This window comes from Tiliqua scincoides, chromosome 13, assembly GCF_035046505.1.
Source record: "Tiliqua scincoides isolate rTilSci1 chromosome 13, rTilSci1.hap2, whole genome shotgun sequence".
Classification (NCBI taxonomy): domain Eukaryota; kingdom Metazoa; phylum Chordata; class Lepidosauria; order Squamata; family Scincidae; genus Tiliqua; species Tiliqua scincoides.
The window spans coordinates 14,499,889-14,570,863 of record NC_089833.1 but is presented as its reverse complement, the minus strand read 5'-3'; the positions used below and the strand labels follow the sequence as shown (position 1 = coordinate 14,570,863).

Sequence of the window (70,975 nt, the reverse complement as noted above, 5' to 3'; positions counted from 1 at the left end):
CATTAACCTGTGAAAAAAGATAGCAAGATGGCGACTTCAAAAATGTTCATTTTCAAAAAATGAGTGGGGGGGTGGGAGTGAGAAGAGAGAACAACTGGGTGTCAAAGACAACCAGTCTTTGACAGAAAAGCTGCAGTGCTGGATGTGTCCTGGAGCCCTGCTCTGCTTCAATCAGTTCCATTCCAAAGTGGGGAGCAAGAAGGATGACTTGGTGACTCGCCGCAGAGCAGGGAATTGGGAATTTCCTTCCATTCTGCACGACAGATGTCTTGGCAGACCCTTGGGAAGAGAATCACTGAGCTCCTTGTATCATCATTTCCACCCTGTGTAAAATGGGGCCGTTCTAACTTTGGGGAAGATTATTAAGTCTGAATGTGCGGTTTAAAATGCCTGAAAAGTTCAAACTGTAAACCAGGATGGTATCGTGGTTTGGGAGTCGGATTTAGACCTGGAAGATCCAGGTTCAAAGCCCTGCCTGGCCACAGTACTTCCTTGGTGACCTTGGACCAGTCTCTCTCTCTCAGCCTCACTTAACTCACAGGGTTGCTGTAAGGACAAAAGGTGGAGAGAAACTATGTACATCACCCTGAGCTCCTTGAAGGAAGGGCTATATACATAAATAAGCAAAGTGTGTGGAACTGTGCACATCCTGGGAAAGTGAGATCAGGTCAGTGCCAGCATTTGGTGCACCCCAAAGGTAAAAGTCCAGCAGCGAGAGGAAGCTTGCAAGATGCAGAGGCAAAAGGAACTGGGGATATGCCTCTGCTTCAGCATGATGTCATCTCAGCTTGAGATCACCTCTCCAGTGTTTCTCATCCAGAACAACACACAGGCCCAACCCAAGGTGAGGTGGCATCTGAACTGTCCTCATTGAATGTGGGTCACGAGCACCTGACAACGGTCTGCCTTGGCTCCTTCTGGCTTGCTGACTTGTTTCCTGTTCTGGCTCTTGTTCCTGGGCTTGACCTCTGGCTCCCACTTGACAGCTGCCTACCGCTCAGCCCGGACAAACATCCTTCTGTCTTGAATGCTCAATTCATATTAGTCCTCAGACAGATTCGCTGCAAGTTTCAGAGTGTTGAAAAGCAGTTGCTTGTCCCAGTTTCTCTGTTCGGCGGCAACCTGACAGACTAGATCAACCTGCAGCCAGGAGAAGCAGCTTGCCAGGTGCTCAGATCCAGGTGCTGACAAGTGGCAGGAGCAGACAAGCAGTGGCCTACCCAGCATGCTGAGCAAGGAGATAGTCTAGTGGTCTCCTGCAGCAGCACGTTCCCTAGACCAACATGCAAAACACAGGGCTGACTCTATGGGCGGTCACCAGATGGCCAGGCCCCAGAGGATTCTGGGCTGCTGTGCTACTACCAAAGAAAGAAAGAGAGAGAGAGAGAGAGAGAGAGAGAGAGAGAGAGAGAGAGAAGATATATACAGTACCTTGGAGAAATAAATGCAGAGCTCAGAAACTGTGAGCTCTTTGGACTAGGAAAACTCTGCTTGAATCTCTCCTAAATCTACAGGCAGGAACGTGGATTTTAAACCATTACCCTCAAAGATGTCACAGCGAATCCCTACTGCTCGACACTAAGGGACTCCTCTGACGCAAGTGCCAGAGGGTGCCGGCAGCTTCAGCAAGTGTCTTATCTACAGGTGGTGAGTTGCACCGGAACATGGGCTTGTATGGGGAAACCGGCTCTCGGAAGGGGAAATAATGGTGCGTGGGCAGCTATCACCATTAACACTAATGATCTCAGAGAAAGCGCCACATCTATAAAGCATAAGGGTGGCGTTTAGTGCTGTCGTTCATTCCCTCTGAAATATGTCAAGTGATGGGAAATGGTTGCCGTGAGCCGGCAGAGGGAGAGAGAGCAGAGCTGCGACGTCTGAGAGGAGCGCCAGCTATTCATTCTAAGATCAATAGTTTGTGAAATGCGTCTCTGGTCTCCAGGGGCTGTGGGGACTGTAACGCTGATAAAGAGCTGTCTTCTTGGAGTGGAGGGCGCTCCCTGCTTGGGTCTGGGGATTGCTCTCCAGGGAGAAGTGATAAAAGTCCCGGCGATAACGGATTGGAAAGCGAAGCCAGTGCCCCTCCTAGGGCTGTGAGGCCTCAGGATCTCCAAAAGGGAAGAACTCAAAGACACAGCCGGCCTCCTTCATTGACCTCTCTGATCACAGCCTGAAGCTGGAAGCATTTGTCCAGAACAGGGGTGTCCAAAGTTTTTGGCAGGAGGGCCACATCGTCTCTCTGACACTGTGTCGGGGGCCGGGGGAAAAAAGAATTAATTTACATTTAAAATTTGAATAAATTGACATAAATGAATATATTAAAGATGAACTTATATGAATGAATGAAGGTCTTGCAATAGCTCAAGGCCTATAAAAGGCCTTGCACAAAGCAAGGCTGGCCTTTCCTTTGCTGCTGCTACTGCATCACAGATGTGAAACAGCAAGCATTGGAGGGAGCCCTCATCAGGTCAAACAGTTGCCCTCACACTGAGAGCAGTTGCATCAGGCCGGTGTGTGCTCCAACAAATCTCCGGTGGGCCAGAGGCTCATTGGAGACTGGGGGCTCCCTGAGGGCCGCATTGAGAGGCCTCAAGGGCCGCAAGTGGCCCCAGGGCCGGGGTTTGGGCATCCCTGGTCCAGAAGGTGCCCCGGCTGTCAAAGCCATTAGCGGCCCAAACAGGCCAGCCCAAGGCTTCCTGGTGACTTAGGTAACTTCCTGGACTTGAACAGGAAGAGGGGGACAGAGCGGAGCTACGCTACTGCCTCCTGAGGCAGTGCACCAAATGCGCCCTCACCAGGTCACGCACTGGCCCCTGCTTCTCCCAATGGGGTGGTGGGAGCAGAGGTGGGCGCCCCCTGCCGGCCGGCTGCCTAAGGCAGCTGCTTCAGTTGGCCTCATGGATGGGCCGGCCCTGGGGCCTCAAACTGAGAAAAGACCACAATCAGTTCAGAGGGCAGGAACCAGTGGCGTAGCCGGAGGGGGTGCAAAGCACTATGTTTTGCAGGGAGCCTCAGGATGATGTGCAAGTGCCCCCCCCCCTCATCTTTGGAGCCATTCTGGGTGGTGGCTCAATCCCAAGCCCGGATTGGCTCTGGAGGGAGGGGAAGGGGCCCCTTGCACACTCGGGTGAGGCTCCCTGCAAAACGGAGTGCTTCACACCCCCTCCAGCTACGCCACTGGCAGGGACTTGACCTCCACAGGTGGAGCGGAGCAAGTGAGTGCCTGTCTAACCAGCCACCCCCCCCCGCTATGGGGGGGCAGGGACACACTCCCAGGGTCGCCTCTTGCTGCTGCCCCTCCGGGGTTTGTGTTGCCCGTGCGGGGGTCCTTCGGCTCAGCCACCCGCCCTGCCTGGTCTGCCTGGAGGTGGCCCAAGCTGCGGACCGGGAGCCTCCTTCCCGCAGCAGCTGGGCTTCCTGGCGCCTGCGGGCTCCCCGCCCCTCCTGCCCTCTCTCCGGGCTTTTCCTTCGCCTCCCTCCGTCCCCGGCTTGCCTTCCGGAGGCTGCCCGGGCAGGACGGCGCCCTCCTGGCCCGGGAGGGAGGCTGATCAGTTGCACTGCGCCAGCCAGGTAAGGCGATGCCTCCGCCAGCACCCTCGGGGGCAGGTGTCTCTCCCGGCGCTGCACCTGCAGGACTTCCTGCCCGCCTGGGAGCTGCTGGCTCAGTCCTCGCCCTGCGCCCAGGGCCATCGACCCCCAGCAGAAGTGACTCGCCCTTCAGGGCCTGGGGGGCCACCTGCAGAGTGCCTCTGCCTCGCCTAGAAGAGGGAAAACGGGGGGAAAGCAACACCTGGCCAAAGCCCCTCTTCTAGTGAATGGCTCAAGGTAGAGGCACTCGGCCCCCCTTTGCATCTGACCACCAGATCGATCGATCGATCGATCGATCTATCTATCTATCTATCTATCTATCTATCTATCTATCTATCTATCTATCTATCTATACCCCCTACGTCTTTCTTTCTTTCTTTCTTTCTTTCTTTCTTTCTTTCTTTCTTTCTTTCTTTCTTTCTTTCTTTCTTTCTTTCTATGTATGCGGTATAAGACAGAGCATTTAAGGAGCATTCAAATACTTGATTATGATTTTGCATTCATTTGGTTGGTTCTAATGAAGGGATTACCTGATTGTAGCCTTATAATTCACCCCACCCCCCCACCCCCATGGACCAACATGGCTAACATTACTATTTCTCTGTACTTTTGAGAATATGATATTGAGCTCCCCAGCATAGGGATTTTGAACCTGGAGGAAAATGACTGTACCCCCTCCTAAAGTTGGGGGTACACTGTATTTATTTGGGGAGTGAACCTTCCAGTCTTCCAACCATTAGGTTGCACTACTAATCTGTCTTCTCTTTGCTTTTCTTCCCCCTCATGCATCACCTTAAATTAATCTCTAGCTTTTTAAATACAAGGTCGCCACATTTCTCTTACTTCTGCCTTGCAAGGGACGTGGTTTGTTTTAATTGGTGTTGGGAATGGAACAGAATAATGACAGTCTGAAGGTGGGGGAACAGACACCAGTGTCTCACCTTCTTTCCAGAAGCATTGGTGTAAACTGAGATCCTGTCTGGCACCTCATGAGGCTAGTCCACATTGAGGCTCCCTAATTCCTCCTATTACAAGCTGCAGACTGTGGCAAAAGGGGGTGGGCTTCACATGCCCCACTCCTGCCCCTTTTTCATGCGCTTGACATCTAACCTGATGAAACATTCAGTAGAACTCAGAAGCTTTCTTAAGATGTTTGCTTTTATTTGGTTGGGCCTAATAAAGGTACCACCAGATTGTGGTTTTAATAATTTTAATCCAGATATACACATGATCTTCACATGTAACAAGGATTGAGCACGCATGGTGGCCTATGGCCTGATCCAGTAGGGCTGTTCTTATGTTCTTATGGTGCTTTTCCTGTGCCAGTATGCTGTACCTGTTTTGGAAAAGACTGTGTGCCACAGGTCAAACTCTATAAATATTCCTTATGTTACTTATTCACAATCTTTTTTTTCCCCTTTCTTCTGACCTCCCACACAATTCTGTTTCCTTCTCATGGCACTGCTCTCTCTCTCTCTCTCTCTCTCTCTCTCTCTCTCTCTCTCTCTCTCAGACCTGGTGCACCTCACTTCGCAACAACATCCACACTCTCACTGCTGTTTCCTTTTCAACTATGATTGCTCTTGAGCCCACGTATTTCCTCTCTCCCCCTTACCTCTCCCTTTCTCTTCCCTTTTTCACTGATGAAGAGGAAGATAACCATTTAGCCAGCCTGCTGAGAAGAGGGTAGAATTTTTTGTGAATAAGCTTGCTGCTGAGCGTAAAGAGAAAAACTCTCTGCACATGCCTAAGAGCCCTCTCTTCTTTATAACTACTTCGTATATTCCGGAGCTTAATTATGGGCTCAAGAACAGAGTCCTCATGAACAGAGGTACCAGGCTACAACCCAGAGAACTGGTCACTTTTGCCCTTTCCTGAAACCAGAAGGCACCTTTTCAGTATACAGGTACAGACTTGGTGTTTGGGCGTCACCCAATGAATTTAATTGGCAGTAGATTCAGGACAATTAAAAATTAGGACTTCTTCTTGCAAGACATGATTAGCTTATGGAATTCTTGGCCTCTAGACATGGTGACGACCATTGGCTTGGATGGCTTTAGAGAGAGATTAGACACAGAGGAAAGGTGAATCTTTCAGTTGTGGTTAGTTGCCCTGGCCAGATGGAGCCTCCAGGTTCTGCAGTAGTGTACCCCTGAACAGTTACGTAGCTGAGGGGGGTCACAGGGATGCTGAGATGCTTGGTGGCACTCTGTGGGCAGCGGCATGCCACTCTTGCCAGGGCGCTGCCCCCTTTGCCACAGCCAAAGCTGCCAGCTGGCCCTGAACTTTCAAGAAGTGATTGTGGTGATGTCACCATGTCACTGCAATTGCTCCCAGGGCAGAGGAGGCGGCGGCGGGATGACCAGCATGACCTGGGGCATCGCACCGGCCTATTATGTCACTGCTTCTGAACACCAGGGTCTGGGGGCAAACCTCAAGGGAGGTTTCTATTCTTAGTGTGGCAAATGGCCAAATGATACTTCAGACCATCAATGGCTGTTTCGCAGAGCTGGTTTTCCCCGGGGCAATTGCTTTGAACCATGTGCAGTTGCCCCAGAACGTTGGCTGCATATCTGGAGCCCCAGGGGGCAGTGCCTTTTAGCAACTGCCTGTGCCCCTCTGCGCCTGCCTTTCTGCTGTACAAGCAGCCTCGCAGCCTGCAGTGCTGCGTTGGATCAGGGTGACCCGTTGACAGCAACGCCATTTGGCTGGACTGTGTAAACAAGCTGCATTGCTCCCAGCTTGGCACTCCTGGGCATTGACCCCCGTGGTGGTGGGGAGGGTTCATTAAATGCCTCGTCTCGCCGCAGCTCCTTGTTCTCGTTTTCGCTCAGTGGTTTTTTTCCCCAGCCCTGCTGATGGGATGCGCATAGGTGTGCAACATGCCGAGTGCATTTCCAACGTCCTGCTTTTCCAAAACATTCTCCCTGCGCAAGGCTGCTTTTCCCCCTCCAGTTCGGGTCAATAGTTTTAATGGGAGTGAGTGTTTTTGGGAGGCAAGGCTCTCTGTTTCCAATTTGTTAGTGGGCTTTCAGAGTTCTAATGGGCTGCTCTCAGAGGTGCGCCATCAGCGCCGGCGGCACGAAGCCAGCAAGCCGTAAAAGCCTCTCTCTGCACTGCAGGGCTGCCCCCACTTTCCTCGCCTGGAAGCCTCGTTCCTTCCTTTCATCCCTTTGCGTTACAGTAGTGCCAAAGGACGACAGGCTGCTTCCAGGTGCGCGTGAAGACATCCATCACCCTCGCCTGGCTCTTGTCCAGGCTGCTCGCAATAAGCCCCATGTTGACAATATTCACGTACGGAGAAACTGTCTCTCTTCTGGCCACTCTGTGTACCCAGGAGCCTCTGCACTGCCTGGTAGCCTCTCTCAGGGCCTCTGGGGCACTGGCTACAAACAGTGTCTTTGGGGGGTGATTATCAGCAGAAAAATTCCTCTCCCTCCCAATGCACTATGGTCCCAATCTGTACCCCATACAAACCTGCATCTGTACATTATTAAATGGGGGGGGGGGCTGCTGTTTCTCCTGTGACTCTCTGAAGTGTTGAAAATGAGAAAACAAGGAGGGTTTGGGGTCAGTGGCCCCCAGCCTGTTGAATTCCTTGACCCTGCAAGATCTACCTTGCTCTTTCTTTGGGCATACTGAGATGTTGGTTAGGACCAGCCTTGTTTGCTTGTGCATTTGACTTGGGTAGTGTCTGGTTTGGTTTGGGTTTGGTTTCACTGCCGTTCGAATATTGTGCTGCTTCGGCAGGGGAATTGGGCAACTCCGTGGGGGAGGAGAGAGCTTGCCAGTGGCTATCGGTCATGATACATATATGTGTGTGATTAATCTGTGGAACTCCTTGCCAAAGGATGTGTCCCTGGCATCTGGCCTAGATGCCTTGAAAAGGGGATTGGACAGATTGGTGGAGGAAAAGTCCATCGCAGGTTGCAAGCCGTGATGGGTATATGCACCCTTCTAATTTTAGAGGTAGGCTGCTTCAGAATGCTAGATGCAAGGGAGTGGCACCAGAAGTTAGGTATCTTGTTGTCTTGTATGTTCTCTGAGGCATCTGGTGGCCACTGTGGGCTTTCACCTCTGACCTGGTGATACGTCAACTTGTGCCTCTTACTGTCTGGAGTGTAAAAGGGAGATGTGAGGATTAGAAGGAAATGAAGAGAGGAGAAGAGTGGTGGGCTAGAATGTCTGACACTCTAGTCCACCACTCTCCTCTCCTCCACACTTTTTCCTCTTCCTTTCTGTTCTAGGAAGTGGGATGAGGAAGAGGAGTAGTGGAGGTGAGTCAGTGGGTGAAGGTGGGCATCCCCTGCCAATCTGCGCCTGAAACAACTGCCTCAGTTGGCCTCCTGGATCCCCAGCTCAGCCTAGTTGCCAGCTTCATGTTGTTGTAAAGGCATCCAGAGGAGAGGGTGGATGGCGCCAATAACAGCCACAGAAAAGATGCACGGATGTGCTCCAAGAGGCTCCCTTTGCTGTCTCCTGCAATGCATCTCCACAGCAACTGGATGCAAAGGGGAGCTGTATCAACCCTCACCAGAAGGTTATCAAAAATGTCAATCCCGGGCTGTAATCCTCCAGCCAGTTCCTCTGAAAACATCCTGCTGGCTTGTGTGGAACTACTCCAGCGTAAAGAGGCTCGGGGCTTAGAGCCCGAAATGTCTGATGTGCTTTTGTTGCAAAGGTTAAATATATACATTGCATTGTTTAAGGATTACAGCAAGTGGCTTTGGAAGCCGTTGTTTTCCTGAAAATACGAGTGCGCAACACGAAACTGCATTGTATCACCAGATGCTTTGGGCTCTTGTCCCTGCTTTGGCTCTCCATTTACACAAAACACTTTGTTATTTGGCACGAGGAAGGAAAGAGGTCACATTTCAAAGTAAATAGGATAAAGATCATTAACAGGATGAGGGGCGCAGAGATTTTTCTATGGGGCAGGAGGGGCTTGGGACCAGAGGCAAGAACGGTGAAATCAAAAAGGAGGCAATTTCCACTTGAGGTGGAAGGCAGTTGGACTTGAAGCTCATGTGCTCCAACCCCAGCATGGTGGCCCTGGGCAGCCCCTGCAGAAAACCAGATGTGAGAGAAAGTGGGCTTCATCATCCTATACAGCAGCACCACATGTGCTCTTAAATACAGGATCCTCCATCATCCTGTCTCTTCACAGGATGCAGGGAAAGAAGTGGAACCACTGCTCACAATGCAGGAGACAAGCTTCTGAGTTACTCAGAACTCTTGCTCTGGCTTGAGCCTTCACTGGCCCTTTTGCCTGAAGTGCCTTCAGGGCCAACAGAGGCAAATGCCTCCCTTGTGCTCCCCCCCACCCGAAATGACTCTGAGGGGAAGGGACCGCTTGCATGCTGCGGCGAGGATCCTTGCCAAACTTAGTGCTTTGCACCCTCTCTAGCTACACTACTGTGCCTACCTCCTTGCGGTGTTTTTGGCTGCTAACTTGTCCGTGTCTGGTTGCAAGGTGCTCTTCCAAATCCACAGGTTGCGACTTCCAAGTAGGACAAGAAGTCCACAGGCAGGCACGGAAAGTTGGAAGCTGAGCAGGTTTTGTTTCATTCTCTTTCTCCTGTAGTCATCTTGACCGCATGAGGCATTAGCAGAGGGCGTGGTCGAAGCTGTGAAGTCATCAAGGAACCTGGGGCTCTGGGCACAAATGCTTTTCCAGAATCCCATTTCCTTCTCCATCATCTTGTGTGTTCAGACCGAAGGTAGAAGCCATAACTCTGCCACCAGCACAGAGCAACAAACTCTCTGCTTCTTTTGGGCAGTGCATGAATGACTGAAGAGGTGGCAACCCTGCTTAGCGCATCTTGTATCCAAGGTTGGAGTAAGGATCGACAAGCACCAACGCTTTGTCACCCAATTTAGCGTCACAGCGCAAGTGAAAAATGAAGGGCTCGGAGTAATGGGGAAAGGGGTATTTTTTATTGGCCTAACCCTCCTTGCGTAGACTCTTCAAGTGTCACTTTCATATGAGTTTTCGATCATCTTTTACCACATCCAGCGGTAATTTGGGCTGCTGTTGCTTTCCCGTCCGCGTGCCGTGTTATCCATTATTGTCGCCGACCCTCCTGTGGAGTCCTTGGAGAGGAATCTAAATAAGCCTGCCCCTGTGAGAGAAACCCAGGGTGACTGAGTAGCGAGCGAGAGTCAAAATTCAAATATCTGGAAGAATGAAAAATAACCAGGTATTAAAGTGGAGGGGTCATTTGCTGCCCGCAGAGAGCAAGAAAGCATTAGGACACTGCAAACTGTATGCTAAACAATCTGGGTGAAGAGAAGGTTGACAAAGCCAAGTCTGCCTCTAGCTCAACAATCTAAGAAGGGGGACAGATCCTGCACTCAGTGCTGCCCAGCCTGGGCAAGGGTACACACTGGGCAGTAGGGTTCATGCCATACGCTGGGTTAATAAAATCAGTTTACATTTTGTGATACACTCTTTTTAGTATGGAATATGTTTTTTTTGGTCAGGATGCTACAATCCTATGCGCGTTTATTCAGAAGTAAGTTTCGCTGTGTTCAGTGAGGCTTACTCCCAGGTAGGTAATGGGCAGCCCAATTCTAATAGGACCAAAATGGCTGCTGTTGTATCCTGTGTGGGCAGGGAGGCAGCTGGAGGTTGCCTTGAGGCAGGGGAACATTTGTTCCCTTACCCTGTGTCAAGCCCCAACAGCTGCTATGGGTCTACTCAAATCCACACCAGCTCACATCACTGGTGCAGATGTGAGTAGCCCTGTGTAGGGCTTTGTCCTGTCCTAATTTTCTAATCCTGCCGACTACGCCAATTTGTCCCATCCAAATATCTCAACTCCCTTCTAATGCCTGCTTTTTGGCTAATTAACACCCTCTTTATCTCTAGAACAACCGCTGTGGTGCGCAAAGGAATGAACACAGAACTCCTTATCTATAGCAACTACCCAAATTTATTGCTATTAACACAGACACTCCCTGCAAGTCCTCTTGTCCAGAGGCTTTCCCTCCCCAAAACTCCACTTAACTCAGTGGGTAAAAGTCTGAAGCCTCCAATTCAAGTCCAATCCGGTCTCCAAAGCACAGTCCAGTCTTCCCAGTCTTCTGTGTCCTCCAGCAGAGTCCTGGCAGTCCCCTTCTCCTGTAGGTCTGGGTCAGGTAGCCCTCTTGGTCTGGTTCCCTCCGGGTCAGGTAGCGTCTCCCTCTGGGTCAGGGTCCGGCTTCCGGCTGGTCAGCGTCCCGCTTCCGGCTCCTTTGGTCCTTCTGAAGCTGCCTTTTATCCTTTGTGTCCCATTAAGTGCAAATGCAGCTCAGCTGTGAGCTACCTCCTTAGCTCATTCAAAGCCCCATCAAGGTCAAATGAAGCTCAGGTGTCCAACCAGGTCTCCATTGGCCTTGATTGATTACAGCTGTGGAGGCAGCCCTGCCCTTCCCCGAGCTGTCAACCAGCTGTCAAAACAGGGAATCGCTGTCAACACCACATCATCCACCTGATGATCTGATGATCTTCCATTACAGGCTTTCAGGTCCAGGATAGGGGATAGGATCTGGTGGAAGCCTCTGCTGCCATCCCCACCCACCCTGGGCCTGAACCACCCTCCTCCCTGTCCAAATCTTGCTCAGTTTCACCCCTCCCTGCCTTCCTTCCACCCTCAGAATGGCCCTACACCCTTTGGTCATCAAGCACCTGTTCTGCATGTGAAAACTTCTGTTTTATCCCTGGCATCTCCAGGTAAAGCAAATGAAAACTCCTGGCTGAAATCCTCAAGAACCACTGCCAGCCAGCATACAGAGCTACAAAGCATCCTGTCTGAGGTTTTCATGTTGCCCTCAGGCCAGGTGCATTCCATCCGTTCACACAGCTAAATCCAAAAGCAACCCCACATTTTCACTCCCTGATTTTGTACATTCCCGGAAACAGTCTCTCGCTTATGAAAGCTCAAGCACAGCGAACACTTGGTCGCTGTGCAAGCTACTTGGTCGACTGTAGCAAACCAACAAATGCTCTATTTATAATTTGCTGATGCAGTGTGGGGGAAGACCACAATGGCAGCATTTCCCAGCAATGTCTAAGAGAGCAGAGCCAGCCCCTGACTGCAAACTTTTTGTTTCCTCTCCCTTCAACAAACATTAGAGAGTAACATCTTACATGTGTGGAAGTCACCGACATCTAGCAGCTGGAGCTGTGGGCCTTATTCTCTTGTACCACTATGTAATTTGTAACTAGAGGAGGTGGTTACTGGCTTCTTCTCTGTTTCTGTTTAGCGCCACCAGGGCTGGTGACCAAAGGGTGGTATTGCAGTCCATCAGGGATCATTTAACACCAGTGAGGCTTCCACCTGGGTTCTGCCTACAGTTGCTGACTCTGGTCTGGCTTTTCAGTACAAGCCACTTGTTGCTCAGTCACAGACTGGGCTCTCTGGAAGTTCCTCCCCGATTGACTGCCTGTTTACTGGTTCATGTCCAGAGGCCCAGTCCCAACAATCTGCGCAAACACCTTCCTCTCGTATGGAAAATGGGCCAATAGGCCCGAGGCTGTGCTTTTGCCTAATGTGGACTGTCATTTGTTTTAAAGTCATTTACATGCCTGACCTTAAGAAGTGCCTCGAGGGCATCGGGAGGCAATCTGTCTTCCAGTCCCAGAGCCTCATTTCCAGACGCTACAGTCAGATCTCAAGGTCTGGCTTAAGAACTGGACATGGAACTCTCCCTCCCCCCGTGTGTGTGTGACAGAGAGACTCTCCTAATTTATTCAACTGCATTCCTATACAGCAGGGAGGAAGACTTTTTTTCCCACTTTCCCCCTGCCCTCCCTGTCTCTCCATTCCCTCTAAGCATCTCTCTCTTGAATGGTTTTGCTACCCAGTTTTTCATGCATAGGGCAAGGGCCTCTCTGCCAATCCCCCTCCCCGTCCCATTGCTGGAAGGAAAGCACTTTTCTCCCACTCAGAGCACTTTTTTGAAGTTTCATCAATCACTATATATACAGTTGTGAGATTGGGATTTGATCTTGTGAATGAGGACGGCGCTAGAGCCAAGTCCCCAGGCAGTGCTTAACCAGTGCTCATGGAATGGACCAGGGGTGTCCAAACATTTTGGCAGGAGGGCCACATCATCTCTCTATCACTGTGTCAGGGGCCAGGAAAAAAAAAGAATTAATTTACATTTCAAATTTGAATAAATTTACATAAATGAATATATTTGAGATAGAGCTTATATGAATGAACGAAAGTCTTGCAGTAGCTCAAGACCTATAAAAGGCCTTGTACAAAGCAAGGCCAGTCTTTCCTTTGCTGCCACTGCTGCATCACAGACATGAAACAGCAAGTAGTGGAAGGAGCCCTCATCCCACAGCTCAGGTGAGAGGTCGAACAGTCGTCCTCGTGCTGAGAGCAGTTGCATCGGGCCAGTGCAGGTTCCAGCAAGTCTCTGGAGGGCCAGAGGCTCATTGGAGACTGGGTGCTCCCCGCGGGCCGGATTGGGAGCCCCCGAGGGCCGCAAGTGGCCCCCGGGCCGGGGTTTGGGCACCCCTGGAATGGACAAAGGAGGATCCACAAATCTTGACGGCCCAGGAACTCCTTGAAAGGGAGACTTCATCAGGACTTTCAAGTAGAAACACCAGGTAAGGAAGGCCCAAGATCTTCCCTCTCCCTCTTGGGTGTGAGTGGGTGTAAAGGCTGCTTTTCAGCTGGAAGATTCTGGAAGAGGCAGAGAGTGTTCAGATATGATCTGGCAGAGATTGGAACCGAAGCCAAAGGGAAGAGCTGGCAGTCAATGTGCTTCGAAGAACCCAAGTAGAAAATGTTGCCTGCGGGAAAATGCCACTCGTTCCATTCAGTGCTCAAATCTGTATGCAGGCAGATATTACAGACACTGTAAACCTCCATTTATATCTCATTAGAACATTGGAAGAGCCCGCTGGATCAGGCCAAAGGCACACCTACCTCAGCTTCCTGGATCTCACTGTGGCCCACCAGATGCCTCAGGGGGCACACAAGACAAGAGATAGGCCTCCTGCTGCCTCTCCCTTGCATCTGGCCTTCTGAGGTAGCCTACTTCTAAAACCAGGGGGTTGCACATACCCATCATGGCTTGTAACCTGTGATGGACTTTTCTTCTAGAAATCTGTAATCCCCTTTTAAAGGCATCTAGGCCAGATGCCATCACCACACCCTCTGGCAAGGAGTTCCACAGATTAACTACATGCTGGGTAAAGAAATATTTTCTTTTGTCTGTTCTAACTCTCCCAACTCTCAATTTTAGTGGTTGTCCCCTGGTTCTGGTGTTGTGCGAGAGGGAAAATAACATCCCTCTATCCACTCTGTCCACCCCCTGCATAATTTTATGTCTCAGTCATGTCCCCAAAGGAATCATCTCTTCCAAAGGAAGTCCAAACCCAGGTTGTGTTGCAGAGAAGAGGATGGAGGGAGGGCAGTGGGCGGCCCCGGGGACAGGCGGGTAGGGATTGGGAGGTGGGGCATAACTGCTGGATCCCAACCCCTGTTCTAGGGGAGTTCGGAGCTGCTTCAAGGAGACCCATAGGGGCAAGGGTGCCTTACCTCTGGCTGAGTCGCTTTGGGCCCCTATCCCATGCTGGATACAGTGCAAGCCTCTTGACTTGCCTGTTCCAGTGCAGGGTAGGATTGCGCCCTAAGTCAATCTTGGAGGGTTAAAAAGGCCCAACAAGGGAAATGCGGGAGGGGGGAGAATATAATAGAAGATGGCCTCACTTATGAGGAAGTGAATAGGGCTTTATGAGCCCAAAGAGTTAAATTGAATTGCTGTGTGGCTCCTTCCTTTGTTTTTGGTTTATGCTTGAAGTTTCTTGCCTCTGCCCATCTTGTCTTCCACGGTGACTTCATTAGCAGCAAGCTGCTAATTAAATTCTATATTTATGATTGGAAAATAAAATCATTGGACCCTTTTAAAATAGATTTTTACGACTCCGAGCTCAGGCAGCTGAGTCAGCGATTGAGGCTGTGCAAAGCCTGCGACTTAAAGGCTTCCAATGAGGAAGATAAATAGAATGAGACCTGACACGCGGAGAGGCGCATCAGAGCATCCCACCTCGCCACTGCGGTGCTGTGTTAATTTTTCAGCACACAACAAGTGACATTTTGCATGCGTGTGTGTCGCCCAAGAGCCCCAGTGGCAAACATTTCCAGGGGGAGCTTTTGGAGGTGGGTAGGGTGTTGCAAGACCTAGAAAACAATTTGCACTGAATACGAAATTAAACTTCTGGAGCATCTCGGTTCTCATTTATTTAAAAAAGAGCAAGTTTGGACTCCTTGTCAGGGCTGGCTCTCAGTCAGTCGAACCAGTTTCTCCCAACTGGGCCCCAGCACCTAAGGGCCCCCCATGCTTGGGTAAACTACTCTAGTCTTGTATTCCTTTTTTTTTTTTTTTTTTTGCATTAAAATGTGCTTACATCCATTTGGTCCTTTAAACTCACATACACTTTTTAAGCGCACATTTTGATTGCTTTCCATTCTACCATCGAGATACGAAGTCTATAATAAATGTTATTTTGTTGTTGTTGGCATCCTTCAGTCTCGGAAGACTATGGTGTCACGCTCTGAATGGTGGTTCTGGAACAGAGTGTCCTCTCCAGTGTGCGAAGCCTGGGTAAAGTAGGTATGGAGGATAGGCATGCAACAATTCCCCCCTCTCCACGTCGCTGAAATGGTCCAATGGAAAGGCAGAAGCCAATACGGTTGGTTCCAGCAGCGTCGCAGGAGTTGCCAGAACGTGACTGTGTTCAGCCATGAACTGCCTCAGGGACTCCGGATCTTGCCTCGAGGTTGACTCCTGAAGCCTTTTCCCTAACTGGATGTAGCCACAAGGCAGTGGAGGTTTGGGATCAGAGTTTTCCTTCTCTCAGATGAGCTGCCTTCCCAGGCTGACGAGTCCCATCTACCCGGTGGCTGTTTAGTCGCCTCTTACGACAAGTACAGCCAAACGGAGGGCCTATTCTTATCCCCAGCCCCCAGGGGAAATGTTATTTATACCTCTAAGATTCTACGGACCTTGGCTGTGAAGCTGGGGCCCCACAAAAGCTGTTTCCAGTCGGGCCCCACAGCTTTAATAGGAGCTGAGTGGCACTCTGGCCCCAGGAGTAAAGTGTCTGCCCTTTCTGCAAGAAGAATGGGTACCAGAGAGAGCGCTCACGGCCTCTGCGCAGAGGAGAAGGGGAAGTGAGACCAGCCTCGGCACTCTCTCTTCCTACTAAATATAGACACTGGGTTTGCAGAGGGCTGCAGTAGGTGGGTGTTTCCGGAAGCAAGTCGTAGGGTTCCGCGGCTGCAGCATTTGAACGGGTACCAGTTGAGAGAGAGGAAGGAGAAGAGGTCTGCAAAGAACAGAGATGGAGACAGGCTCTGCTGGGCTGGAAGAGCTGGTTCTTTGATGCGCCGTAAAAGCAGAACTTGGGCCTGGTGTCACACTGGTGCTTCGGTGAGCAGCTGCTTCCTTGTACATCGTGGAGTTCTAAGGTAGGCCTGTGAGTTGTTTGCTCCTCTGCAGCTGGTTGCAGAGTAACCGACATTCAGCCGTTGTTTTCTGTGAGAGTCGATGTTGTGTGTGGGGCCTAAGAGTGAACCAATTCCATGGAATTCCTTTGGCGACAGTCATTATGCAAGCCACTCTTTCTCAGTCTGTCAAGACTGCTAATATGGAGCCACAGGTTACCAAAGCTGAAGCTGGGAATCCATGATTCTCACCGTGATGGCCCTGTGTGTGGAGCCAATTTGGCTACTAACTGCAGTGTCTCCCTGGGCGGTCAACAGTTCCTGGATCCTAGAGGAGCTTCGCCGAACCCATCCTGGCCATTGGCTCTTCTCAAGAGAAGACTTCCTGATGCATTTTTGCCTTGGCTCAAGCAGTCATAGCCTGCATTGCTTTGTTTCCCAGTTCTGGCCAGGGCCTGCCAAAATCTCCTGGTGTAGGAGGCAGCATGCCAAGTCCTGCCTCCTCTTACTTGACATGATGCCAGTCTCTGTTCCTCCCACTTCCTGGACTGGGAAAGGAAGAAGGGGACAGAGTGGGAGAAGATGTGCGGAGGAAGGAGAGTGGTGGACTAGAGAATCCCACCGCTCTCCTCTCTGCCACATTTTCTCTTCTGCTCTGTGCTCCTCTTCCTTTTCCAGGTCAGGTGGTGGGAGGAAGAGACATGGAGGAAAATGAGCAGATGGAGGTGAGCACCCCTATCAGTCCTCTTCTTGTGGCAACCATCAAGGGCAACCTGGGCCCCTGGCCACCAGGGGGGACAGACATGAACCTTCTTCTCCCCACAAAGCCCACTGTCATGCATTCTTAGCTGGATACAAAGAGGTCCCTGGCTAATATTCTAGCATGTGGGAACGGTTGATCTACTATAATACGGGTAGTTGTAACTCCAAAATCCATTTCCCAATCCCATCACAATGCCAACAAGTCTAGAATGAAGACAAAAATATTGTCCACATAAAACAGGGGGGGGGGGGAATGCAAAAACAAGCCCTGGGAACCTCTGCAATAGAGCTTGGCCAATATCCTCCCGGAAAGAACAGGGAGCCCAAGAAGGGGCAAGAGTTTGTCTTGGTAAAACTGTCTTCTCGACAAGCCGCTTGAAACACAGCAAATGACTGAGCCGGATGCGATGCTGAGTGCGAACAGCCCCAAGCTATGCGCAGCGGTGTGGAGGTTGTGTGGATTAAAGCCTTTATTAAATGCCAAGCGTTCAGCTCCTCGCTTGCGACTTCTGAAATCCCTTTAAATAGATGCACTAAATTCCTGTGGTAAATTATTAAAATTATTGTGCCATTAGTTTGATTTGCAGGCTTTGTGCTAACACTAATCTTGAGGGTGCCAAGATCCATTTAAGGATCTCATTCTCTTTATCTCTGTCCTTGGTGGTCGCCGTCGGGGCTTCCTCTTACTGGATTTGTTTTCCTTGTTCTTGGGCCTGCTTCTTCTCCCTCCTCCGCCCCCCAACACCTCTTGTATTGGTCAGCCCAAACCAAGCAGGGCACTCTCCAAAACTCAGAACTGCTCTGCAGTGGCATAGCCAGAGGAGGTGCGAAGCGCTGAGTTTTGGTGCCTGAATGCGCCATGCGAGCAGCCCTTCTCCGCCCCCCTTCGGAGCCATTCCGGGCAGTGGGGCAAAATGGAGGGCCTCTTGCACGGCGCATTCAGGCGCCTGCAAAACCTGGTGCTTTGCACCCCCTCTGGCTATGCCACTGCTGCTCTGTCCATTATGCGCTTGTGTGGAATATCAGTGTGTTCTGCAAGATTTGTTGTGTGTGGGTGTTGGACCCACGTGTGTATAAACATCTGGGGATGCTGTTTGGGCTTGAACTGGGGGGAAAGAATTTGCACCTAAGAAGGCAGTCCCTAGGGTAGAAGATCAGGGCCTTTTTCTGCTGGACCTTTTCTGATGGTACTTGTCTTCTCTTTCTCGTGTTCATTTTTTTTCTTCCTTAAGTGTTGCCATTAGAAGCATGAATCTTTTGCATCCTTACAAGTTTCTGTGATACAGAAGACTGGCAACTCTTCTAAGGCAGATTCACACCTGTGTTATAAACTAAAGTGAGAGTGCAGGTGTCTGGGGGGGGAGGGAAGGACACTCTGTTCTCCCTCCCCTCATTTCTCAGATCCTTGTCGAGTTGTCAGTGAGGGTGAGTGCTGCCATCTGTCCATATGCCTGCTGCTTGGGTTCTTTTAGACTTCCCTGGAGCTTTCTGGAGGGGGTTCAATGATACAAACAATTCTTAAACTTTTTAGCTTTGTGGAAGAAGCCACTCCCACGTTTTCTTACATGATGGCCACCCTGGAGAAGGTCACTTTAAAGTCTTCTGAAGTGTCACTTCTGCACTCCAGTGCAACTATTCTGAATGTTCAAAATGGCATTGCTGTGCGCAGGCAGTAGTGTAGCTAGAGGGAGTGCAAAGCAGTCAGTTTTGCAGGGAGTCTCACCATGGCATGCAAGCGGCCTCTCCCCCTCCCTTTTGGAGCCATTCCAGGCTGCTAGAGCAAAATGGGGGTTTATGCGGAGCGGGGGCCACTTCCCTGCCACGGTGATACTCCCTGCAAAACTTAGTGCTTTGCACCCCCTCTAGCTACACTACTGCGTTCAGGACCGGCCTTAGGAACTGTGAGGACCGATTGGAAATGTTTTTTGCAAGGTCTCAGGTTCACAGCCAAGGTCTGTAGAATCTCAGAGATCTAAATAAAATTTATTAAAGACTTTGTAGATCTGTATGGTAGAATGGAAAGCAATCAAAGTGTGTGTTTAAAAAGTACATGTGAGTTAAAGAACCAAATGGATCTAAGCACATTTGAATGTAAAATTGTGTACAAGGCTAGAGTAGATCACCCCAGCGTGGGGGTCCCTTAGGCACGGGGGCCAATTGAGAGCAATTGGTCCAGTTAACTTAAATATTTGCACATTCCCCAGATCACTGAAACATTTGCCAGCACTAGTGAATGGGAGAATTCACAAACCTAACCATGGCTACCAGCTATTTAGTAACACAGCCTTTTAACCCCTCATTTCCAGAGTGAACTGGAGTCCAGAAGGAATTAAACTGAATATTGCTGGAGGGCAGAAAGTGTTAAGTTTTAATTTTGAAATGAATGACGCATTTCTACAGAATTTTGTCCTGAGAAACCCTCTTTATGGTCCAGTTAACATCCTTGGGGAGATAGCAGGAAAGTAGGAAGGATGCTAATTGAATTTAACCATGCTAGGGCTACGCGTGCACTAAACTGTACCTGGATACGTCGGTATACCTGCGAACAATCACTGTTCGTTCTTACCTGGGTACAGTTATTCACACGTTCCTTTCAGTACAGGCACAGTTGGGGTCCAGAATATACTGGTGGGTCAGATGTGAAAATAAACCCAGGTAACCATCATGTGCACCCAATAGAAACTTTTATGTACTTCAACACCAGCAGCCGTAATGTGCAAACAGCCCTATTACTCGGCTTGGAATGGCTTTGTAAATGTCTTGAAGAGTTGTCACAATCGGAGTGTGCAGCGGAGGTATTAATGCTTGGAGGATAATGCCGTTCTATTGATATTTAATGGAATTTTATTTTTTTTCCCCAAGAAAGCAGCTATGCAGATATTGAAGTGTCTGGCTGATGATAGATGTTTTGTGGGGATGTTTGTATTACTGTATTAATGTAAATTAGAAAAGCAGGAAAAAAAGAGAAGAAAGGGGGGAAAAGGGAGTGTATAGAGTGACTACCAATGCTATACCAAACCGCAGGGAGATTAAAACACGATTAAAAATGCATTAGAACCAGGAAGTGTGCTTACTTTATTATCACTTGGTCTATTTGGTCACTAAAGTACTATGCGTGCCAATAAAGTTCTTATCTATCACTAAAGTACAGCCAACATCCTGATGCAATTTACTTGAACTTTGAAGTTTCAATTTATTTGAAGTTTCAGTTGACTTGAAAGTGTGTCCCATGTTGCATGTTGCTGGTGCTCGTTTCAATAAAAGGTGATTTTCAGCCGGTGTGGCACTGCACACTGATGTGTCGCGAAAGGTCTCCAGGGGTGTTGTGGGAGTTTGGAGCACAGCGTGGAAAAGGGCTGAAAACCTCATAAGAACATAAGAACAGCCCCACTGGATCAGGCCATAGGCCCATCTAGTCCAGCTTCCTGTATCTCACAGCGGCCCACCAAATGCCCCAGGGAGCACACCAGATAACAAGAGACCTCATCCTGGTGCTCTCCCCTACATCTGGCATTCTGACTTAACCCATTCCTAAAATCAGGAGGTTGCGCATACACATCATGGCTTGTAACCCATAACGGATTTTTCCTCCAGAAACTCGTCCAATCCCCTTTTAAAGGCGTCTAGGCTAGACGCCAGCACCACATCCTGTGGCAAGGAGTTCCACAGACCGACCACGCGCTGAGTAAAGAAATATTTTCTTTTGTCTGTCCTAACCCGCCCAACACTCAATTTTAGTGGATGTCCCCTGGTTCTGGTATTATGTGAGAGTGTAAAGAGCATCTCCCTATCCACTCTGTCCATCCCCTGCATAATTTTGTATGTCTCAATCATGTCCCCCCTCAAGCGTCTCTTTTCTAGGCTGAAGAGGCCCAAACGCCGTAGCCTTTCCTCATAAGGAAGGTGCCCCAGCCCCGTAATCATCTTAGTCGCTCTCTTAGTCGCATCTCTTAGTCGCTGAACCTCATCTGGGTTCAGTGGCTCTGTTTCTAAGGCTGTAATCCTATCCACACTTACCTGGGAGTAAGCCCAATTGACTATAATGGGATTTACTTCTGAGCAAACCTGCATAGGATTGGGTTGCAGGGCAACTGTCTGTAGCAATGAATTGTCTGTTCCTCTGCTGGTGAAGGAAGAGGGACGGACAATCCATTACACTACACTACACTACACTACATTACACTACACTACATCTGCACTACAAACAGAGCTGCAGATCCTGGAATAATGACCCAGAAACTGGAGGTGACATCGCAAGAGGTGAAGATCATAGAGAAGACCATAGCGGTTAGTGTGCCCTGAGAAGAAAGGCTTTGAAAATTGCTGACATATGGGAACAAAGCTAGCACCTAGAAGGAATACCGTGCCCACATTTGGGCACCGCATTTTGGGAAGGATGTTGAAAGCTAGACGAGGTTCAGAGGAGGGCCACTAAGATAGTGCAGGGTCTAGAAATTGAGGTCAATGAGGAACGATGCTTGGTATGTTTAGCATGGAGACGAGGAGGTCAAGGGGAGTTACAGTAGCCATCACAAGGTATCTAAAGGGCTGTGGCATAGAAGAAGGAGAAGGCTTACTCTCTCTGGCTCCTGAAGGCAGGAACCAATGTGTTGGTGTTGAAACTACAGGGAAGTAGATTCAGTCTAGACATGAGGAAGAAGTTCTGTATCGTCAGAGCTGCCTGACGCTGGGACAGTCTGCTTTGTGCAATTGGGGACTGCCCTTCAGCGGAGGTTTGCAAGCAGAGGCTGAATGGTCCCCTGTTAGGAATGCTGTAACAGTTGCCTACACTGAGCAGGGGTTGGACTAAATGACCTCCTTTTACCCTTTAACCTTAATAACCCTTTTACCTTTGACATTCTATGATTCGTCAAGTATTAAGATCAAGAGAACATTAATCCATGAGAGGTGGTAGAGTAAGGGCTAAGAGACCAAACTGGTTTGCATCTGGCCTCTGCCATGAGCCTACTAGGTGACTTCAGCCAAATAACTCAACCTCAGTCTTCCCCATCTGTAATATGGGGACAATGATACTATATGCTTTTCAGGGTAAGATCTCAGATAAATATTTGCACCCACTTTGCTAAACTGGTCTGATGGCCGTTCTCAGCAATCTTCCTGCAGCACTTAAAGCCTAACACATTTATTTCAGCATAAGCTTTCAAGGACTGCACTGAAGTCAATGGAGGTTTCTCCCCTTCTGGAAGTAGCACACAGGGGAGAAGTGCCATCCCAATCAAAGCCCCAGCAGGGAGACAGTATTCAAGCCCCCTTATCCTCCTGCCACAGTTTGCTGCACCCCACATGCTATTTATATGTAAAACTGTTTAAAAAGAACTGGCCAAAACACACATTTCTCTTAATTTGTAGTTTGTCCCTGAAAATCTATGTTTGGGCTCAGGCCAACTGCATGTTCTGTGAATCTCAATGAGATGGAATTTGTTGCCAGGTGTGTACGTACCCCAAAGAATTGGGAAAGTGCCTGTTCTTTAAATTAGATTTTTTTGGTGACTTCTTTGCCAATCCTATGCATGTCTACTCAGAAGTCAGTCCTGTTAGAGTCAATGGGGCTTACTCCCAGGAAAGTGTGGATAGGATTGGGCTGTGTGTCAGCAGTGAAGTGGTAAAAATTATGTACTACTTTAGAGAGGGGCTTGTATCAAGATATTCAGTGGAAGGCTGGACATCCGTGGATCAATAGCGGGCAAGGAAGTTCTAAGTGGGCTGGGTAGCTACTGGGCAACCTAGACTGCTGTCATAGCTTATCTGCTTGCTGATGGTATAGTACACAGATCAAGATTGTGGATCATTGCCCTTTTAAAAAGACCTTTAAAAAGAAAAGAAAAGCAAAAACCCAACCACTTCCGGTGTTAAATGAGCTTGTGGTATCACTTCCTTCCTCCATCCTTTCTTCATCAGCCTGCTTTGTTAGCGTTTTGCCACCCTGGGCGATTTCCGGTGGCCCTATGAATCTTCACCGAAGAAGTCTGAATAATATATAGACAGGTTCACACTTTGCTGTTCTCTTTAATGAGGCTGGGAGCGGATTCTCACCAGCATCTCGTAGGTATATGCTTTTGGGCAATTCTCCCGACTAATGATATAAAGCATTCATATTTATTAGGTGTGGAGTCAATAGAATTAAATTCCATGCCAAGATCTATACAAGAACATCTTCAATCTGGCTTTCCTGCTACTAAATCATGACTGGGAGCTGCCGAGGAGAACTCTCTGCGGCCACATTGGCTCTTTTATGCTGTCATTTCCCCAAGACCTGCGATGCTCACAGCCTCCTTTACTTTTGCCTTTCTGTGATTTGGGCAGACCAACTACAGAGAGCCTAAGGGGTGATGGTACCCCTTGTACCATTTCCAGAAACCATCTCTGCAGTGCCATAAAGAAATCCTATTAAAATTGGTATTTGAAAGGGGGGGGTTTAAAATTGCATGTATTGTATGCTGAGCAAAACAGGTTGCCTTATTAACCAGTAAACTGAGGCTGTTGGGGATAAGTAAACTTATCCCCTGGGGGCTGGGGATAAGAATAGGCCCTCCGTTTGGCTGTACTTGTCGTAAGAGGCGACTAAACAGCCACCGGGTAGATGGGACTCGTCAGCCTGGGAAGGCAGCTCATCTGAGAGAAGGAAAACTCTGATCCCAAACCTCCACTGCCTTGTGGCTACATCCAGTTATGGAAAAGGCTTCAGGAGTCAACCTCGAGGCAAAACCCGGAGCCGGAGTCCCTGAGGCAGTTCATGGCTGAACACAGTCATGTTCTGGCAACTCCTGCGACGCTGCTGGAACCAACCGTATTGGCCTCTGCCTTTCCATTGGACCATTTCAGCGACGTGGAGAGGGGGGATTTGCTGCATGGGTAACAGCCTATCCTCCATACCTACTTTACCCAGGCTTCGCGCACTGGAGAGGACACTGTTCCAGAACCACCATTCAGAGCGTGACACCATAGTCTTCCGAGACTGAAGGATGCCAGCAGCGAGGCTGTTGGGGTGCTGTATCACTTTGATGGTTTGAATTTTTGTCTTGCGCTCTCTCCTGCCCTGATTTTCTGTTCACTGCCTCTATGTTTGTCCCTATCTTTGTCCTTTTGAGGATACCTCTCAAATTGCACACCTCTCCACATCATGTGTTGAGGTTTGACTCCTTCCACGGGGGACTTAAAACTTGTATCTCCGAGTGAGAGGTGGACACACTTTGTCTCTACCAATTATATTTACACACTGCTTTATGACAACAGAAAAGCATTTCACAAAGTGGTTTCCACAGCAAAATAAATGCTTCCCTGTCCCCAAAGGGCTCACAATCTTAAAAAAAATCGATGCAAGAGAGACACCAGCAAAAGCCACTGGTCAGAATGCTATACTGGGGTGAAGAGGGACTGTTGATGAACAGGAGTCAGATCTCTGAGTGGAGGATGCATGAATCTTAGCTCTGATGAACATGCATTCCAGCACAGACCTGTCAGTGTTAAGAGGCCTGCACTTGCAGATTCTGGTGATGTTTAAAACACTTGAGAACAGATTGCAGGACAATGAGATGAGTACATCTTTAACCTTAGGAGGAGTAGTTCTCTTGACTTTATAAACAGTGTAGGAGAGGTGACTTCAGAGCCAATTAATACAACATACAGATGCAACAAGAGCAATATGTGATGAGCAAGAGGGCAGTGAAATCCTTGGCAATGATCTGTGGCACAAGATTGGCAGCGCAGTCCTATGTGTGTCCACTCAGAAGTAAGTCTCTTTGCCCCAGGGTGTTTTTTGAACGAGTCTCTACACTCATTTGTAATCCACCACCCCACCACCCCGAGCTGTGAAAGTAAGCCCTGTGGGTGAGAAAACCTTCAGGGCGATGCTAAAAACACGCTGAAAATGGAGACATTTTGCAATAATAGCAAAACCAAAACAGAAAGGAAATTATTTTGACTCAGCTCTTGTGGCTACTTTGGACTTTGTTGGTGCTGCCATAGAACAAGGGCAAGCTTGCGCTTGGTGCTCCCCTACAGCCATGGTGCTATCTTGGATATGATTCCCCTTCACCACTGGAAGAGAAGCCCCAATCAGGTATAGTGGAATGGGGAAGTGCCCAACAGAGGTATGGATGGAGGCTTGAGCCACAACCCAATACTCTCCCACTAGGGATTAAACCCCACTGGATAAATCAGTTCTGTGGGATGGGGCTTTGTCAGTTGCATTGTGCATGTCCATATTGGCAACCTTCAGTCTCGAAAGACTCTGGTATCGCGCTCTGAAAGGTGGTTCTGGAACAGCGTCTAGTGTGGCTGAAAAGGCCGATTCGGGAGTGACAATCCCTTCCACGCTGGGAGCAAGTGCAGTCTGTCCCTGGTCTGTCTCCCTGGCTATGGGCCTTCCTTCTTTGCCTCTTTGCCTCAGACTGTTGGCCAAGTGTCTCTTCAAACTGGGAAAGGCCATGCTGCACAGCCTGCCTCCAAGCGGGCCGCTCAGAGGCCAGGGTTTCCCACCTGTTGAGGTCCACTCCTAAGGCCTTCAGATCCCTCTTGCAGATGTCCTTGTATCGCAGCTGTGGTCTACCTTGTAGGGCGCTTTCCTTGCACGAGTTCTCCATAGAGGAGATCCTTTGGGATCCGGCCATCATCCATTCTCACGACATGACCGAGCCAACGCAGGCATCTCTTTTTCAGCAGTGCGTACATGCTAGGGATTCCAGCACGTTCCAGGACTGTGTTGTTAGGAACTTTGTCCTGCCAGGTGACAGGTCCTGCAATGTGCATGTGTGTTTCCATATTCTCTCCCGCGTCACCAACAAAAACATAGCTACACATGGAGCATCCTTATTTTCATACACAGTTTTAACCCTCCAAAGTGTAATTGGAGATTGTGACTTCCCAGGAAAGGGGACCAAAAAATAGAGATGGCTGGAGGATAAGTGTTTGTGCTTGCTATCAGACGAAATGAGGAGAGGGCGTCCCATCCAGCAGCCTCAGTAAAGCCAAGTACCTTAGAGTAGGGAATTTCAACTTCTTGTTGATAGTGCAAGGACCACTTTTCTAAATACCCCATTTGTGAGGGTCACTTTTATGAGCAAGACCACTGCCAGGAGAGATACCTAAACCCTCCAACAGTTCCTCAAAGTAGCTCCAATTCCCTCTGGTCAGCCGATAAGCAAGCACCCCAGCAATTTACTCAGAAAGTTCTTTAAAGCTTTTTATGCGTTAGTAACTCGGCCCATGTACTGGGGCTCTAAAAGGAGGGTTCCAAGCAGTGAGGGAGATGCACACATTTTAAAGGCAGCAGAAATCAACAAACTAACTACTGGCTACATGACTCAATTCCCAAAGTCCCGCTGGGCAGTGCTTGAACAGTTGACCGTCCTACTGCAGTCCAGCCATGAACCACCTCACTATAGGCTCACTTCTCCCACTTATATAGCTAATGCCCTTTTTGGGCCAGTCCAATCAAGAGCATTAAATCTGTGGAGTCATGATCTGCCCCTCCGTTGGTACCCCATGTAACTTTTAATTCTCAACCAAGTGGCATAGCTCCAAATTGACAGTGCCTGGTCTCTGGCCTTGCAGCCCCTAAGCTCATCAGATAATGGGACACCTGGCATGTTACTTCCTTTTTGTTCCCAGGCCAGGAACTTTCCACACTGGAGTCTTAATTATCAGTTTTGTTCCTCTGGCTGGGCAGCCCTCTGACTTTCGCGTCTGCTTCTAACAATCTCACATTTCCCTCCAATCTGGATCTTACGGGCAGGACATTTCCGCTTCAGTACAACCCAGACCTTACAAAGAGGGCCTCTCACTTCAAAGCATGGCACCCCCAGCACCCTTCTTCCCACACTGCTCCTCTCACTCCACTAAGAGGGTGTAACGGAGGGGAGGCAAACCCACCTCCCTGACACCAGGTTTCAAATATGTATTCACCAGGCCTCTCCGTGCCGGCTCTAGTTGAATAATAAGATCTCCCTGGTGCTTCACCGCAGATGGAAGCCTTAGATCCAACCTGGGCTGTATGGAGCTGATTTGGCTGCCTGGGGGGCTTTCGCCGTCCCTGCTTGATCAGTGGAGAAGATTCTCCGGCACGTGAAAAGAACACAAAAGAGCCGGGGCAAGTTTTCGCTGCAAGGTGTTTGTCTCAATCAGAGGCAGAGCCAGTTGAATTGTGTGTGTGTGTGTGTGTGTGTGTGTGTGTGTGTGTGTGTGTGTGTGGCAATCAGAAAGCAACAAGTCGTTGCAAGAAGCTGGGTGGGGGAGAGAGAGCTCCATCTGAAGCATAAAAGAACTGTCTGTTTCATTCCTGCTGATGCCACACGGCGGGCTTTGAAATCGTTGGCATGCGATTGCATGAAGTTCACCCACAAATAGAGGCCACCTTGTGAACAAAACGTTGTGTGTGTCTGGGGGGGGGGGAATATCTGGGAGTGAGCAATTCCTCCGCTGCACTACAGCTATTCTCATATATCTCATTTTTAAGTATTCACACACATCCCACATCCCTTGTTTTCCATCAGCCCACATTGGGTGGCTTTGGTCCAGTGTCTCCCCATGATGTTTCCGTGGTGCTTGAGCAGCCTATGAAGGTATAATGTTGTCGCTGAATGGCAACTCCAGTTGGAGGTGCAAGAAAGCCCTGCCCAGGAGCCCACTGAGAAACCCCTGTGCGTTCCAGCCACCTCATTGTTTAAATGAGGGCAGCTTCTTTGCTGGGGTGGGGTGGGGTGGTAGAAGCAAACAAACAACCCAGAATATAAGATGGGGCAGAGACAGGCGGCAAAGCCGGTTGTCGAGCCAGATTACAAGTCGCTGTAGGAGAAGCTGTAGCGATAACAATAGTGTCGCCTGCCTTTACATGACGCGACACAAGCTGGATTTGTTTGGATTGCGTTAAGGCAAAGAGTTGCGTGCATGTTAACAACAGGTTGAGCCATGGAAAGGTGTGCGCTTACAAAGTGCGTCTCGGGTATTTTTGTAGCTAAAGGCAGCTCCGGTCTTTGAGGGACCCGGGGGCAAGGACACCCCCCAAGCTTTGGAAATCAGATGTTGTGCTAGCAAACCCCGTGTGGTGCCTATATGAGCAGGCAGGGACTGGTACAGTAGCAGAGGCCCTCTTGCACCCTGGCCACTTTCTGGATCCTGGTTGGCTTTCCTCACTGGGCACAATCAGTGGTGCCTGGCTGAGAAGGTTAACCAGACAATGGGTGGGTGATGGTTCTTCTTCACTGCTGCCGTTGCAGTTAAGGGGGCCAGCACAGAGAAGGACCTGCATCTGCTGCTACCATGTGCTCCCTCATAAGCCTCTCAACTGGGCTTTGTTGGGCTGTTGGGAGGGAGCAACTGCAGCAGGAGGCTATGAGCATCCTCTTGCACCTTGGCTCATTGTGCAGCAGTAGGTAGAAGCACAGTGGTTCTTTCCACAGTGTTGGCCAAACATGGGAGGGAGTCTTGTGTGGGCCCCTGGCCACACCTGTCAAGGCTCTCCTGATCTCGATAATCCCAGCAGCAACCTATGAAGAATGCAGCAAGGACTTCTCTTCTGGCCCCAGTAAAGTCACTGCCCCTACTGTTTGCCTCTTGGAGATGCTTGTTCAGGTCTGGCGCAAGATCAGGCTGCCCCCAAGACAGTGCCACGGTATCTCTCCAATGCAGAGCACTGCTAGGCCAGCCACAGCTCCCAACAGTGGCTCACCTGGGTTTCAAACAGATCTTTTTGGAGACTCCAGGCATTGATCTGAAAAGAGTCTGCCAAGCTCTGCCCCAGAGTGATAGCACCATCCACTGTAGGTTAGCCTGAGAGAGCTTTATACATCCAAGGCTTTGCACATGTCCCAGTTCCTATATGTGGTAAAACAATGTTCTTGTTTTGTTCCTAGTTTGCATTAAAAAAAAAAAATTGTTCACATGTTTAATGTTTCTGGACCCATCAGTAGGGGGATCATAAATGAGAACAAGCATTACTTAAATCCTGCAATTCATACAGAACTCTCAAGCTTTACTCTTCTCTAACTTCTCCATTTGCCCTTAGGGCATGTCCACAAATTACATATTGTTGACAAGTGCCCTCTATAAGGGAATGCCTCTAAATTATAACCTCTTATCACTACAGTGTCCATGCCAATGAGCTAGAGTTCTTCTGGCTTCAGTCCCTCCCCAAACCTCTCTAGATGTTAAACACTGCAGACCTGTGCAGATTTTCTTGAACCCCTGAGTGAAGCTATAAAGGATCAGGCTGCAAATCTCTGAGTCGGATACCAGCGCACAAAAGTGCACAGGTACACCAAATGCTTTTCTCTCCTTTCACCCCCTCCCCCCAGCCAATCTAGATTGACAAGTTTCCTACTTCAGAAGCTGGGTCAAGACCAGCTGTTTCACCTGAGCGGCTGAAGGCTTCACCCATATGGCTGAAGGCTCTTCTCTCTCTGTTAAACCTTTACTCTAAAATAGCTAGTCCTGACCTGGCTCCTGAAGTAGCAAGGAAACCTCTCTGTCTAGATTGGCTGGCTACGGGAGGGGATGAAAGGGCAAAATCATTTGGTGCGCATGAGAATTCTCGTGCACTGGTCAGTGTGAGAATGGGGATGGGTCGACTCCATGCATGCTCCGGTTTCCCTCTGCAAAATGTGCGTCACCTCCTGCAAAACAGGGTGAAAAGCCTTTCTGAATCCGTGCATTGATGGACCGGGTCTTCTTTCTCTCTTCTTCAAAGGCGGAGATCCAAAGATGGACGACTGCTTGGAGACTCTGAAGGACGAAGAGGATGCCCTCTGGGAGAACGTGGAATGCAATCGGCACATGCTGACACGATACATCAACCCTGCCAAGCTGACCCCGTATCTGCGCCAGTGCAAAGTCATTGATGAGCAAGACGAGGATGAGGTGCTCAACTCGCCGATGCTGCTCTCCAAAATTAACCGGGCAGGTACGACTTTGTAACTGGTTCCAGCTCTGCTGAGTCAGACATTCTGAGGGAACTATTTGTCTGGCAAAATGTTTGCACCATCCTAGAAGTCTGATTCAGTTGTGTGAGTGCCATCAAGTTGACCACTGGCCTTTGGTTGGGGACCGATTTCTTGGGTGACCTGGACTGTTATCTCTTAAAATGATAAAGTTAAGAGGAGTGGCACCAATCCTAGTGTTGCCACTGTATTTAGGCTGCATGTATGATATTGCCATTTATTCTGTATGGTCTGGTATGGGAGGAGGTCCATCAGGGGGGTGACACAGTGAGCTCCAGCACTGGGTGACACAAACCTTAGTGTTGCCTCTGTTTATGGATGGCAATCATTTATTTTAATTTTCTGTAACCATTTTGCATTGGTTTCTTCTCCCCCTCCAAAAATGGCAAGAGATCTTGGTTGTCTTCTCAAGTTGCTGTGTGTTTGGGCTACCTCTAGGTCGGCTGCTCGACATCCTACACACGAAAGGGGAGAGGGGCTACGTGGTCTTCTTGGAAAGCCTGGAGTTTTCCTATCCTGAACTCTACAAATTGGTGACAGGGAAGGAGCCCACACGGCGGTTCTCTACGATTGTTGGTGAGTCGGACCTGTTCTTATAACTCGATTGATGTATAACGCAATAAAGGAAACCATAATTTCCAATTATGCAGGGGATGGACAGAGTGGATAGGGAGATGCTCTTTACACTCTCACACAACACCAGAACCAGGGGACATCCACTCAAATTGAGGGTTGGGAGAGTTAGAACAGACAAGAGAAAATATTTCTTTACTCAGCGTGTGGTTGGTCTGTGGAACTCCTTGCCACAGGATGTGGTGATGGCATCTAGCCTGGACGCCTTTAAAAGGGGATTGGACAAGTTTCTGGAGGAAAAATCCATTACGGGGTACAAGCCATGATGTGTATGTGCCACCTCCTGATTTTAGAAATGGGCTATGTCAGAATGCCAGATGCAAGGGAGGGCACCAGGATGAGGTCTCTTGTTATCTGGTGTGCTCCCTGGGGCATTTGGTGGGCCGCTGTGAGATACAGGAAGCTGGACTAGATGGGCCTTTGACCTGATCCAGTGGGGCTGTTCTTATGTTCTTAACTACAATTCCCAGGAGGCCTTGCAGGTCTCTTGTTATCTGGTGTGCTCCTGGGGCATTTGGTGGGCCACTGTGAGATACAGGAAGCTGGACTAGATGGGCCTTTGACCTGATCCAGTGGGGCTGTTCTGATGTTCTTATGTTCTTATAAATAAAAATGTATTTGTAAGTTCCTCAGATAGGAACAAGTTTGGGCGGTGGAAAACAGAATAATTACAGCAGGACAACTGATATCTGTAGAGCTTTATTATTAAGAGCCCTGCTGGATCCAACAATATCAGACTGAAGGTCCAACTATCCCCCCAGCATAATTTCTCCCAGATGGTTCCAGAAACTCAAGCTGAGTCTGAAGGCAACAGCCCTTCTCAGCTGCCACCCAGCGCTAGTCCTCCCAGCACCTGAGGTGGTGTACCAAATGCCACCCCAGTTACTCGGCATCGGAGACATCTATCCCATCGCTCTCTCCTTCACGTATCCTTCTTTGCTATGTTCCCTTCTTCCTTTTTGAACTCAGGGAGCTGGAAGAGGAGGAGCAACAGAAGGAAATGGAGGTGGGCAGACAGAGGCAGGGAGTGGGAAAATTTGCTGCTTGAAGCAACCACTTCAGTTAGCCTCATGGATGAGTCATCCCCTCTGCCACCCTACTAACTGGACCTGGGGGGTATTCTGCCTTGGAACATGGAGACGGGCATCATGCTTCATAGTATCAATAGAGCTGTCTTTTCAGCTCCCCCATGAGTTTCTCCAAACTCTTCTTAAAACCATGCAGAAGTATCCACTTTCTGCCAGTGCAAGGGAGTTGCACCAGGATGCAGGTATCTTGTGCTCCCTGACGCATCTTGGTGGGCCACTGTGAGTTGCAGGAAGCTGGACTAGATGGGCCTATGGCCTGATCCAGAGGGGCTCTTCTTATGCTCTTATGACTCCCATCAATAAATTATGCATTCCATATAGCAATATCCTGATTGGCTTCCATCTGATCTGCTGGTCAGGGCAACCAATCAGGAACCACTTCAATGGCGCTAGTATGACTTGCTCATCCGTTGCTTATTGCTCTGGAGCCGTTTCAGTTCCTTGTGTCCCAACTCCTGATGCAAATTCAAGACTCTCTGGACCAGGCATCCTGCCGCTGGTCATCTCAGCCCTCCCAGTACTTTCTTGCACTGATCCATGTAGCCACGGTCCCCTGTTTGTGTTGTCTTCTTTTTCCAGTAGAGGAGGGTCATGAAGGCCTCACCCATTTCCTGATGAATGAGATCATTAAGCTGCAGCAGCAGATCAAGACCAAGGACGCTCAGCGCTGTGAACTCTTAGCCAAGGCCCGTCAGATGGAGGACGAGAGGAAGCACCTGAAACTGAACAAGATAGAGCTGCTGACCTTCCAGGAGAGGTACAACAAAATGAAAGAGGAAAAGAACAACTACAGTGATGAACTCATCAAGGTGAAGGATGAGAACTACAACCTGGCGATGAGGTACGCCCAGCTGAGTGAAGAGAAGAACATGGCGGTGATAAGAAGCCGAGATCTCCAGCTAGAGGTGAGGCAGGCACTGAGGTGCGTTGCCCTGAATGAGCTAGAAGGTGGGACACACTGGAAAGCTGGGAGGGCTGTGGGGCTGGAGAAGTATCCCACTCTATGTTCTGAGCTGGCATGTTTAGATTCCAGGCTAAGCAAAATAACAGCACAAGTGCACTGTGAAACGGGTCCTTTGACCAATCACGGCTTCGGTTTGAAGCCTAGATTGGTGATTTCACTTCTGGCCTTGACGTCACTTCCAAGTTAACCACTTCTGGTGTGCCCCTACAGATTGTCATTCTAAAAAGTGGGTCCTGGTGCTAAAACGTTTGAGAACCACTGGCCTAGAACCTTGGCTTAAGGTCTGCCTCCAGGCACCTTCTACTAACTGAGAATTTTAAATACCTTCCCTAATTACAATTCCAAGGATTGGGGAGTGTGTACGTGTGGAAGCCATGATGGTAGCGTTAAACTAAGATGTTTTTGCAATATAGGTGTGCCCTGTGAGAGATGACTCCGTCCATCCAGCTATTTTAGGCACCTGGTTTGTGGTCTTAAGGCCACTTGCCTGTCCTTGGTCACTGAAGACAGCTTCAGACAATGTCATGATCTCTCCAGGTTGTTCTGGGATAACTGATTTGTTGCTTAGTCATCTCTAAGCAATCATCCCTGTTACTGGCAGAGATTATTCTTAAAGGACCTTCATAGAGGCTTAACAATGCTCAGTGCGACTTGGAATGTGGATGTTGGACACCCTCCCAAGGACGTGGATTGCAGACCGCTTGAAAGCATGCTGCTAACTGGAGTGGAGATGCGCTTGGGGAGCATTGTTCCTTAGAAGTGTTGCGAGTGTCTATTGATCGCCGTTTATTCTCTCTTTCTCTGAACGATATCTGGGACTCACCAGATTGACCAGCTGACACACTGCTTGAATAAAGCACAAGAGGAATGCAAATTGGAGAGAAACCAGTCCCTGAAGCTTAAGAACGACATCGAAAACCGGCCAAAGAAGGAGCAAGTTCTGAAGCTTGAGCGAGAGAACGAGATGCTGAAGACCGAGATTCAGAAGTTACAGACTCTCATGAAGGTAGACATGACAGGCTTGCATCCTATTTTGGAAGGCTTGAATCCAGTTGGCTGGGTTATGTATGACCCATTGGAGGACCAATATTGGGTCTACACTGAGTGTCATGGTATAGGGATTCCACGTGTTGTCACTGATGATTTGGATGCTGTAGGTCTGAGTTCTTCAACCATGGGGTTAGAACCCCAACGGGGTTGAGAAGCTTCAGTTGTGGGGTTGTGGCAACTTACGGAAATGAAAAAGGTTGAAGACCACTGAATTAGTATACCACCAGGTATAAATGGAAAGGCATCTGGTGCACCCCTTCAGGCACCAAGCGATGGTATCCCAGCCCTGCTCAGGTTCTTAGCAATGGTGCTATATTTCACTAGTGCCAGGCTACAGGGTAACCTTTCCTGTTTTCTTTAATAAGAATATTTAGTTACAGTGAACAGTGCTGGGAGAGCATAATGGGGGGTGGGGATGGGGAGTGGGTGGCAGTGGAGATAGAGAGTGGACAGATGGGGTCCTAGGAGGTGGACGGGATCGAAATGGTTCCCTAGTCGCATACTTTATTGATTTATATATTGGGGTTGTGGCACAAAAAAGGTTGAAGACCACTGGTGTAGGTCAGCAGTTTTCAAAAAGTGTTCCATGGGTGGTTCATTCAATCAGAAGATTTGTAATAAGGGTACAGTGGGTCCTCCTTTTCTGTGGACTTAGCACCTGCGGATTTGAAGATCTGCAGATGCCAAGCTGTGGCTGGAGGGCCTCAAGAGGACCTCCTGGAGGTGACCAGAAATCACCTCTGAGGGACTTTCTGAGGCACAGGGAAGTCACACACGGCCTCCTCAGAAAGCCTCCTGGATGAAATTGGAAGACACTTCTGGTTTGCTGGCATGAACCGAGGGTGCTTTCCAGTTGTGTATGGGCAGGGTGACCAGATGTCCTAATCACAGAACAGGACAAAGCACCCCAAAATGTAAGACAGCTAAGAAAAATGTAGCACACGATGAAATAAAAGCTAAGAACACTCATATATTGATTTCATGTGGTTAATTTAAACAGTATATTACTTATTATTAAATTTAAAACTATATTATGTTTCATTTATTACATATAATTTATTAATTATAAGAAGGCTGCGTGCTGCGTGCAGGGGCCTGCTCACAGGGAAAAGGAGATTTTAGTTCTCTTCCGGGACACGAAGCTAAAAAAGAGGATATATCCTGGGGGGAAAAGGACGTCTGGTCACCCTGAGTTTGGGAGGTGTCTCAGGTTGGGCATATCCCCCAAGCAAGGAATTGTGGCATGCATGGGCCAACCGCAGAGTTCCTTATCTGCAGATTTCAGTATCTGCAGGGAGTTCCAGAACAGATCCCAAGGGCCCACTGTATAGATGTTGCCAAGACTCATATTTCTGGGCTCGAATATGTAAGTCTGGACTTGTAATGCTTGCCTCAAACACAAGGTGAGCATTAAAACCTCAAGTTCTATTTCTGCAATGGCAAACCACAATATGAAAGAGGAAGGAAAGGAAGGAGCTTCCTTCCTCTCCCCTCTCCTGACCTGGTGCTACAGATCGAGGGTTACATCCCTCCTGTACGGGAATGGCCAAGTGCCTCCTGAATGAAACCTTTTGCTGGGAAAATCTGCAGCGGATCTGGGGTGTCGTTCAGTCTCAGGTGCGTTCCACCTTGTGTTCCAAAGCGACACCCCTCGGCGTTCCCTTCTGCCAGCTGTAGTCACGGGAGATGCATTGCAAATAATAATTTGGAAGGGTGAGAGTGTTAATCAGTTAATCAGCATGACTAACTTGAGCTTAATCACAAGCTGGAAGTAAAGCAGTCAAGAAATGGAGCTGTAATTAATCGGAGCCAGACAACTTGGCCCGTTCCCGAGCGCTGGAGATGTGACGGGGGCTGCAATTCTATTTTGGCTTACTTGGAAGTAAGTCTCATTCAAACCAGCAGGAATAAACTGAATAAACATGCATGGGATCAAAATATCGATGCCATTTCGGGCCTGAGAACGAATAGAAGAGGGTTTTTTTTCCCCCCTCAACAAATCAATTTCCTTTTTGCTTGTCACACATTTGTACCTTTTGACTCCTGGTTTATGAGATTATTTTGTGGACAGCGGATTACATAAAGGCAGCAGAGGAAAAGAAAAGGTATGCTTGAGTCAACAGCAGTGACTCCAGGCATGGATTTTCGATTATTCAGTACATGTTGCCCTGAAATGTGCCTACGTGTTTTCAGAATTTCATGCCAGTATTCCTAGTCCCTGCTCTTTGGCACAGAACAAATCCAGTTCGACAGAAACACGTTCGGCTGAGCCGTTCATTGAGTGACTTGTCCAAAAGAAAGCAATCGGGGGGTTTGGGATGTGACTGGGAGGACATCGAACCTCTGGGGCTGGGTGAGGCACTGACTGGGAGGCAATCTAGCTCTCAGGTTGGAGCTCATTTCCTTCCGCAACTTAGCCAACTCTCCGGATGAAAATATGAGCCTTGTCTGTGTGCTGAGCAGTGGTGTAGCTAGAGGGGGTGCAAAGCACAAAGTTTTGCAGGGACCCTCACTGCGTTTTGTTCCCATCTGTTTTGTTCCCATCGCCGGGAATGGCTCCAAAGGGGAGCGTGAGGGCCCACTTGCATGCCACGGTGAGGCTCTGTGCAAAACTTTGTGCTTTGCATCCCCTCTAGCTACGCCACTGGTGCTGAGATCTTCAGCTAGGGCCTGACTTTGTGTTCTGTGGCCTGTAGTGTTCCGTGGCCTTTTTTTGTAGCAGCAACTTGGCTGTGAAACTCCCCCCTCCAGAGGTCCATATGCATATCCCCATACTGCATGCCTTCCGCCATACTGCAAAGCCTTTACTGTTTCAGCCGGCACATAACCTGTGCTGCCAGATTTTCGAGGCCTTAATTGGCCATCTCTCTCTCAGATGCTCTGATGCTTTCGGTTGAGAGCAATATGCTGAAAACAGGTCAAAATAGCTCTCAGCAGCTGTAGCCAGCCCCAGGCATCTCTCAGCATGGCAGAGAAAAATTCCTGTCTGAAATCCCTGAGAGCTACTTCCAGTCAGTGTTGATAATACAGGACTAAATAGACCAGTGGGCTGCCTCAGTATAAGGCAGGTTTCTATGATTTACCTGGGATAGGCACTAAAAAAATGGACACTACCTTGTTGTTGGATAAATGTTTGTCCTCCTGGTTTGGATGAACCCCCTAAACCTGCAACAAAGAACCAGGGTGTGATCATAGATGTGTACGTTTAGATAGCTCTCAAATGCAGGTTGTAATTGCTCTTGCAATATATCTTGCAAAGATGTGCACCAGAAAGTAGCTATAACACTTTGACTTGAGGTTCTGTGTGAGTTATCTAGAACCTAAGCAAATATTATTCGTTCCCCGCTCTCACTGTGTCCCTGCCCTCCATATCTGCTCTTTTTTCTGTATATCTGTTTGCTGTTCCCACAACTGCCCTCCATCTCTCTGCCTTTATGATATCACCAAATTACAGGCTGGGAAACCCGGGTTGCCAGATTCAGACAAAGCCATTTTGGATATCCTAGAACATGACCGGAAGGAGGCGTTAGAGGATCGCCAGGAGTTGGTCAACAAGATCTTTAATCTCCAGGAAGAAATTCGCCACGTGGAGGACCTCCGAGATAAGGTGTGGTGGGAAATTTACATTGGGAAAGAGAGGGGATTGGTGGGGGGCAGGGCTTGCTTGCCACAGAAAGGGCCTCTTAGGTCTTGCTGTTAATATCTGGACACTCCTGAGTATGTTCAAGAGCGTAATTTAATTTGGGGGCTCATGGGAGTTTTAGTTTCCTATGGTTCCTCATCCAATACAGTGGGCCAGGAGACAGAGGAAACTACAGGTGCAATGCCCTTGGCATGAAATGGGCTCTTGAACATGGTCTTAGCTGGGATAAGGTCTACAAGGCCTTTCGTGTTTGCATTGACCATCAGTGTTCCCCCCACCACTTTTGCAAGGGTAGGTTGCAAACATAAAGGCCTGGAAGCTAGGTCTCCAGTGCTTCTTGGAAGCTTGAAGCTTGACCAACTTCCCTAATGTTAAGACAACACATAACAAGGACTCGTGAATGGGCTCGCGGCACCGTCTCTGGAGCATAACTCAGCCCTCAGACACTCGTGTCATTGTGCAAGCAGCCAGGCTGAAGTTTTGGCGCCCGGCAATAGCTCAGCAGGGTTTCACTCCTTTGGAGCAAGTGAGACTTTATTGATCTCTTAGATGCACTGTGCATATTGATTGGCTCATTTGCAGTACCTCGAGGAGAAACAGGAGCTGGAGTTAAAATGCTCGACTCTGGGGAAAGACTGTGAAATGTACAGGCATCGGATGAACACTGTGATGATCCAACTGGAAGAAGTGGAGAAGGAGAGAGACCAGGTAATTGAAACCACAAGAGCAGGGAGAAGCAGAGGAAAGAAAGAAGAACAAGGGTTAACCTTGAGCCAGGAGTTATTCTGGGCCCAGATCTAGGGGGGAGAAAAGTTTCCCTAAAATCTGCCTCTAGTTCTATCACTCTCCCCTGCTGCAGTGAGCCATTTTTTCCCTCCAAATGTCCTTCCTCTCCTTACAGGAAATACTGCTTCCTTTTTTCTGCCCTCACTCTGATGTCATTGCCCTGAAGCCAAATTAGAATGAAGGCAAGAATGGGAACCCAGAGGACCACAGAGTGAGGGTGCTATGAATCACATCCCACAGCCTATTAGGCATGTCTTGTTCCTAGCATTTCCCGGGGGTTGCAAAAACAGAGGGAGGGTGTTGTCAAGTACATGGGAAACCACAACACCCCCAGGCACCAAGTCAGTGAATTGCTACAGTCCCAGCATCCTCTGGTCTATGCGCTTTCTCTCGGCACAATTAAGAGAATCTATGCCAAATCTACAGCTTTGCATTTATTCAGTTGCATTTTTGTAAAACCTGCCCTTCCTTCAAAGGGGCTGAGGACAAGTAGATGGCTCTTCTCCTCCCCATTTTGCCTTCACAACAATCCTGTGAGGGTTAAGCAGCAAAATGAGGGCTGGCCTGAGGCCACCTAGTAAGCTTCCTGGCTGGGTGGGAATTTGAACCCAGGTCTGTCAAATTCAACACTCCACCACGGAACATCTCTCTGTAACTAAGACTGCAGATAATTGGGAATTAAATTAGATGGGTATCCCAGGCATGCAGCCCAGGTAATAGCTGCACACAAATTGACACAGAGGGGAGAGTCCCTACCCCAAGGAGTATATCACCTGGGACAAACTGGGATTTAGGCAGTGCAGAGGAGGGTTTGACTCGCTTTCCTCTTGCAGGCGTTCCGTTCTCGTGATGAGGCCCAGACACAGTACTCTCAGTGCTTGATTGAGAAGGACAAATACCGGAAGCAGATCCGGGAGCTGGAGGAAAAGAACGACGAGCTCCGGATTGAAGTGGTCCGGAAAGAGGCCTGCATCGTTAACCTAGAGTGCAAACTCCGCCGTCTCTCTAAGGACAACTGCTTTGACCAGGTAGCACCAAAGATGGCTAGGATTGCGTTCCTTTGACTTAGGGCAACTCACACATTGCTTTTATTGAAGTGGGCAACCAAGATCTGTGACCTGTACCCCTAGAGTTTCAGGTATGAATGCAGGAATTGTGTTTGCAAGCGTTGTGTCTCATACAAGTACACTGATCAAGAGCTAGAAATGGCTGCAAGTCCACAGGGTGCCAAACCTACATCTTCAGCCACCTAATGTGTGAAATGGCCTGCTGTGTTTAACCGTGTCATGATTTGGAGGAGGGTGGAGTTTTGGTTATTAGCCTGTTCTCTTTGGTAACAGAAGTGGTGGAAGGTCAGAATGGCCCCAACTCTGTCCCAGGATGGACCTGTTCATGGACCTGCTAGACCAAGGGTGTCAAACATACGGCTTGCAGGCTGGATGCAGCTTTGGGAAGCTTTTTATCCGGTCCACGTGATAATTGGACTCTCCCAAAGCGTCTGTTTTAGCAGTACCGTTTCTGCCGAGGAATCGCTTTGCAGACCACCTCTCAGCTGCTGAGCTGACACTTCCGTGCTGCTGAAAGAGCAGCCCACATGATAACTGGGCTCCCGCATATCTTGAAAATATGATCAAGGCTTGCACATTTTCTCTTCAGTCACTTGCAGCTAATGAGTTTCTTTGTGAGATCCAAGCGCTCATTTCATCTACCTAATGACATCACTTCCTGCTTAGTGACATCACTTCTGGCCCTCATCAGACACCATGAATGCTATTCGGCCCACTGTATGAAATGGGTTTGACACCCCTGTGCTAGACAATGTCTTGGAGGTGTGCCATTGGGAGACCACAAGGGGTTGACTGCTTGCTAAATCCTCCCTTCCTTTTGCTTTCAGAGCTTACCAAGGAATCTGCCCCTCACTATAATTTCTCAGACTTTAGAAACGTCCGTTCCCAAAATAAACGGCCAGGAGGCCGATGACTCGTCAACTTCTGAGGAGTCCCCAGAAGACAGCAAATTTTTCCTCTCCTGTCAGCCTCCATTCAAGAGAAGAAATAACCTGAAGGACACCAAATATGTCCAGGTATGCTCCATCAGAAGGCCAGATTTCTATGGGGAGTGGGTGGTTCTTGAACTGTAGACACCCCTCCATCACAACGGTCCTTCCCAATATCCTAAGAGGGGTCCCAGCTGACTGTGATCTTGCTGAACAGGAAGCCTTGTTGAGATCAGTTTCAAGATGTCTGGAAATCAGTGCTTCTTGCTAAGCTAAGCATGGAGTGAGACCAGGGGCTCTTGGGAATTGCATTGAATAGAAAGGTTTGGCTGTTTGGGATAGTTGCCTGAACAACAACAAAAAGTCCAAACATTGGAGAAATACCCTGAGCCCTGCATAGAGGGCTGATGGAAAAGTTCCCATTGGCTGGGAAGAGAGTAATGGGATGGAAGCAGCCAAAATTCTGAGCAAAATTAGCTACCTAATTCAGAGTTAAATTAAGCCTTGTCTTCCTTGCTCAACTTTAAGGGGAAGCTGGCGTGCATTCTTTCATTCTGCCTGACTTGGCTGGGTAACAGAATCTTCTGCTGCACTGGTGAATGCGACAGAAGTTGCGCTAACTAAGATTTAACTGCAATGGAAGAATGGGCTCCCCCCCCGGTTATTTCGTTATCCTCCGGAACCTTGGCTTTCATTACTGCCAACTGCAAAACAGCTGTTCTTTGAGCCAGAGCTGCTACCAACATCCACAATGACCTGTCTTCCAGAGGCAGATTTAAGGATCATTCCAGGTCAACTGTAGTCCACCAGGGCCCCAACATGGGGCTACTTGGAGGTCTCTGAGGCTACAGTGCTGTGCACACTTACCTGGGAGTACGTCCCATTGAATTCAACAGGACTTCTTCCTAAGCACACATGTTTAGGGTTTAACTGCTGGTTCCTAGTGTAGTGTTTTACAGAAGGTCTGCATAAAACAGTGATTGTCAACCTTTTTTCATCTCATGGTACACTGAAAAGGCGCTAAAATTGTCAAGGCACACCATCAGTTTTTGAACAATTGACAAGGACACTGCACTGCTGACTGGGGGCTCGCATCCCCCAGTGGCCCTACTAATATATAATACCTAAACACCCACAGCACACCTACAGACCATTGGCACACTAGTGTGCCTCGGCACACTGGTTGAAAATTGCTGGTGCAAAGCATCATACAACAGAGCTTCTGTTCTATATAATCTGGATACATTCAGATCTGATGGCATACAATGAATGCAGGCCCCTAGAACATCTGTCTGGTTTGATCTGCACTGAGATGTCAGGTCTCGTATCTTTCCACATCCACCACTTGAAACATCAGTGCTGAATGTCGGCCTGAACTCTTTGATTGAACTCCTGAGGAGCAAGAACAGTTTGTTGTTGAGGTTGCATCTAATCCACCAAGAACACCGTAAAGTCAAAATGTGTTTGGCAACCAGGATTTTCACCCACCTTCTTGCACATTAAACCCCCTGACTCTGTGACGAGACCATTCAGCAGTTCAGGGACTGACTGTATCTGCCTTAAAACTGTAGCTCTGTGTAAGCTGCTGCCTACCTTTGTTTAGTGGTTTTCTGTAGTGCTCAGAGATAATACTGTCTCTGGACAGTATTTATATTTATAATATTTATACCTCACCTATCATGAAACTTAAGGCAATAGGCTTGTAATTCCCAGATTGCTACCTATCCAGGTACTAGCCAGGTCTTGAGCTGCATTAGCTTAAGCAGTGTGGCTGGATCCTCAGATGACATCCTAGGACGTGGCATCCTAGCATATCCCAGGACATATCAGTGGCATCTCTAGGGGTTACAGGGCAATGTGGACCACACCAAGTGATACCACTAGTGACTAAAATTGTGAAAACCTTGGTATTTACAAATAATACCATCATGCTATATACTATTTGATAGGTAATTTAATGCAAAATGCAATGAAACAAACCACACTGAAATATCTATATTCTATCAAATGTTACAGCCAAATAACCAGAAAAGGAAAACACAACTGCCTTATGTAACAAAAAGTAGATCTCCTTCACTCACAATTGACCAATGAGACTGATTGTTCTGAGAGGCAATGGGGAGTTATTATGACACAAAAGGGAACCAATAAGGTGTTATTGTGAGTCAGCTCTCATGCCCATGGGTCAAAGCTCATATTAGAACTCTGATGCAGTTGTGTGAGTGTCATCGAGTTGGCCAGTGAGTTTTGGTTGGTGGTAATTCATTGGGTGACCTGTAGTATTAAAATAAAGTTAATGGGGGTGGCACCAACCCTAGGGAAGCCACAGCATTTAGGTTGTGCGTATGGTATTGTGATTTGTTCTGTATGGTCTGGTAGGGGAGGAGGTCCATCATGGAGATGATGCAGTGAGCTCTCACACCAGGTGACAGAGACCCTAGTGACACCTCTGGCCACTATCACTTCAGAGTAATTGTGACTTAAAGCTGTTAAGAGACTTCTTCTCCATGAATTTTTCAGAGCCTTTAGTGAACTGGTTGTATTGACTGCACCCCCCTGCAATCAGTTCCATGCGTTCATTTTCATGTTATGTGAAACGGAAAGCACTGCCTTTGGCCAGTCAACTTCATGGGGCAACTCCTGAATTCTAACACTTGGAGAGAGGGAGAAAAATGACCCCCTCTCTGCCCTGCATTCCTAATCTTGTAAACTCTACCCTGTAGTCCTCCTCCATTCTCTGGAATTTCCAGATCCTGTTCTCTTACATTATGTGACTGCAATCTCTACTATTTAAAAAAATGAAGGGAAAGTTAAACATCTTCCTGTTTTACCCCCAAGAAGGTAAACTGGGTCACCACTTGGTGATGAGAAAATATGGAGGGGGTCTCTTTTATGGGGAAGGCTCAATATGTCCCGAGCTCAGCTTGATTTCTGTCCTCTTTCAGCCACCAAGAATGAAATCCCCGGTCAACCTGAGCAAGGCATTGGATTTTCAAGGTCAGAGAACAACCCCACGTCCCTCTTGCCTGTTTTGTGTCAGTTTTCTCTCTTAACCCTCAAGCTATTTCACTTGTTCTAATGTTTCTAACAAGGCAAACACAAAACCTGTTAGAGAATTGGGGCCATTTTATTCCTGCTTGACGTCCCTTGATATGGGCAAGACCTACTGCCTGACAGTGAATTCCCTCTTGATGCATCTAAAATGTCCCCATCAGAGGAAATGGGGCTGTTGGGGGCAGTCCATGTGTAGAGAGGACTAGGGGGGCAATCCAAACTAGAGGCTGAGCATTGAGAATGTTTTACTTGAAATTTGGAGAGTAAAGTTGAAACAAAAGACACCCCCCCTCCCAAATCATCCTTCTGGCTTACCTGTTTTTACAGCCATTGTTGACTTTCCTTGCGATACAAGGACATCTGCAAGAGGGATCTGAAGGCCTTAGGGATGGACCTCAACAAGTGGGAAACCCTGGCCTCTGAGCGGCCCGCTTGGAGGCAGGCTGTGCAGCATGGCCTTTCCCAGTTTGAAGAGACACTTTGCCAACAGTCTGAGGCTGAGTCAAAGAAGGAAGGCCCATAGCCAGGGAGACAGACCAGGGACAGACTGCACTTGCTCCCAGTGTGGAAGGGATTGTCACTCCCGGATTGGCCTTTTCAGCCACACTAGACGCTGTGCCAGAACCACCTTTCAGAGCGCGATACCATAGTCTTTCGAGACTGAAGGTTACATACATGTTGACTTTCCACCAGAATGGCACCTCTCCCATTGATGTGCTTCCAAGAGGTTGCCATTTTTTAAATCTACAAGTCCCCTCTGTGATGATCAGACATGGTGCCTAAACAGTAGTCATAAAAGAGATATAAGTCAGCCTGCTAGCTGCTTAGGTGCATTGCTGTTGTGGTTGAACTGAAACGTTGCCTGCCCAAATTGCAAGTGGCAACATGGAGGGAGGGGAAGTTGAGTAATTTCCCAGAGGGGGGTGCAATGGAGAGACAAAGTGGGGGCAGGGGACAGATTTACTAGTGGTAACAGCACTTGCACCAGTGGCTACCAGATGGAGCTTGTTTTTTAAAAAATGTATTCCAGTTTCATAATCCCCTTAACCTCCCCCAAAGCTCCAGAACTCACGTTGAATATTCTCATGAAAAAGTAGCTCATCCCTACAGAGAGGATGTCAGAGAACTTGACCCAGCCCTAATTATGATACAAACAGGTAGCATTTTGGGCAGGTGGGTGTCTACCTGCATATCCAGTATTTGAATCCAGAACTGATTAAGCTAAGATTTGTCTATGTTACCAAAAAAACCCAGGTGCTGGATTCATGTTGAGGGTTGGCTGGGGGGTGGGATCCACTTTCAAGCAAGGATTTGAATTACAGATTCCCAGGGGGGTGGACTCCAAAGGGGCTTCTGCTGTACCTTTCTGCTTTGACTCATCCCCAAATCCTGATGTTTTTACGAAAAGAGCAGCAAGCAAAAGAGGTCATCTTGGGTCATCAGGTAGAAAAGTCAACAGCACAGCGGGCAAAGCCTCCATCATAAACCAAAATAGAGCGATACTCCCAAGTGTCGGGGGGGAGGGAAGGACCTGTTTCCACAGCAGGATTTCCATTGAAGCAAACCATAATGCCCGTATCTCTGTGGTCTCACCTCCTCTCTGACTTGATCCATTTCTGTCCTTTTACGAGCCCAGCAGTCCGCGGATACGACAGCGACAGGGGAGAGGCCAGCAGCGGCTACGTGGACAACAATTCCTCTAATCCCGTTTCCATCGGCAGCGGAATGGGCAACTGCGAAGTTGGCAAAATTGTAAGGAGATTGCAGGGTGCCCCTTGCACGACCCGCCCCGTCTAATACCCGCCCTGTCTAATACGACCCGCCCTGTCTAATACGATTACGGGAGGGGGCACCACCATCTGCAGTGTGGCTAACCCCGACCCACTCAGAAATGGAAAGGCGTTTTCATTAACCTTTTGTCTTAGAAAGAAAATCTTATTGCTGCGGTATGTTTATTTAAAGAGACTGCAGCAAATTCTCACTGTCTCACCTTTCAGTTTAACACCAAGCGGTGGAAAATAAATGGGGGGGGGGCGGGGTGTGTGGGTTTCTTACACTGCTGCATTGCAATTGATTTATTTTATTATAGCATTTAAGGTTCTTTTCAGGTTCTGGTGCCCTCAGTATCTGCAAGCATCCCATGGGTCAGGCAAAGGGTGCGGGTAACAGCTGGGGGCTTCGGCTGATCCATTTCTCCCCTGCTTGGATGTGTTCCCACAATCTCCCCTTCTAGATATTCCATTACACACAATGTGATCACCGACACAGCAGGCGCAGTTAGTTATAGAGGAAACGATCTGGTGGAGTGTTAATAAAAGGCTTGATGAAGAACGAAAACACCTTGCCGGGGGATTTGAAGAAATACTGCCCCAGGATTTTTTTTTCCCCCAGCTTGCTCTCTGCTATCGCCAGGGAGGGAGCCTTCGATACAGTCATGAATTATGATGCCTGGGCTTCATGGCAATACAGAACCTGTTCTGAATTGGTGCAGCCAATAATCTAGGGAAGACAAGTGTGGTGTGTTTTGGGGAGTGGCGTAGCTAGAGGGGGTGCAAAGCACTGTGTTTTTCAGGGAGCCTCACCACAGCATGCAGGGGGCCCCTCTCCCTCCCTTCAGAGTCATTCCAGGCAGGGGGAACAAAATGAAAAAATACACCATTGCCCACTGCCCGCTATCAGCCCAATCCTATCCACACTTTTCCTGGGAGTAAGCCCTGTTGACTCAAATGGAACTGACTTCTGAGGAAACATGCATAGGATTGGGCTGTAAGTCATGGGCAACTGTGTCCATGGGCTATGTCAGAATGTCTGATGCGGAGCGGCAACAGAAGACAGGTCTCTTGTGTCTTGTGTGCTCCCTGGGGCATTTGGTGGGCCACTGTGAGATACAGGAAGCTGGACTAGATGGGCCTCTGGCCTGATCCAGTGGGGCTGTTCTTATGTTCTTAAACTACAATTCCCAGGAGGCCTTGCAGGTCTCTTGTTATCTGGTGTGCTCCCTGGGGCATTTGGTGGGCCGCTGTGAGATACAGGAAGCTGGACTAGATGGGCCTATGGCCTGATCCAGTGGGGCTGTTCTTATGTTCTTAACTACAATTCCCAGGAGGCCTTGCAGGTCTCTTGTTATCTGGTGTGCTCCCTGGGGCATTTGGTGGGCCGCTGTGAGATACAGGAAGCTGGACTAGATGGGCCTATGGCCTGATCCAGTGGGGCTGTTCTTATGTTCTTAAACTACAATTCCCAGGAAGCCTTGCAGGTCTCTTGTTATCTGGCGTTCTCCCTGGGGCATTTGGTGGGCCGCTGTGAGATACAGGAAGCTGGACTAGATGGGCCTATGACCTGATCCAGTGGGGCTGTTCTTATGTTCTTAAACTACAATTCCCAGGAAGCCTTGCAGGTCTCTTGTTATCTGGTGTGCTCCCTGGGGCATTTGGTGGGCCGCTGTGAGATACAGGAAGCTGGACTAGATGGGCCTATGACCTGATCCAGTGGGGCTGTTCTTATGTTCTTAAACTACAATTCCCAGGAAGCCTTGCAGGTCTCTTGTTATCTGGTGTGCTCCCTGGGGCATTTGGTGGGCCGCTGTGAGATACAGGAAGCTGGACTAGATGGGCCTATGGCCTGATCCAGCGGGGCTGTTTTTACGTACACCTCCGTTTTACTCCCTCGACCTGGAATGGCTCCAAAGAGAAGGGAGAGGAGTCCCTTTCATGCTGAGTGAGGCTCCCTCCAAAACCTAGTGCTTTCCCTCTAGCTACACAGCTGGTGGTGGGAACTTCACTCAGGGAGATGTCATTGACAGGGCGTATTAAGTGGGGGTTTTTTGGAGGGGGGAGTCATTATCAATAGAGTGAAATGCCCCCCTTCATTTTGACGCTCCATTCACAGGGAGCAAAGTGGGAAGGGGATCACTTTGGCCTTTTTCACAGATGGGGAAGCCAAGATGGGGTGAAGGGTACGGCTACCACCAATGGCAATAGTCCTCGTCCTTACAGTGGCCATTGTATTCCCAGAAGCCCACCTTGGAATGGTGCTAAACCGCCTTGGAGCATGATTTCAATCAGTGTTGTCACAACGGGGATGCAGCCAGTTGTGTAGGCCGCACCAGGTGACACCCTCAGAAGGGTCACACTACACCACTAGAGCCCCTGTTCAGTGATCGCTGACCCACTCTGGACTTAGCTGCCTCTCTCTCACCAGTTGGTGAGAACACAAAGCAGTTGGTTCAGGAGTAAGCTGAAAATCACCGGATAGAGGCAGTCCGGAGGTGAGCTTTTCACATTTAATTCAGTGTGATAACCTGAAAGGTTGGGGGCAATGTGGTTACATCATAAGAACCTAAGAACAGCCCCACTGGGTCAGGCCATAGGCCCATCTAGTCCAGCTTCCTGTATCTCACAGCAGCCCACCAAATGCCCCAGGGAGCACACCAGATAACAAGAGACCTGCAAGGCCTCCTGGGAATTGTAGTTTAAGAACATAAGAACAGCCCCACTGGATCAGGCCATAGGCCCATCTAGTCCAGCTTCCTGTATCTCACAGCGGCCCACCAAATGCCCCAGGGAACACACCAGATAACAAGAGACCTGCAAGGCTTCCTGGGAATTGTAGTTTAAGAACATAAGAACAGCCCCATTGGATCAGGCCATAGGCCCATCTAGTCCAGCTTCCTGTATCTCACAGCGGCCCACCAAATGCCCCAGGGAACACACCAGATAACAAGAGACCTGCAAGGCCTCCTGGGAATTGTAGTTAAGAACATAAGAACAGCCCCACTGGATCAGGCCATAGGCCCATCTAGTCCAGCTTCCTGTATCTCACAGCGGCCCACCAAATGCCCCAGGGAACACACCAGATAACAAGAGACCTGCAAGGCTTCCTGGGAATTGTAGTTAAGAACATAAGAACAGCCCCACTGGATCAGGCCATAGGCCCAACTAGTCCAGCTTCCTGTATCTCACAGCGGCCCACCCAATGCCCCAGGGAGAACACCAGATAACAAGAGACCTCATCCTGGTGCCCTCCCTTGCATCTGGCATTCTGACATAGCCCATTTCTAAAATCAGGAGGTTGCGCATACACATCATGGCTTGTAACCCGGAATGGATTTTTCCTCCAGAAACTTGTCCAATCCCCTTTTAAAGGCGTCCAGGCTAGACGCCATCACCACATCCTGTGGCAAGGAGTTCCACAGACCGACCACACGCTGAGTAAAGAAATATTTTCTTTTGTCTGTCCTAACTCTCCCAACACTCAATTTACATCACCCCTGAACTCTCAGAACGCTGAGCTGCTGAAGGTGAGCACTGCACTGCCCTTGGGAGGCCTCCAATTTAAAGGCAGTTCCGGCTTCTACCCAGCAGTTGCTGGGAGTGTGGTGACGGCATTTGGCCTAGATCCCTTTTAAAGGAGACTGGGCAGATTGTTGGAGGAAAAGTCCATTCCAGGTTACAAGCCATGACAGGTATATGCCACCTCCTGGTTTTAGGAATAGGCTGTCTCAGAATGTCAGGTGCAAGGGAGTGGCAACAGCGTGCTTCTGGAGGTATCTGGTAGGCCACTGAGAGATACAGGAAGCTGGACCAGATGTGGTTATATGTTGCTATTTTCTTGTGAGCTGTAAATTACCCACCAAGGGAAATTTGCTTTTATGTACAAGCTCCAGGCTCCTCAGTGGGATATGAAGGAACTCAAACTCTTACCATAGTCTCAGCTCAAATGAAACCCCTCCTCTTTATTTGGGGTTTATTGGCCTTTATTAACAGGCCAATCATCTGCTTGCGGCAACATTTCTTGAGGGTTTTGAGGCAACACGAGGGTGGTCAATACACACCCTCATTTGGGATGCGTTAGGAATCCAGGCTTCTGATCTGCTTTGGCAGCCTTCAAATAAATTGAATATCTATTGACGGTGTGGTATCTCCGAACTGAACTGAGCTCTGCATTCTTAATCACATTTGTTTCCCCCCTTTTTGGTCTCGCCTCTTGAAACGCAGCAAACGCTACGAAATCGCAACGCCAGCATTATGTCCACGACCCCAGAGCCTCCAGGGAACGATTCAATAGTCCGGCGCTGCAAGGAAGACGCTCCTCACAGCAGGTGGGTGTCGCTGGGCCAAAACGAGATGCTTTTCAAAGGCCAAGACCTTGGGGCAACCCTCCTTTCCGGTATAATGGAATCGAGACATTGGTATGCATGATCAGACTTGACAGGGGCATCACTAGGGATTGTGTCACCTGATGCGGGAGGCCAGCATGTCATCCCTTTGATGGACCTTCTCCCATGCAGTGGGTGGGGCAACGCCCTGGGCAGTGGCCGTGGTGATGGACCACCACCCTGCCCCACTGATTTTTTGGCTATAACTTTTGATAGAATAGAGATATTACAATGTGGTTTGTTTCATTACATTCTGCACGAAATTGCGCTTCGATTGATACATAACATGATGGTATTATTTGAAAATACCAAGATTTTAAAAATTTTGGTGAGCGGTGGTATCACCCCCTGGGCGCTTCACACGGTGCGCACCCCCTGCACCCCCTTAGCAACTCCACTGAGGCTCAAACTCCAGAACCACAGCTGTGGCAGTTGTAACAATGGCATGACTTTTGCACAGGCAAGCACCAGCTTCATGGTGGACAGCGAACATGTTGGATGTTGTGTAACTGCAAAATGCCCATCCTTAGGCATGCTGTGTTTGCGGGGGAGGGAGGTAGTGTGTCTCCCACTGCAATGTGGGCTGCAATGTGCCTCTGTCCTTACAGAGTCAGCAGAGGCCAAGCCTCTTCCTGTTTCTGTAGCCTCTGCAGTGTGGTCTCCAAATGTGGTACTTGATTCCTCCGTGGGGAAGGCAAGTGCTACATCGTCTACCTGTTTGTTTTCCTTCAAAGTCCTGCCCCCCACCTGCTTTTCTTCTGTAGGAGAAAAGATTTGCTTTTTCCCCTGCGGGAGAAAAAGCAGAGGGGGGGTACCTACTCTGAGCAGAATACCAGCCAGTGATGAATGGGTTACTCATCTCCTCTTCTCCAGTTGCTCTGATTACACGTTCAGTTTTCAACTCAGGTTGGCAAAATGTGTCAGGAGACGGCTGCAACATTTAGTTCGACCCTAAATGAGGAGGAAGCAGGTGTTCTTCGGTGGGGGATTTGATTCCTCCTCGCCCTCCCCTCTCCCGCTATGACACATGTCGTCATTATTATTATACTGTTTCTAGGTGCCGTGTTCGCAGAAGACCCCCCGAGGGGGGAAATCTGTTTGAAATTGTCAGGAGACTTTTGATTGCATTTGACAAGGTGACCAGGGCAACTCCATTTTTTCTTTGCTTCTTTGGGTACCTGAAATACTTCCCTTAGGCTGGCGCATTGCCACTGGTGAACCTGTGACATTTTGTATGCATGTGCCGATATTTAAAAAGAACAAAACAAAAACCAGCACACTGCCAACTATAAAAAGCGTTTCCAGGTGCAATGGGCTGAAATGGTTCAGAGTCAAAAGCTGGAAATTTGGAACTGCCCAAGATAGTGCCATCTCCTTTGACATGTCTCCGGGGTGCTAACCTTTTGCTGCTTGGGAACTGTCCCACCGATTGCTGCTCTCCTCCCAGATTCCGCTGCAGATGCCTCTCAAGCATCTGACTTCATTCACACATGCCTGTCTCTGAAGGTGCAGCCTGCTCAGTGCTGTCTCTCTGTTTCACCTGCTACCTCAGACAGCCTCTTACACCACCAGCTGTCTGCTACCTGTTGCAGAATGCTAAGAAGTGTAAAATACACCAGGCAGGAGGAGAAAGAGGGAGAAATTCTTATTTTCTTCTTTTAATTCCAGCCTGACTGAAGACGACAATGACAGTTTTGGCTATGATGCTGCAGACTTGGAAGGTAAGGATTGGGGGGGTATCAACATGATACCCTCACCAAACGTCCTTATGAGGAAAGGCTACGGCGTTTGGGCCTCTTCAGCCTAGAAAAGAGACGTCTGAGGGGGGACATGACTGAGACATACAAAATTATGCATGAGAAGGATAAAGTGGATAGAGAGATGCTCTCTACACTCTCACATATCACCAGAACCAGGGTTTATCCACTCAAATTGAGTGTTGGGAGAGTTAGAACAGACAAAAGAAAATATTTATTTACTCAGCGAGTGGTTGCTCTGTGGAACTCCTTGCCACAGGATGTGGTGATGGCGTCTGGCCTGGACGCCTTTAAAAGGGGATTGGACAAGTTTTTGGAGGAAAAATCCATTATGGGTTACAAGCCATGATGTGTATGGGCAACCTCCTGATTTTAGAAATGGGCTATGTCAGAATGCCAGATGCAAGGGAGGGCACCAGGATGAGGTCTCTTGTTATCTGGTGTGCTCCCTTTGGCATTTGGTGGGCCGCTGTGAGATACAGGAAGCTGGACTAGATGGGCCTATGGCCTGACCCAGTGGGGCTGTTCTTATGTTCTTAACTACAATTCCCAGGAGGCCTTGCAGGTCTCTTGTTATCTGGTGTGCTCCCTGGGGCATTGGGTGGGCCGCTGTGAGATACAGGAAGCTGGACTAGATGGGCCTGTGGCTTGATCCAGTGGGGCTGTTCTTATGTTCTTATGATGATGGCACCACCTACTTAATTCATTAGTTGAATGCCTGCGCTGTTTTTAAACACACACCCCATTCATATGGAGAAAAGCTAAAACAAAGAAGAACAACTCCCTAAATGGGGTTGATTCCCAGGATAGGTTGGTCTGCACATTGCATCATATGGGTAATTTTTCATGCATTTCAAGAGCAACCAGTCTCACTTCCCACCATCTTATTGCCCTGTCTCGGCCTCAAAAACAGACCCACAAGCAGTGGCATCGCTAGAGGGAGTGCAAAGCACTAAGTTTTGCAGGGAGCCTCACCGCTGCATGCAAGCGGCCCCTCCTCCTTGAAGCCATTCTGGACAGGAGGAGCAAACGGAGGCAGAACTTGCCTCACATGTTCCAAGCATTCCTATTTCAGGGAGATCCCCTATTTCTTGACACCTGTTCCTGGGGAGGGGGGGGAACCACTGTCCCACTTTTGCCTTGATGTTTCCTTATAGGGTTGTGTCTTAAAATGTTGCTTCAAGCCCCAGCTCCATTCCCCTAGCCGTGCCTAGCGGTGAAATCCTGTAGTGGCATCAAGGAGCATCTAGGACGCTGGTGCAAACACCTAGGCCCCCCAAGTAGCCATGTGAGGCTTCCCTACAGCTCTCCCCCCCCCATTAACACCCTATCCACACAATATATCTTGCTGCAGAAGAATTCTGTTGCTGCCATTCTGTAAGTATGACCAGGTGTGAGACTAAACATTCGATTGAACGTGGGACATTCAAGCGGTTGCTGCCAGCAGCCTGGAGGGGCACCTCTGAGAAATTGGCAGAGGCAAAAAAGTTGAGTGGGAAGTGAGCCTCAGTCCAAATTTCAAGTCAAAAGTTCTCAGCAGAGAAATTTCAGCAAGACGCTGAGATGCTTTTTAATTCATTTTTTTTCTTTCTGCCCTTTCAGATGACTTTCATGACCGGTACTCCTCTCTGCCTTCCTCCTCATCTTCCCACCAGTCTGATGGGCTTGATCTTGAGCAAGTCAACTCCATTTTCAGGAAGTTCTCTCTGGAGAGGTATTTCTGAAAATTCCAAGGTGGATGTATTCTCTAGTCCGGTTTATACCAGTGTTTCTCAACCAATGGTGCTCGTACCACCAGTGGTACTTGAGGTGGTGTCTGATGGTAGCCGTGGGACCCCCACTGCTGGGCACTAAGATCAGCAATGTAACATGACAAGCAACAGTAGGAGTATTGGCTCAGCAGGCAGAGCTCCAGTGTGTGCTTTTTGCAAGCTCAGAACAGCCCTCCTGTCTGCTCCGAGCCTCTTACTGGTGTCTGTCTCATTGTGCGTGGCCTCCCAACCCAGAACTAACTTGGCAATGACATCATGGCCAATTGCTTCTGGTACTTCCAATAGGTGGGCCATGCAAAGTGTTGTGGTGGGGGACAAATTTATACAATCAGCAGAACTGAATGGTAAAACCTTCATCTCGTGTCGGTTGTGCCATTTCAGTGGAAGGGGAGCAGTCTGGATTGGGACAGTGCCGTGAGGAAGGGAGTTTAACCCTTGCTCTGAACCATGATTCTAATCCAGATACACCCCCCCCCCCCAACGGCTGCTCTTTGCATTGGAAAAACATTCCTGTTGACACCGTCTGACTCTGAGGCAAGTTGATATTTTTCACGATGTATGACTGACTGGAAGGCAAAGTTTTGCTTTCATGTGTAAATTCTTCCGATTTGACCTGATTTATCAGATGCCCCATTTTAAGAGTGTGTGTGTGTGTGTGTGTTCGTGACAGAATCAGCCCCACAGAATTCAGTGTGACAGTAAGGTCTTAGGTTAATATTCTTTGGATTACAGTCTCAGAGCCTTTTCAGAAATCCGGGTTGCTGTTATTGTTTATCTTTGGGCTTTTTTCTCACACTCCCAAGCCTGCTTTAGACTGGAAGCAACTATACAATCGTTATTTTTTTTTTTCCCCTTAGTCATTCAAGCCATTTAATGGCAAACAAAATCAGGACACTATTGCCCATTTTTCCTATTGTCCCGATCACCAAGTTCCTGCTTGAAAATCCCAGATGTCTCAAGAGAAGGCAAAGAGCATGTCTTACTGAGCTGTCTTGTTGCTTCCTTTGACACACAGGCCGTTCCGTCCCTCCGTAACATCTGTTGGACGCCTCCACAACACGCTCCGGGCCGTCCAGTGCATTGTGTTGAACGGAGACACTTTGAGCGGGGAGATCACACTGTTGGGGGGGAACGCCCGGGGATGCTTTGTCAATTCTGTCAAACTGGATTCCATGGCAGAGAAAGCCGGTCTCCAGGAAGGGCATCAGTTGCTTCTGGTGAGGACTTGGCAGTCGAAAATTCTCTTTATGTATTCATTCATTCCGTTAAAAGGTTTATAGGCTACATTTCACTTTCAGGGCAACTTCCAAAAAAAAAAAAAGTTACAAGACAATCTATATATGCGTGTGTGTGTTTTTAAAATCTTATATCCTGCTTCTCTCCAAAGGACCCAAGTCAACTAACAATACGATTAAAATAATCAATAAGACACAATGTTATTCTTCCTTTTTTTAAGTGAAACAAAACAACATTGACTGAATTTGATAAAAGCCTCAGGGCTGTGCAGGCTGAAAAATGAGGGCTTGTAGAGCAGTCAAGACTTTCTGCAAAAGCCAGGTTTTTCACCTGGCATCCAAACATGTACAAAACGGGGGGGCAATCAAGCCTCTCCAGGGAGGGAGCAGCAAAGAGTTGGTGCCACCACTGAAAAGGCTGTGGCCCTTGCAGAAAGCATCCAAGTCTTGCTCAATTTCTAAATACTTTCCGACTGATTCGAAACAAAAATTAGTCCCATGCAGAACATAAACTGCAGTTAATGTCAACCCCTATCAGGTGCTTCTCTCTTTCCAGTTACACCATTTGGGTCTTAATGCAATTCTAGATCCAGCCCACACTCCACAGCTACTACTCTTAACAGAGCAAGTCTGTGCTGGTCTATTCAGAAGTAAGGCCCACTGGATTCAGTGGGACTTACTCTCACATCAGTATGTACAAGATCACAGCCTAAGTATCTTTCATATTTACAGAGTGTGTTTCATATGTTCCAAGCATGTCCCAGGTGTTTCGTTCTTTTTAATACTCCTTGAAACACCCCCCTGCAAGGTAGCCCAATATCATCGGGTCAGCAGGAGGGGAGAGAATGGGGCTGAGCGGACACAGTCTTGCCTGTGGCCAGATAAAGAACTGAAGATGGAAGGAAGATGGGATTAGGGGATCTCCATCACACAGGGCCACTGCAACTGTGTGTGACTTTGCTAGTTGATTTGTTGCCATTTGTGATTTTTGTGTTTCCAAACTGTGGCACTAGAAAGAGCATGGAACAGACCTCGTTTCCCAAAGGCTAGTCCTTCTTCCCTGCTCCAGCAGTTGCATTTACAGGGTAGACACAAATACTCCAAGCACAGCGATCAATCCTTCCGGTGCTGCTGTTTTATAGTTAGAGGCCGGGGGTGGATGAGAAGGGAGAGAGAGAGAATTATGATCAAATGTCACAGATGCGTCCCTGTCGTAAAAGGATAAGCCGGGTTGTTTGTTCCAAAGAGACGTGAGCTCCCTCGTTTAATAGGGGGAATAATTGACTCGGAGGAGAGAATCATGCCACTCTTGTGCCTGCAGGTGGAGGGCTGCATCAAAGGAGAACATCAGATCCTCACCTTGGACAGCTGCACGAAAGAAGAAGTCCACTGGCTGATTCAGAGGTGCAGCGGACCAATTACGCTGCATTGCAAATCAAACCACGAAGGTAAGGGGCCGCGTGCTTCTCACCCCGAATGTGAAGAGGAGCCTGCGTGTGTGTGTGCAGGGCCGGTTGAAGAGACCAAGGGGAGAATGGGAGCATTGAATGAAACCGTGGCCTTGTAGCGGGTTCAGATCACTGGCTCATCCAACCTCTGTTTTGTCTCCAGCGATGCTCAGCAGCTCTCCATGGTTTTCGGTGAGGCCTCTCCCAGGCCTACCTGGAGATGCTGAGGATGGAGGCAGCAAAGCAGGTGCTCTGAGCTACGGCCCGTTCCCTGAAGGCTGCCAAACAAATTTGTCTTTCCATTACTCCTTGCCAGTTCCCTGGAGCTGGAGCAGCAATCAACCTTCTCGCTTTCCCAAGGGGGTGTGGAGAGTGATGGGCCTAAGGGAGAACTGCTGTGGGGTGCATTTAGATCCCACTGTGCAGGAGCTGATGTGGATAGAGGGCTGCCCCAAATGACCTGTGTGCTTTTCCTATGGCTTAATCCTATGCCAGCTAGCACCAGTGGAACAGGTGCACGTGCTGTTGCAAATGTCCCATAAGGGAGGGGCAGTTCAGGCTGGGGAGAGGGGCGGGGATGGCAGAGGAAGCCTCTGCCCTATCCTATCACCCTTTCCAGGCTTGCAAGGCCAACACGGGGCTATTTTGCTGGCATGGATCCAAGTAGCCCCATAGTGGCTGCAGCACTCATAGTGGCTGCTGGGGTCTTACCCAGGGAAAGGGGAGAAATGCCCCCTTTCCCCAAGGATTCCTTCAACAGCTGCTGTCCCCTTGCTGGATATAGCGCAGGCTGCACTGGTCCTTCTGGATTGGAGCACCGATTGGGATTGGGTTGCTCAGGGCTTCATGAGTACAAGGTGTCCATGTAAAAATAGAAAACCCACCACCACCTGAATCGTGAGGGAGAGGGCTCCAAAGCCTGCAGCCCTGCATCCAAGGACCAAACAACAGGTTGCTTCAGTTACACCAGTACTTTTGCCTCCTCGTCGGCACTCTCCCACCCACGATATCTCTCTGCTCCATGTTGGGATGGCAGGATCTCCGTCATCCCGGTAACAGAGCTGATGTCATCTCTGGCAAGCCCCCAGAGACTCCCCCCTCCCGCTGCAGGTTGAGCGGGTGCCAGAAGGTCACGCCAACATCTGCCGGGGGGGGGGGGGGACGGACAGTCGGCCTCACCAAACAGGCATGGCAAGCACCTGTGGCCCAATGAACTTGCGGAGGGTGTGTTAGCATATACTGTGGGAAACATTTTAATCTGTCTCACAAAAACACACACACACACACAAACAGCATTTCCGACTGCTGTAAAACCAACCAGGATCAAGGGGATTGCAGAAAGTTAAATTCCTCGCTGAGAAATTGTCTCTCCTCCCCCCCCCCCTTTTTTAATGTTTTCAAACATCAGAATGAATGCCGTACTTGGCAGGAGTAAAAAGCAGGATACAGATTGTGTAAGGTGCCAATTAGAGTTAATTATGAAATGACTGAGCTGCACATTACACCAAACCCAACCTCTCTCCCCACCATAAAGCGCTTAAAAGAATGGAGGATTTAATTGGCAATGATTTTGCTTTAACTTGAGTCCATTTGTGGAGGTCGTAGCACCAGCAGCATAGCTGGGAGGGGGGGGAACCCAGGGCCTGGTGACATGATGATGCCCCCCCTTAACATTGTCACATCACAGCCCCCCGCCCCCGTTTATGCAAACATCCTCCCTCCTTTGCACATGTGTGGCTCTGGCCCCAGAGATGGCTGCATTTGCAGCTGAATGAGGGTGGGCCTATATCTCATCCATATGCCACCAGATAGGTGCTGTCACTCCCCAGCGGAGATGGCAGAAAACCACCACTCTACTGCAGAGGGGGGGCCTGTGGATCCCCCCTGACCCCAGCCTAGCTAGGCAACTGCATAGCACTAGGTCTGTTGACGGTGGCGCTCAGACTCTGCCTTTCTCCCCAACTTCAGGTGTCTTTGAAAGATAGGTCTGTTTAGGCTGCAATCCTAGACACACGTTCGAGGAAGTAAGCCCCATTGAACGCAATGGGACTTACCTCTATGCATAGGATTGCACCGCAAGTCAGGCTCTGGAGAGTGCTGGGAGTTGAGGGTGTATCTTTCTGAAGCTATGGCTTTTAAGCTTGTCTCTGATGTTTAATTGTACTGCCCTTTTATTGTCGTTTTCATTTCGTCTTTATTTGCCGTTTTAGTACTGCCGCTAGCCACTTTGAGGCCTCCAGGTGATAAAGTGGCGTTTAAGCTAAATAAATAAAATGTCGCATACAACAGACCTTTGGCTGCTTGCTCTTGGATGCAAAGACACCAAGCAAGACCTGTCTCGGGGTGCCGAAGACTCAGGGTGGGATAGCTGTCCATGTAGGACATCAGCCTTGACCTACTGTTGAGTCCCCATTTTTCTGATGGATTGTCACACCTGGATCCTGCCGCAGGTTATAGGAAGCTGCTGTCCGACATTAAAGAAGGGCTGGTGGCCTCTGGGGATTCTTTCTACATCCGCCTGAACTTGAGCATCTCCAGCCAGCTGGACTGCTGCTCCTTGTCCGTGAACTGTGATGAAATCGTCCACGTCCTGGACACCATGCACCAGGGGAAATGTGAGTGGCTCTGTGCCCAGATCGACCCCTTCACCGACAAGGACCTGGAAACGGGAACTCTCCCCAACTTGAGCCGGTAAGCACAGGGCACACCTTCCCTTCATGCTTCTGACACCCGAAAGCTCAGAAGTTGAACATGTGGGACATTGAGATGAACATGACGCAGCCTCCGTAATAGTGGTCACAGCTCTTCCAAAGAGCCGCTTGAAGCAGGGACCACAGCTTAGTGGTGGTGCGCTGTTCTCCATTCACAAGGTCCCGGGTTCAGTTTCTGGCACTTCAGGTATAAGGTTCAGGAAAGACACCTGCCTGAGATCTTGGATGACTTCTGCCCATCAATGTAGACCATATTGGGCTAGATCAGGGGTGCCCAAACCCCGGCCCTGGGGCCACATGCGGCCCTTGAGGCCTCTCAATGTGGCCCTCAGGGAGCCCCCAGTCTCCAATAAGCCTCTGGCCCTCCGGAGATTTGTTGGAGCCCGCACTGGCCCGACACAACTGCTCTCAGCGTGAGGGTGACTGTTTGACCTCTTGCGTGAGCTGTGGGATGAGGGCTCCCTCCACTGCTTGCTGTTTCATGTCTGTGATGCAGTAGCGGTAGCAAAGGAAAGGCTGGCCTTGCTTTGTGCAAGGCCTTTTATAGGCCTTGAGCTATTGCAAGACCTTCATTCATTCATATAAGTAATCTTTAATATATTCATTTATGTATATTTATGTAAATGTATTCAAATTTTAAATGTAAATTAATTCTTTTTTTTTTCCGTGGCCCCTGACACAGTGTCAGAGAGATGATGTGGCCCTCCTGCCAAAAACTTTGGGCACCCCTGGGCTAGATGGACCAGTGATAGAACCAGCTTTCCTGGCCCTTGAAGTGGCACACCAAATGCTAGCCCCCTTACCTGGTGATGTTCCAGCCCCTGCGCCTCTCATTTTCTGGACTGGATAAGGAAGAGGGGACAGAGCAGAAGAGTGGAGGAGAGAGAGTGGTGGGCTAGAGTGTCTTTGGTGCTCTAGCCCATGACTCTCTTCTTCCACTTCACGCTTCCACTCCATTCCTTTTTTCCAGTCTAGGAAGTGGTAGGATAAGGGGAACTTCAGTGGAGGCAAGTAGGCAGATGGAAGGGCATCCTCCCCCAGCAGGCATGTGGACTATGAGGAACAATCCCTCTCTCAGACTGCCTTCACCTCTCTCTAGAACAGAACCTGTTACATGTCTCCATCCTAAACAAAGAGTAGACAAGGATATTCAACGAAGCTGTCCTTACTTCAGTCCTCCATGTTACTGACTTTCCTTGATTTTTCTCCATGGCTAATGCAGCAATTGTTACCCTGCACATGCCCGATCTCATCTGATCTCGGAAGCTAAGCAGGGTCAGGCCTGGTTAGTACTTGGATGGGAGACCGCCTGGGAATACCAGGTGCTGTAGGCTTATACCATTCAAGACTGAAGGTTGCCAACCAATGCCCTGAAAACTCCAAATGCTCCTTTTTTTGCAGAGCTCAACAGCTCCTCTTGGTGAAGCTGCAGAGACTGATGATAAGCAAAGGCAGCAGGGATGAGGTGGACAGTTCTCTTGGAACGCTCCGAACCCCACGGGTGAGTCGCTGCCTCCATAGCCACAAGAGGTTGCTGTCCTTTCAGCCAGTGTGTTCCATTTTCTCCAGGAGCGTTCTGCCCAATCCCATTGTCGTGCCCTGACTCCTGGACCTTTAAATCCAGCGAGGTTTCTATGGATCTGCATCATGAGTTAGTAGAACCAGAGCTGGACAAAACCAGAGTCAGCCTCACAAAACCGCAGTTGGGAGCGATGCACAACTGAGTGGTGTAGGGTCCTGAAATTTGAAATCTGAATGACTAACGGACAGTCCTCTGGGAGTACACAGCGAAGTATACAGTGATGCACTGAGCTTAGTGACTTGTCTCCCTCCACTCCATTTTGGATCAGGGCTATCTAGTCAACAGTGGCAGCTACATGCTTCTTTAGCTCTGAGATAGGGTGTCAAGCAACTGTTACCTTGCACATGCCTGATCTTGTCTGATCTTGGAAGCTAAGCAGGGTCAGGCCTGGTTAGTACTTGGATGGGAGACCACCTGGGAATACCGGGTGCTGTAGGCTTATACCATAGTCTTTCGAGACTGAAGGTTGCCAACCAGGGTGTCAAGGTGATTGCCATCTCCCATGGTTCATTCCCAGCTTTGAAAATGCCCTTGAACGTGGCGGCTCCATTTTATTGTTTTGGTGGACCTTGGCTTCGTGAATTGTCTCATTCTGATTTCCTCTTGGCCTGCCCTTCCTTGCCAGTGGACCCCACAGGTCACTTCTGGGTTGAATGAAACTGCCTAGAACTTTGAACAGAAGTGAATCCAAAAGCTTGATTTTTAATGAAACAAATGACTTTCTGGGTGCCATTTCTACCAGAATACACTGCAACCGGAAGAGCACACGCCACCGAACGATCCCAAAACGAGCCCTCGACTCTCCCGGGCCAGTTTCCTTTTGGGGCAGATCTTACAGGTAAAGAACTTTCCTCTTGGAGCTAGTATGTCTTTTGTCAGCAAATCAGAGTCTGGCATTTCTCTGCAGGTTTATGGTTCGGTTTATGGCTCAGTTTATGGGCCGTTCAACCTGTCAGGTGACCAAGTACTAAGCCCCCCAAAAAGGAAGATTTACCAGACGATCATTCCTTCTGCCTCCCAGCTTTAACCTGCCCTGTATTCTCACTGGGTCAGGCTCAGTGAACTGCTTTCTTCTCATCAGTAACCATCCAAGGTGAGGCCCCAAGTGGTCAGGCTTCCATGTCTGGGGGGAGAGCTGGCTCTCGGCTCAATGCGGTCAGAATGAAGTAGCTGCATCCGGCACGCTCCGGATCAAGCCCCCAAAACACTGACCAATGATTAGAAAGACAAGAAGCAAATAATGGAATCCCATGGCAGGCAGGAAGTTCTGAAGAAACAGGAATGTACAGGAAGGCCCGAGTTCAAGTGGCTCAAGTTAAACCCGAGCTGCAGTCTGGTGTCTTTGTTGGGAGGTCTGAGGGTATATAGAATGCCAATGCAAGGGAGGGCACCAGGATGAGGTCTCTTGTTATCTGGTGTGCTCCCTGAGGCATTTGGTGGGCTGCTGTGAGATACAGGAAGCTGGACCAGATGGGCCTATGGCCTGATCCAGTGGGGCTGTTCTTATGTTCTTAAACTACAATTCCCAGGAGGCCTTGCAGGTCTTCTTGTTATCTGGTGTGCTCCCTGGGGCATTTGGTGGGCCGCTGTGAGATAGAGGAAGCTGGACTAGATGGGCCTCTGGCCTGATCCAGTGGGGCTGTTTTTATGTTCTTAAACTACAATTCCCAGGAGGCCTTGCAGGTCTTCCTTTGTCTGGTGTGCTCCCTGAGGCATTTGGTGGGCCCCTGTGAGATAGAGGAAGCTGGACTAGATGGGTCCTGGCATGATCCAGTGGGGATCACCTTAGGTTCTCTGTTCTTAAGGGAGCAGAAGTCTAGCCCAACAAGTTCACCAAAGAGTAGAGGCTCCAGCCAGAGCAGGCCCTGACCTCCCTGTCTCTGAGGCACCACATAAAATGCTGCTCCCCTTGCACACCCCTTTGCTGCTCCATATAGCTACAGCCTCCACTGCTCTTCCTCCTACTCCTGGGTTTTGCAAGGGAAATGGAGATCAGAGCGGAAAGGAAGTGGGGAGGCATTCACTCCACCACATTGCTTTCCTCTATACTTTCTCTGCCGCTGTATTCATCCTCTTTGAAGCCAGGAAAGTGGGAACAGCAGCAGGTGCAGGAGAACAGCAGTGGGCATACCCCGTCAATATGGTGCCTGAGGCAACCAACCCAGTTGTGCCAGCCCTGCTCGGAGTTTGCCCTGATAGTGCCTGTGTCTGCTCTCAGTTTGTCAGCAGGTCTGAAAACAAATACAAGCGCATGAACAGCAACGAACGAGTCCGCATTGTCACTTCGAAGGACGCCCGTGGCAGGCCAGAGGGGCAGCCTGTGACCAAGGCCCTGCTGGATCGGTTTGAAGGTATGGGGGTGGCAGAACAGCCGGTATTTATACCTGCCCACTCTGAAGCTTGAGCACTTTGGGATGGACACAAATGGGGATGTCACTTGATGGGGATGTCACCGTCAAATTCATTCTAGGGCCAATGGAAGAAACAAGTTGGTGGGAGATTTTGGATGGACAAAAGGAGTTTCAACATCATATAGTTAGCCTGAGGAATTCATGTCCACAAGATGCTGGAATGGTCACTTAGCTTAGATGGCTTTAAAAGGGAATCTGACAAATTCAGGGAGAACAATATTGTTTCCCGAACGTGCCTGGGTCACGATGCGCAGCAGCCTCTTCTTCCAAGCTCAGCTTGGAAGATTTTATTAAAATAATAATAATACAGGTATTTATATACTGCCTTTCTTGGTCTTTATTCAAGACTTTATTCAAGGCGGTTTACATAGGCAGGCTAATTTAAATCCCCGTACGGATTTTTACAATTGAAAGAAGGCTCTTGAGCCACAACAATTCAGATGTTTCATTCCGATCTGGCTGCACATTCTGGCCTCCATCCTCCCACGCTCAGAGCAGATGGAATAGCTCAGCTTCAGCTTCCCAGCTGCTTCAAGGTCGCATGGTGCCGGTGGCCTCGAACTGGCGACCTTGTGGATGTTATCTTCAGGCAAATAGAGGCTCTACCCTCTAGACCAGACCTCCTCCTTTATGAGAGCCAAGATGGTGGTACCCAAGTCCCATGAGTTCTCATGAACATGTAAGTTGGGCCACCTGTGGCATCCCTGTGTGTTTGCTATGATACTCTAAGGTGTCATGACACACACTTTGGGAACCCCTGGAGAACAGGTTTACTGTTCAGTAAACTTTTACCCCTGGAGAACCTGTTTACCCCTGGAGAACAGGTTTACTGAACAGGTTCTATAGGTTGTTAGAAGTGATGACTGAGTGGAACTTCCAAGTTCAGCAGCATCTGTCTCGGAATGCTGGAAAGCGACAGGGGACAAGGACCATTGACTTCATCTCCTGTTTTGGGCCTTCCCAGAGGCATCTGAGAGGGAACAGAATGCTGGACTAGATGGGCCCTTTTGAGCTTGCTCCAGCCTTACATAGAATTGTGTGCACTAAATGCATTCCTAGGTGGTCAACCCTCCCCTTTTCCCTCAGAGTTTGACTCAGTGAGCGAGATAAATAAGAGCTTCAGCCTGATCCCGTACAGCTCGGTGAGACCGATCCATTGCGACCACTGGCGCCCGGTCCTCTTCTCACCCGCAGTGCTCTCCAAGGTCCTAATTCAGAAGCTTCTCAACTCCGGAGGAGCCCTGGAATTCAATTTATGCAAGCCAGGTAATGCTTCCAGGGAGAGTTACTAGTAGGTGAAGTGCCAACCCCTGCAGAAAGGACCACAATGGTGCCAAGGCCGTCCCAGTGGGAGGGCAAGGGAATGGAATAAAATGACCTGTTGTTGAGAAAATGCATTTATTTTGATCCTGATACATCAGAACTGATGGCTTTAAAAAAACTGGAAAATTCATGTAGATCTAGCAGTGCTTATAAGCCATAGAAGCTCCATTGAGCAGTACACCTTTAATTACTAGCTGCTGAGGTCAGACAACACGGGTCAGCCGTAATCTTTATTCCTTGGGTGTGAACCTTGGGTGTGATCTAATTGGCCCCTGTTGGAGACAGAATACTGGACTAGACACCCCTTTGATCTGATCCAAAAGTATGACGGTTTTCCTGCTCTTACGTTCATTTGTATACACAATGGCTATATGTCTGTTGCAGACTTGCTATGCTTCACTGTTGAAATGCAGCCTTGAAAAGGAGCCTGACACCACAACGTGGGCTTGCAATTACCTAGATGTCAGTTATTCTCCCATCTCGGCACTTCATGTGCTATTTCTTGAAATAGGTCACGAACAGGTTCACCAGATTTAACTAGCTTGAAGACAAACACGCTGCCAGTTAAAGCCGGAGGACTGTAAATTAGGGGACAATAATGAGACCCATAATTATTTTGCACTTCTTATGTGTGGTATCTTACTCATCCCAATGATATTTTGGGGTCTTGGTACTCAAGGATCTCTGAGTGTGGTAAAATCTCAGATGTAGGAATACAGTGGGATCTGCAGGGGAACTTCCAGTTACATTCAGGAGGCCTTCTGAGGTGCACGGAGGCTGTGCGTGGCCTCCCCACATCTCAGAACTCTTCTGGACACAAGCAGAAGCCACTTCCGGTTGCATCCAGGAAGGATGGCCTTGACCCTCGGCCTAGACCCTCGGCCAGGAAGGATGGCCTAGACCCTTGGCCGTGTGCTCAACATCCACAGATATTCAGATCTACAGATGTTCAAAATCTGCCCACAGATAAGGAGGGCCCACTGTATAGAGAGAACCCAAAGCTGGAGGAGCTTATAAATGTCTGTACCCTACAGATTTAAGCTAGTTTGGGTTAGCTCCTATAGCTTCAAGGGAAACTGGGAAGTGCAGTTTTGACGTGAGGCTACCAATTCACGGCAACGCTAACAGTTCCCAGGATTCTTTGAGGGAAGCCTCGACACTTGGACCAGATCCGAAAAAGGAAAGACTTCTGGGCATTGGATAGAACACCCATAGCAATTCCATATTTGGCAGGGGTGCACCTGAAACTGATCCGGGTTAAGTGCTTTCTGGTTAACTATTAACATTTAATGTTTGGTGAACATTCTGCAAAACAGTGCTGGGGGGGGGAGGTGTCCTGGCTACAAACCCTGGATGACTGCAAAGCTCATTTTCTGCTTCCAGATATCATAACAAAGGAAGAGTTCTTGAGGAGGCACGAGCAGGAAACCATCATACATTCTCGAGAAAGGAACCCGCACACCTACGAATGTATTTTTCCTGCAAACATTGAGGCTGTTGCTGTCAAGGTGGCTGGATTTTGGTCTTGGTTGTTAAGCAGTCTGCCTTTTGTAAATACAGTGAGCCTTGGTATCTATGGGGGAGCCGTTCCAGGATCCCCTGCAGATACTGAATTCCATGGATAATTAAATCCGTGGGCTGGGGGGAATGGCCTGGTGCTGCAATAACCTGGGAGGCGTACCTGGCCCTCTGGAGGTCTATGCAAAGCCTCCTCAGAAGCCTCCCAGACACGACCAGAAGGTACTTCCAGTTCACACCAGTGACTTCCAGTTCCATTCAGAGATGTTCTGAGGCGCTCCAGCCATGGGCTCAGCATCCGTAGATACACAAACCTTCAGATAAGGAGGGCCTACTGCAGTTGAAAGTGTGGTTGTTGTGGGCTCCGCGCATCGCCAAGTGCTGGGAGTTCCAAAGGCAGTGCTAAGGATTGCACTATCAGTCTCCTTTTTTTCTCTCCTTCCACGTTGCTTTGTTTCAAAATCCACCTTCATAATTTCAGGCATCTTTTTGGTCTCTAAATTCTCCTTTTAAAAATGCATTCCCTAGGCTCTCATGCATCCATTAATTTTTTTTTTTATTACAATTTTTAAAGCGGGTCGCCTGAGCCCTAGAAAGAGACAGTGATGTGCAGAACAAAGATAATAATGTCAAGCCCAAACAGATGGCATCAAATACAGAACGCTTGTTATGCAGTAAGCGAAAGACAAGTCAAAGATTGTTTTTCTCCCTTTGAGGAGTAATTACAGAACATGATGCATTTTGAACAAAGTTTGTTCAATTGTGTGCTCTCATTTGACTAACTTCATTCTGGTGGAGCCTCCCCATCTTTCCATCACTTAATTTTCACCTAGAGAAAGGGGTTTCCTCGCACATGGCGATAAGGGAGGGAATGTGGTTGGTCGGCAAGTGGGACGATTCTGGGCCTAAGCTGCAATCCTAGTCTAGCATCATTGATGGGCGCAATGCTGTTGACAGTCAGTCATAAGAACATAAGAACAGCCCCACTGGATCAGGCCATAGGCCCATCTAGTCCAGCTTCCTGTATCTCACAGCGGCCCACCAAATGCCCCAGGGAGCACACCAGATAACAAGAGACCTGCAAGGCCTCCTGGGAATTGTAGTTTAAGAACATAAGAACAGCCCCACTGGATCAGGCCATAGGCCCATCTAGTCCAGCTTCCTGTATCTCACAGCGGCCCACCAAATGCCCCAGGGAGCACACCAGATAACAAGAGACCTCATCCTGGTGCCCTCCCTTGCATCTGGCATTCTGACATAACCCATTTCTAAAATCAGGAGGTTGCGCATACACATCATGGCTTGTACCCCGTAATGGATTTTTCCTCCAGAAACTTGTCCAATCCCCTTTTAAAGGCGTCCAGGCCAGATGCCGTCACCACATCCTGTGGCAAGGAGTTCCACAGACCAACCACACGCCGAGTAAATAAATATTTTCTTTTGTCTGTTCTAACTCTCCCAACACTCAATTTTAGTGGATGTCCCCTAAAGTCAAAGGGAAGGAGGGCCATGTGTGCATCTTGGCATTGCCAGGGACCACAGCTGTGATTCCCAGGGATTCCTACCAGCTCATGTTCCTGAGGCTTTCAAAGTTGCCACTCCAGCACACATGCTCAGTGCTGCTTCCCTAATCCAGGGGTGTCAAACTTATTTCAAACAGAGGGCCAAATAGACTTCACAGTGCCTGCTGAGGGCTAGAAGTGCCATCACTATGCAGGAAGTGATATCATTAAGCAGATGATGGCCAAAATAGGCACTTTGTTCTCACATAGAAACTCATTAGCTGCACATGACAAGAGAAGATGTGCAAATCTTGATCATATTTTCAAGATAGTCCCATTATCATGTGGGCCGCCCTTTCAGCAGCGCTGCTTTTGCCGAGGCATCAGTTTGAATTAGACCGACAAAAGAAAATATGTCTTTACCCAGCATGTGATTCATCTGTGGAACTCCTTGCCACAGGATGTGGTGACGGCACCTGGCCTAGATGTCTTTAAAATAGGATTGGACAGATTTATGGAGGAAAAGTCTATCATGGGTCACAAGCCGTGATGGGTATGTGCAACCTCCTGGTTTTGGAAGTAGGCTGACCTCAGAATGCCAGATGCAAGGAGTGGCAACAGGATACAGTTGGTCTTTTATGCTCTCTGAGGCATCTGTTGGGCCACTGTGAGATGCAGGAAGCTGGACTAGGGAGGCCTTTGGCCTGATCTGGCAGAGCTCTACTGATGTTCTTATGTAATGAGCAAGGGAAGTTGATTGGAGTCACTGGAAAGAGCAGGTGACCAAGGGTGGTAGAGATAGACAAGTCCACATTACAGACTGGATACTTTGGGAAGTCAGGGCAGTGGGATATATGCCAAGGCTGTGGCATGCCTTGGGGGAAAGGAAACTGTAGCTTCTGATCCAAAGTCCTTTGATCAAGCATGCCACCAGTGATGCAGGCTTCCCCAGCACCTGTTTGCAGTTGTCTGCTAACAAAGCCCAAGACACACTTACCGTCGTCCTTTCTTGACTTCGTGTTTACAGAACAAACACTGCCTGCTCGAAGCTGGGATCGGCTGCACAAAGGATTTAATCAAAGCCAAGATATATCCTATTGTTCTCTTTATTAGAGTCTCCGAAAAAAACATCAAGAAGTTCAGGTATGTTGACTGTTCTGATATTCCGGCACATTTGCCAAACGTCACTCTAGGCGCCCTTATCAACAAGAATCTGCTCTGTCTTCCTATCATTCAGCCTTCTCTCTCTGGCATGGTTCCATCCTGTAATTTGCTCCTTCCTTCTCTTTGGAAAGATTGACATGATGATAAGTACAGTTGCCTTGATGCAAGTGAGCAGTAGCTACCGATGACTTAACAAATGGGATGGGGGAAAGACAGATTTCTTTCCCTGCCTGCACTGCTTTGTGTAGAACCTGGTTGCCTCCTGCTCTTACTTTTTCACACCGTTTTCTCTCTTGATATCATCAGCGGGGCAGAGAGTTCAGGGGACCTTGGAAGGTGTAGTTCTCAAAGGGCTACTGCAGCCCATGGGCTTGTGAGAGATGCAGTTCTCCAAAGGGCTTCTTCAGGACGTAGGCCCCAAGGCTGTGTGCACTGGGGGGGGTGGGGTGTCAGAGAGGAAGGAAAGCAAGGGCAGACTTTGGTGCTCTCACAGCATTGGTTTGGCTTAGAAAAATGATGCGAGTCCGTCCCCCCCTTTAAAGAAGCCGGATCATTTCAATTTAATCTGAGGCGACTAGGGAAGAAACTGTTCATCTCTTGCAATTGCCAAGTGTCCTTTTTCTTAGCCAAAAGTGCAGGAACAGGCTTTGGGAATTTGTTCAAAGGGGATGCAAAATGCACACTGTTAATAACTCTCCCTTTTGGCCTTTCTACAATGACCCAGAAAGCTGCTTCCCAAGCTAGAGACAGAGGATGAGTTCTTGCGGGTGTGCCGTCAGAACGAAAAGGAGCTGGAGGGCTTGCCCTGCCTGTACACCTCTCTGGAGGCTGAGAGCTGGAACAGCATCGAGGACCTCCTGAGGATCATCAAAGAAAAAGTTGGGGAAGAGCAGCGCAAAACTATCTGGATCGATGAGGATCAGCTGTGAAGCGGAGACCCCGTTGGCGAAAGAGATCTCGCTGGTCACAGAATCAAAGCAGGCCTGGAGGCTTTGAGAACTCTCTGGTGTCAAGCCTGCCACTGTCCCTGTTCCAGTTTTACTGGCTGGGGACCCTCAGCAGCTGGCAGAACATGGTGTGTGAGAACCCAAATCAAACTCATGGTTGGCAACATTCAGTCTCGAAAGACTATGGTATAAGCCTACAGCACCTGGTATTCCCAAGCAGTCTCCCATTCAAGTACTAACCAGGCCTGACCCTGCTTAGCTTCCAAGATCAGAGATCAGGAGCATGCACAAATGGGCACTTTAGATGCTTTGGGGGAACGTTGACCAGGACTCTGTCATCCAGGGGTTTAGCTCCTGTACCACAACCCACTGCCTTTTCCAGAACAGGAGCAGTTGCAGGGCAGAGACTAGATCTCAGACGAGAAGTTTGAAGTATAACCAGCTTACGGTGGGTCTCAAAATGGGGGAGTTTTTGACAGCTGCAAAGGAAGACACGGGCTCTCACCAAGCATAAATTCTCTGGGAAGAGCTGGGTTTGGAAGGAGAGGACCCCTACCCCCCCACCCCACACTCAGACCATGAAAGAATGTATTTCATTATAGAGATTCCAGCCTGCTTGGTAGCAGAGTATCTTGTCACTACAGATCTATGCCAGTTTCATGCCAGTTTAATTGCCATGGCGTCTTCCAAAGGGTTATGGGAATTGTAGTTTTAAAAGGTGCTGAACATTCCTGCCTGAGCACTCCTGTCCCCTTCTTCCCCCTCCTTCCCTACAGAATTACAATTCCCAGAGTTCCCTTGGGAGAGGGAATGCTGTCAGGCAAACCTGAGTTGAATATTCTACAGTTTTGATTTTCACATCAAACCTAAGAATGTCAGAGGGGAAGAAAGTCTTCCCCAAAATACTTAGATAATGCAAATGTTAATCTTTTTTTTTCCCAAGGACATTCCATGTCACCTTTTCCCATGAGTGCTGCTACTGCTTTGGCAGTCATTTCCTGCCCCACCCGTTGCTGGCTATTGCTTCCTCCTCTTTTGATTATCGAGATGGGTGACAATCCCCCCCCCCAAAAAAATCAAGAACCATGGAATGAAAAGATTGTCACAGCACTGCCCCACCAGTCCATTCTGGATCTACTCTGGATCTGTGCTGATGACATTGCTGAAGGCCATTGTCAAGGAACAAGAGGGCATTTCCTCAAGGAGCACTGACATTTTGCCCCCAAGGAGGGAGGGATTTTTCAACAGAGCTGGAAACGTGTGCAAAAAACTGTGCGTCATTTTGCATGCGCTCCACTGTTATATGGACATCAGTCTGCAGTGTCAGTCGCCTTAGGTCATCTGTGGATTAAAAGAGGAACAATCCACCAGGCACTTGCTGCTAAGCGCACCTCAGTGGGGCTTGCATGGGGTGAAAATAAATTGAAGTCACACAGCTGTCCTTGGCAGATTGAGCCCTGTGTCTGCAATAGCCACACATGGTTTCTATCCGGCCCTTTGAAGAATATAGATTGCCAAGGGCTTTGTAGCCGGGAGTGAGAACAATTCCTCAACGTTAAAATCTTAAATTAAGTGGTGAGTTTGTTTTTTTGCCACAAACCCATGGAAGACTGCCTTGTCACTTGACATATTTTCTTCTATAAAATCATTTATTAGCACATAAAAATAACAGACTTTCTCTGTTTTTTTCTGCTTTTTAAAAAAAAAATTGCACTTTTGGTAATAACATGCAGGTGATCCTTTAGAAGGTGATTGCCATAGGCTGTGGACCAACAGTGGCGTAGCTAGAGGGGTGCAAAGCATTAAGATCAGGCGCCTGCAAAACTTAGTACTTTGCACCCCCTCTAGCTACGCCACTGTGGGCCAAGACAACATAGAGGCAAGAACTTGAACATGGTTTTGCTAAAGTTAGTACAGGCAGCTGAAGAGGGGTAATTGGAATAGGAATTGATGTACGTACACATATATTTAAAGAAAAGTGTATCGTGTCTTGCAATTAAAAGGTGAGATTCAGCATCTGCAGACATAAAAACAAGCCAGCTGAGATAGCTCCTCATTCCCAATCGACTCTGGCCAGCTGTTCAAATGGTTTTGTATAACCTCAAGCTGGCAGTTCGGCACATAAGGGATCCGTCGCTCGTAAGGATTCCCCACAAACTTTATTTTACAGTATTTGATTTTCTTTTTTGTGCCATCATGCTGGCTGGAGGCGAACCCGTCAATCATTTTTTGCTTGAGCAGGGAGTGCAATTTAGGGAGCAAGGGTGGGGGGTGGCGGAATGAGAGGGCTTCTCGCCGTTACAAAGCCAAGCTAGTGTTTCACTCGGGCTATCGTAGATGCATCAGTGACCTGCTTAGATATGTCTTGTAGCAGATTCTCTTTTTTTTCATAGCCTTGCAGCTTGGCAGCGAGGATGACATGGGGAAAAGTAGGACATTAGACGTATCTGGCAGACTAATCACTGATCTGTGGAAACGCAGG

At 48.7% G+C, this 70,975-nt stretch overlaps 1 protein-coding gene and 1 pseudogene across 1 annotated transcript; both read left to right on the top strand.

Annotated features, from left to right (window-relative positions):
• Positions 1 to 16,005: 16,005 nt before the first annotated feature.
• On the top strand, positions 16,006 to 70,142 carry CARD11 (caspase recruitment domain family member 11). Its single transcript, XM_066640536.1, has 24 exons — positions 16,006 to 16,061; positions 29,503 to 29,715; positions 30,191 to 30,328; positions 32,053 to 32,378; positions 33,264 to 33,443; positions 36,942 to 37,094; positions 37,713 to 37,838; positions 38,750 to 38,944; positions 39,811 to 39,999; positions 42,858 to 42,909; positions 44,603 to 44,718; positions 48,963 to 49,066; positions 50,792 to 50,844; positions 52,483 to 52,594; positions 53,668 to 53,869; positions 55,209 to 55,335; positions 57,786 to 58,026; positions 59,448 to 59,547; positions 60,371 to 60,466; positions 61,847 to 61,979; positions 63,126 to 63,305; positions 64,746 to 64,870; positions 67,410 to 67,525; positions 68,271 to 70,142. The coding sequence occupies exons 2-24, from the start codon at positions 29,517 to 29,519 to the stop codon at positions 68,473 to 68,475; spliced, it is 3,468 nt and encodes a 1,155-aa protein (XP_066496633.1). The 5' UTR covers positions 16,006 to 16,061; positions 29,503 to 29,516; the 3' UTR covers positions 68,476 to 70,142.
• LOC136633712 (5S ribosomal RNA) lies at positions 59,261 to 59,380 on the top strand (annotated as a pseudogene).
• Positions 70,143 to 70,975: the final 833 nt, after the last annotated feature.

Bases quoted from the DNA above. Each gene is read 5' to 3' on its own strand.
- CARD11 (XM_066640536.1), top strand. From the start codon at position 29,517: ATGGACGACTGCTTGGAGACTCTGAAGGACGAAGAGGATGCCCTCTGG. The intron at 42,910-44,602 runs GTCAGAGAACAA...TTACGAGCCCAG, and splicing joins CAAGGCATTGGATTTTCAAG to CAGTCCGCGGATACGACAGC. The intron at 44,719-48,962 runs GTAAGGAGATTG...CTTGAAACGCAG, and splicing joins ACTGCGAAGTTGGCAAAATT to CAAACGCTACGAAATCGCAA.